The sequence below is a fragment of the Thalassophryne amazonica genome, chromosome 5 (assembly GCF_902500255.1).
Source record: "Thalassophryne amazonica chromosome 5, fThaAma1.1, whole genome shotgun sequence".
NCBI classification, from domain to species: domain Eukaryota; kingdom Metazoa; phylum Chordata; class Actinopteri; order Batrachoidiformes; family Batrachoididae; genus Thalassophryne; species Thalassophryne amazonica.
In genome coordinates, this window is record NC_047107.1 from 22,500,536 (window position 1) to 22,572,624 (window position 72,089).

The window sequence follows — 72,089 nt, forward strand, 5'->3', positions numbered from 1 at the left end:
GAGCGGGTGGACGACTCCTCACTCAAAGACTGCCCACAGGCGAATGATGTAACCGACAGGCGTGAAAAAACTCTCGCATGCCCACGAGGGTTCAAGCATGTCTGATGTAATCACACGTGATTCAAATCCATATGGTTTTTGAAAAAATAATAAGGTCGGATACTTTTCTAATAGACCTCGTATATACAGACGGTTGCCCAGTTCAGTTCTAGATCACCTTTTTTAAAGTCCCGCTATACGGAGCCATAATGCAACTGAATGTCCTTTATTGTGTATTGTTGTATTGGGTATTTAGATGTTATTTAGCTGAAAAAGTCTGGGTGGAGTAACACTTCTACTTAAAGTGTGAAGCCGCATTATGTGTGGCGCAAACATTTGCCAGAAATGGATCACTTTTGCCAGTTCTGGATCACGACACTCTGTGTCACTTTGGGTTCATTCCTGGCATCTGGCTGGAGCCTTTCTAATGCAGAATGATACACACTGTTCCCGAGAATGTATTTTGAACACAAAATGATAGAAATTATACTTATTAAATGAGAATTTAATTAGTTTCGAAAAGGCGCTGTTATACGTTTTTACGAGCAAAAAATGAAGAGTGGAGGTGAGATTTCTCCCGAATTAAAAAGTAAAAGCCCCCACATTCATGCCCATTCATGATGTTGAGATGACCCCCAAAGTCCACAAGGCTCACAACTACAGACACGAGGCTGCTGCTTCAGTGATCCGCAACCGGCAAATTTTCGCGTCGGAGATAAATGCGCGCAGCAATTAAACAGCAAGACATAACACACTGACATTTTCTACCCAAGTAAGTAAGTATTTTCCCACTCTAGAACCAAAAACACAGAATGGCTAACTCACCTTTGCTACGTTTTAGAGATCGTTACTTTCAAACTTGCAGGAATGAGTGAGTCAGAAAAGACGCGCACACCGGAGACACCGGGATGTTTTGATTCCTCTGCTGATCACAAGGACAGCTGGATCCGGTTGAGCTTGTGGTCGTTTGTAGACAAAACATCAATCTTTCCATTGGTACCAAGTATTAGCTTATTCGTGCTGATTACAAGAAACGGCGGTGCAAAAACTACAGCAGTGATCCAGAACTGTCAATGATCCGGAACTGGGCAAGTGACTGTATATATATATATATATATATATATATATATATATATATATATATATATATATATATATATATATATATATATATATATACTTTGATTTTGTTTTTACATATGTCAGCTACAAAGTCGCAGGGGCGCTGAAGGAGCTGCGCCACCGAAGCTGTAGTTGCAAGGGAAATAGGTTGACTGAACAAATCATTTTAAAAATGTTTTTTCTTTTATTTTAACACAAGCATATTAGCAGGTGGCAGCATGGTAGCTTAGTGGTTAACACTGTTCCCTCAGAGGTAGAAGGTCATGGGCTCGCTTCCCACCTGCACTGAAAAAAGACAATAGTTCGATCCAACTTAAATGAATTGTTTGAATTGGTAACATCTAAATGAATTGTTTCAACTTAAGTTAGAGTTGATCTAACTTACTAACTTAAATTGAAACAACTTAATTCATTCAGGTGTTACCAATTGAAACAACTTTTTAAGTTGGTTATTTTTTCAGTGTGTGGCCTTTTGATGTGGAGTTTGCATGTTCTCCCATCTCACATCCAAAGACATGCAGGTTAAGTGAATTGGCATCATTACATTGATTAGGTGTGCATGTAGGTGCAAATGTGTCAGTCTGTCAATATGTGGCCCTGTGACAGACTGGTGTCCTGTCCAGGGTGTACACTACCTCGTGCCCTAGGACTGCTGGAAGAGGCTCCAGCCCCCCGTGATCTCTGATTGATGTCAGGGAAAATGGATGGCTAATAATAGTTTTGTTTTTAATTAAATTTGATTTCATTTTAGAACATTCAGTGTATTTTCTGTGGAGCATATCTGATGCACAAACACAGACAGATGGATGATAGGACAAATGAACTGAGTATATCATTTGATAAGTTGCATTATTTCTTGTTTTGTCTTGTTGTTATTTATATGCAGTGGATCTGATGAGAACAAAACCTGCAGTCTGTATGCAAAAAAAAGAGTCCAATTCTATCAACATTTTTAAAGCAAGCCTTTTTTTTTCTTGGGTGCCTACAATTGTTGATGGGGGGAATTATTTTATTATTTTAATTCCTTTTTTAATGTATTTTTGTTATTTGCTTTCATTTTTACCCATGGCCAACATATGGCCATCAGGTATTGTGAAGACCTGGCATCCATCCATCTGTCCATCTGTCCAGTTCTATTACTGCCACAGTCTTCAAATTCACAGGTAGGATTCTTGGGAAGCACACTTTGGACAAGTTTGAAGATGGCTAACCTTGTGTACACGGCAACTCCACAGTTGGAGGGACACAGACAAATTTCACCGCCAGCTTGAAAGTGATCGTCTGCTGACTGTTTTTGTGCTAATAGTGCGAATGGCCACACATTTTGTAAGTGCCAAACAAGTGGTGTTAGATGTTTGTGTGTCACCTGGAATTTGGCCATCACCTGGCTCGAGAGGGATCAAATTGGCTCTCACAGGGCACGCTCTGTCTTTCAGCTGCTGGTGTGTGCAAATAGTTGTAGCAACAGGTGTACGAGGCTTTGGAGGCAGCTTAGATTTTACACATATTGCCTACAATTCCTACTTCATGCGCAATTCATGCGCAATTCGACCACATTCATACTATGTGTGAAGGGGCCCTAAAATGCAATGTTTATTAATGGTGTGTGGTTCTATTTTATTTTCTTCACAGCAGAAGCACGATGTGGTGCAGCATGTTCCAGCTGTTTTTGTTTTTTTTTCCCTCCACAACAGGGGCAATTACAGTGCTTTTTTCACCATCTACATCATGCAATTTCTTTTTTTAATACGGTTATCTCTTTGTTGATTTTAGGGATTTTATGCTCATTTTATATGACAGCGATGGTAGTGTAGTGGTAAAGTTTCTGTCTGTTAGTCAGAGCTTTTGTAAATTGCAGGTTCGAATCCCGCGGGTGGCACGAAGCGCCTTGGGGCAACTGTTTGTTGTGATTTGGCGCTATGTAAATAAAATTGATTTGATTTGATGTATGTATTATTTTTATTTTTTTCCACAGCAGATGCGCGATGTGGTTCAGCACTCTCCAGCTGCTCACACTGTGTTTCCGCTGCCACGGTTTTGTGCACGCGCACAAGCGTGTACAAAACCATCACAGCGGGATCGTTCACACCTGCCTGACTGTGTCCCTCCCAATGTTGGCTTGATGTTTTTGTGGAAGGGGCCCTAAGTTTAGTGGTGGCTGGTGGTATGATTTTCAAAAGGGCTCACCTTCACTTCTTTCTGATGGGGGATCTGCTGCAGGACTGCATCACTTTTTACTAGGTGTGCCTAATAAACTGGAAACTGAGTGCATATTTATAGTCAAATACAATAACCTTGCCAACAACCCCTCCCCCCACCCCCGCACACAGTGTCACTTGATGACAACAATCAATGTATTTAATGATCACAACATAGAACCTCCATAAACTGTACAGGCGGCCCTTCGCAGTGTGTTATTATTACTCTGTTACTCTGTAAAGGAGTATGTCTAAAGTATTTGAACCATTGAAATGCTTTCAAACTAACCATTTGATGAAAATGTTGAAGTTTAATGATGTTGTTCAGCTGCATGCCACCAAAGGCTTCTTCTTTAGAATTCAGCCTGCAAGACTAGCTTTGATTCAAAGCTTCAATTCAATCTGAAGTTTCAATTCAAAGCTTTGATTCTTCATCTGCAATCTGTACTTCAAATTATGTGATGTTGCATAACGTTACCTTGATATCTAACGTTATCAACTGATAACTAGCCGTTGTAGTTTTGTTAGTCCCCAATCAGCTTGTTGAAACAAAAATGAAAAGGCTTTTTATTCAAAGCTTTGAAGCTTTAAGATTTCAAAGAGTACGTCCGGAATCACACTTCAGTGTTTGTGTTGAATTATGTGATGTACTGTGATGATCCAAAAAGCACACAGACAAAAGTAGGTGGAAGTTGGACTGGGAATGCAAAGGCCATGACAGTCATCAGCGTACTAATAATTTTTTTCGGGTATTACAGCCATAGTGATGGTGGTCTGGTAATTCTACCACCGTTGCAATTTATAGTCCTGAAAATACATTACTTATTTATCTATTTATTCCCTACATTGAACAGGGCAACAGTATGATAACTGAATTCAGTGAGTGAGTGATACGGTCTACAAATTTTCTATAACACCAACAAAAGTACTCTGAAATGTAGTGTTTTGATAGATATAGGTGAGGACCAGCGAACTTCCTATTTTGTGCCATGTTAGCATCTTTCATTATGTAAAATGATAAATGACCATAACAGACTCAAGTTGCCTGTGTCCTGGTGGCTCAGAAGACCACTGCCACTTGTTTTAAGGCATTGATTGAAATTCTTTTGGAAGCAAGCAATGTACACTCCTAAACAAAAGTGTGGACACACTTTTGTCTGGGAGTGTACATTGATTAATCTGATTAATAATAATAATAATAACAATAAAACACTGGACAGTCTATAAAGGTTAATGTAGCGCATGTGAAATCTTTATGAAAAAATGTACATAGAGCAAAAAAAGTTGGTTGTTGCAATATTAACTTTTATACATTAAACATTTTCTCACCAAACTGTCCTTCATACATTATTATTATTATTATTATTATTATTATTATTATTATTATTATTATTATTAATCTAATTAATAATAATGATAAAAAGAACACTGGCCAGTCTATAAAGGTTCATGTTGCGCATGTGAAATCGTTATGAAAAAATATAAATAGAGCAAAAAAAGTTAGTTGTTGTCATATTAACTTTTATAGATTAAACATTTTCTCACCAAGCTGTCCTTCATACATTATTATTATTATTATTATTATTATTATCATTATTATTATTATTATTATTATTAATCAGATTAATAATAATAATAAAAAAAACACTGGCCAGTCTATAAAGGTTCATGTAGCGCATGTGTAATCTTTATGAAAAAAAATGTACATAGAGCAAAAAAAGTTAGTTGTTGTAATATTAACTTTTATACATTAAACATTTTCTCACCAAACTCTTTCATACATTATTATTATTATTATTATTATTATTATTATTATTAAACACCAAAATATTGAATTTCTAACACAAAGAGCGACAAACAGTAATACCATTTTTTTTTTCATTTCATTTTTTCTTTACCCAGGACTTCCACTTTAATTTGCATTAAACACGACAATTCCAGATGGATTCGCCATGACAAATGTTCTTGGATTGCTTTCTGCGGCGCAATATGAAAATTTACAGTTTGCATTAATATTAATGCATCATTATCAGCTGTCTGATTTCATAAATAAGTACAGCAGTGTCAGGCCTGATATAGATCACTTGGATAGGACACACTTTGCAAAACCACACTTTCCCAATTTAATTGGGAAAATTGCAAATCAGGTAGTCAGCCGTATAACTCATTGTCACATTTAATCAATAAACTTTGTACATCAACTCATTTAATTTATAAATGATCTTATATAGATCAGGCAACCAATTAAACAATTAGCATACATTTAGCAATTCATTAATTTAACCATTAATCACACTATTGCAGTTGAAATTTTAAGTGAGCAAATTTGGAAGCAGGCGTGCAGGCTGGCGTTGGAGCTGTACATCATGCCTGCCGAGTGCAGATTGTGACACAGTGAGATTTACTGTGCTAAAAATCAATGCAATTAGGAAAGAGGTTGGACGTTGGCCTGGGGTCCAGCATGGTCTTTAGGACACTTCACACACACACACATTACAGGATCTTCCTCTGCAGTAAACCACTCGGGACAAACTAAGGTCATCATTAGCAACAATGTTAATGGGTGACAGAAAGCGTCCAGCAAAAAAGTGCATTTTAAGCATCAATGTCAAATTATCTGTCGAACCGTTTCTCACTTTGTCTTATCAATGTCAGTACTTATAGCACTTATGAAAATTAAGGCCACATCATTTGTAGCTCACTGATTCTTTGAAAATGCTTGACACACTGAATGTAACCATTATTCAATGTATGGGAACACTCACTCACACTCAATCTTCAACTGCTAGCTTCACTTAAGGGTCATGGGGAGTGGATCCAATCCCAGCCATCAGAGGGCATGAGGCGGGGCACACCCTGGGCAGGAGGCCAGTCTATCGCAGATGTTTGGGAACACTCTCAGCAAAAAAAAAAAAACAAGGCAAATAAATGCTAAACTTTTTTTGAGCATTTAAAACAGTATTCCTTTAACTTTAACTAGTAATGACTTCATGACTTTCTTTGCTAATAAAATTTTAACTATTAGAGAAAAAATTACTCATAACCATCCCAAAGACATATCGTTATCTTTGGCTGCTTTCAGTGATGCCGGTATTTGGTTAGACTCTTTCTCTCCGATTGTTCTGTCTGAGTTATTTTCATTAGTTACTTCCTCCAAACCATCAACATGTCTGTTAGACCCCATTCCTACCAGGCTGCTCAAGGAAGCCCTACCATTAATTAATGCTTCTTCTTATGGCCTCAGACAGTGGACTCATCTCTGTGCTTGTTCTGTTAGACCTCAGTGCTGCTTTTGATACTGTTGACCATAAAATTTTATTACAGAGATTAGAGCATGCCATAGGTATTAAAGGCACTGCGCTGCGGTGGTTTGAATCATATTTATCTAATAGATTACAATTTGTTCATGTAAATGGGGAATCTTCTTCACAGACTAAGGTTAATTATGGAGTTCCACAAGGTTCTGTGCTAGGACCAATTTTATTCACTTTATACATGCTTCCCTTAGGCAGTATTATTAGACAGCATTGCTTAAATTTTCATTGTTACGCAGATGATACCCAGCTTTATCTATCCATGAAGCCAGAGGACACACACCAATTAGTTAAACTGCAGGATTGTCTTACAGATATAAAGACATGGATGACCTCTAATTTCCTGCTTTTAAACTCAGATAAAACTGAAGTTATTGTACTTGGCCCCACAAATCTTAGAAACATGGTGTCTAACCAGATCCTTACTCTGGATGGCATTACCCTGACCTCTAGTAATACTGTGAGAAATCTTGGAGTCATTTTTGATCAGGATATGTCATTCAGTGTGCATATTAAACAAATATGTAGGACTGCTTTTTTGCATTTGCGCAATATCTCTAAAATTAGAAAGGTCTTGTCTCAGAGTGATGCTGAAAAACTAATTCATGCATTTATTTCCTCTAGGCTGGACTATTGTAATTCATTATTATCAGGTTGTCCTAAAAGTTCCCTGAAAAGCCTTCAGCTAATTCAAAATGCTGCAACTAGAGTACTGACAGGGACTAGAATGAGAGAGCATATCTCACCCATATTGGCCTCTCTTCATTGGCTTCCTGTTAATTCTAGAATAGAATTTAAAATTCTTCTTCTTACTTATAAGGTTTTGAATAATCCGGTCCCATCTTATCTTAGGGACCTCATAGTACCATATCACCCCAATAGAGCGCTTCGTTCTCAGACTGCAGGCTTACTTGTAGTTCCTAGGGTTTGTAAGAGTAGAATGGGAGGCAGAGCCTTCAGCTTTCAGGCTCCTCTCCTGTGGAACCAGCTCCCAATTTAGATCAGGGAGACAGACACCCTCTCTACTTTTAAGATTAGGCTTAAAACTTTCCTTTTTGCTAAAGCTTATAGTTAGGGTTGGATCAGGTGACCCTGAACCATCCCTTAGTTATGCTGCTATAGACTTAGACTGCTGGGGGGTTCCCATGATGCACTGAGTGTTTCTTTCTCTTTTTGCTCTGTATGCACCACTCTGCATTTAATCATTAGTGATTGATCTCTGCTCCCCTCCACAGCATGTCTTTATCCTGGTTCTCTCCCTCAGCCCCAACCTGTCCCAGCAGAAGACTGCCCCTCCCTGAGCCTGGTTCTGCTGGAGGTTTGTTCCTGTTAAAAGGGAGTTTTTCCTTCCCACTGTCGCCAAGTGCTTGCTCACAGGGGGTCGTTTTGACCGTTGCGGTTTTTCCGTAATTATTGTATGGCGTTGCCTTACAATATAAAGCACCTTGGGGCAACTGTTTGTTGTGATTTGGCACTATATAAATAAAATTCATTTCATTTCATTTAAATGAATCAACTGCTTTAAAAAAAATTCATGGTTTCAAACAGCTTGTGATAGTCAATGAATCAACCTCATTTTTCATTTTTTTCTTTCATTAGTTGTTTGCAAACACTTGATGGCCAGGTTCCTTCAAAATCATTCACCTTTTTTATTTTGGAACATGAAACATTAAATTAAGCAATTTCTTCAGAAAGTTATTCACTCTTTTAAAATTGCACTGGCATTGTAAAGCACTTTAAAATGTATTTATCCTGGAAATAATATGCAAATAAAGTTATTATTATTATTGAAATGGTTGAAACAGTTAGTGAAACAATAACATCAGAAAATTATTTTTGAAAAAATCACTACAGATCCATACATTTTTCAGGCGATCATCTGAAAACTTTATAAGAAGTTAACTGAAATGAGAAAAAGAACTTGCTCAGTATCCACCTCTGGATTCTAATTGTTAACACAGTTTAATGAGATTTTACCTTCATAAAAAAGTCACATAGGTTCATGTAGCTCAAGTGAAATCTTAATGAAAAACTGTAAATAGATCAAGCCAAAACATAAAATTAAGCAATTAATTTAATTAAGCAATTTCTTCAGAAAATTATTCACTCTTTTAAAATTGCACTTTCATTGTAAAGCACTTTAAAATGTTTTTTTTTCCTGAAAGTAATATGCAAATAAAGATATTATTATTATTATTATTATTATTATTATTATTATTATTATTATTATTATTATTATTATTATTATTATTACTGAAACAGTTGAAACATTACCATCACCATCGCCAAAATTATTTTGAAAAAAGTCACCACAGATTCGTAATTTTTTTCAGGAGATCATCTGAAAACTTTATAAGAACTTAACTGAAATGAGAAAAAGAACTTGCCCAGTATCCACCTCTGGATTCTAATTGTCACCACAACTCAGTGAGATTTTCCCTTAATAATAAAACAAGCCATACAGGTTCATGTAGCTCAAGTGAAATGTTAATGAAAAACTGTACATAGAACAAACCAAAACATAAAATTAAGCAATTAATTTAATTAATCAGTTTCTTCAGAAAATTATTCACTCTTTTAAAATTGCACTTTCATTGTAACGCACTTTAAAATGTTTTTTTTTTTCCTGACAGTGATATGCAAATAAAGTTATTATTATTAGTAGTAGTAGTAATTTTTTTAAAAACTGCTAACATCTAGCTAACAATGTTAGCAAACGCAACTCACTGAAACATTAAATGCAGCAATTGCTTCAGAAACAGTTACTGTTTCAAACTGACTGCAGCAGTGAATGTAAAATTGCTTGAAACATAAAGGAAGCAATTGCTCAAAACGATTCAGTGTTTTGAAGCACTGAAAACAGAAAATAAGCCATCTTCTTTAAATGAATATTTTTTTCCATCAACTTTAAATAATAACTGAAGCAAAAGCTTTAGAAAATATTAATACTTTTTGTAACTTTATTCTTTATTCATGAACAAAAAGGAACAAAAGGAAGATAAATCTTGATACTTGCACATCATGCAAAATTCTTAGTGATACTGTTTCAAAGGAATTTCTAACCTGGCACAGACACAAATGTGCCCTGGAGAGATCTGACATTTTATGTTATGTCTGATGTGTCTACAAAGACTTTGACAGTAAAACTGTAAGTCATAATAAATAAATAAATAAAATCCAGTCACATCCTGCATTTGTAGGTTTGTAAGTGAAGAACAACATGAGAACGTTATTGCAGCGACCGTGCTTCCTCTCAGGTAAAGGTGAGTCCAGGTTGAAATGTTGCCGGATGCTGCAGGCCTGACGAGCTGTCGAGGCCTTGCAGGCTGCTGATTGTCTCATCTGTCTCCTATAACTCGGCAGGAAGTGACAGCCTCCCTCTCTCCGTTACGCACTGACCACTGGGCTTGGCATCCTCTCCACTCACCTGCCTTATCTTCACACCTGCCGTATCTTCATCTTCGCCTCAATCTCACCTCTAAATCTCTGCAACAAGAATGAGGATCAACACTTTGCTCTGGTGTATTCACTGCTTTGGTGCTGACTTGGCTTCATTGAGTTTGATGATCCTTCAAGTCTGACAAAGTGACATCAATGAACATCTAAACGTAAGTGCTCGATCACTTACTTTGACACAGATGGTTTGACTGGATGCTCAGGATTTAGTGAAATAAATATTTTGTTGCATGAACTGTGTTAACGCAATGTCGAAGATCAGCAAATTTAAGACCTCATCAGGCAAAACCTATACCCCCATCACACATACGCTGATTGAGGACGAATTGCGTCAGGATGACACTTCCGGCCACAATCGGGAAATACTGACTTGCGGTTCGAAGACCAACGGAAGGCAGTCTGTGACCATCTACATATTTTGTCCCATTCACTCGCCTGTCCCGAGTGTGTTGCACATGTTCAAAACACTCTTGGCGCCACTGAGATGGAACGCACATCTGACGACGGTCTATATGCAGTTTTTGCATCATCTGATCGCAGTTTACATATTCTGACGGCATCAAAACAGTGTCTGAAATGATCTGATTGCAGTTGATTGGGCTCTGAGATCGATCGGTCACAGCAAAGACTGCCGGCATGTTGTGGGATGTCCACCTCCACTGGACCCCAGCCAGAGAGGGCAAAGGAAATGTTGATATGTAATGACATTTATGTGGCACACATTCATCATATACAGTGAATGTGAACAGCGCACAATCAAACTGAAAGTACTGGGTACCGCTGCAGCGTGGTCTCATGCGCAGTAATGCATCATAGCGCACGTCAGGCATGGAGCTGAACAGATCTCACCACTATAATATGCATATTATTACCTGATCACAGTGGTGGGCACAGCTAACCAAAAAGTTAGCTTCGATAACCGTTAATCCGCTAACTGAAAAGTTAACTTTTATAAAGCTAAATGATAAAATCTTACAACATTTAGCGGAAGTTACAGCTAAACCGATAACTTTTAGTATTGATGCCAGTACACTGACAGATACTGATACTTCTGAGTAAATTCAAAGACAAACAACAAGCCACTGCTTCTGTCTAAGATCAGCCTTCTCTCAACAAAAGAGACCTGGTGACCAGAGAGAAAGGAAGGGGAGAGAAAAAGATAATTTAAATTCACAGCCATACAGTTTTGCAGACATGTCACAGGAGACATTCACAGCAAGGCAGTTTTGAACAACAATTTTAAACAAACTAATTCCGGACAGGTTATCAAAATTAATGTCATCTCTGTCATTTTTACAAAGTGAAAATATCAGCTATATGTTTTAGTTTTAAAGTAATGTACCTATTCTGAAGGTTTGAGCATTTACAGCCACACATGCCAAAAGGCATTATGGGAAAATGAGCTTCCTGTCATCGGTGGTTGGTTGCTTATTTATATGTAAAAAACCAACACACATGTTACTGTAACGTGTGTTGGTTTTTACAAATCTGTATTTGTAAATATGTCTTTTTTTTATTTGCAAAAAAAAAAAAAAGGCAATTTGAAAACTGAACATTCTGTTTGTTAAGTGTGATTCAGCATGTATAGCAAATGTGTGGCAATTGGTATTCACACTGCCATGAACACTGCCATCTACTGGATGGCAGTGTTGTGGATGTTGTAGAGGACAATGTGCTTACATATTTGAGCAAATCTGGAGTGCAATGTCTTGCTAAAAGACACTTCGGCACTCAACTGCAATCTGGAATTAAATAATAATCACACAAATGTATTTCACAACAAGATCAATCAGAGATTTCTGATGTTCACCAATTTGAGTCCGGATCACCTCCAAAATTCAGTGGAGTCTTCCATGCCCTAATATCTATCTGTGGTGCATATTTGGTGAGAATCCATGAAGTAGTTTTGGTATAATCCTTTAAAGCATATAAAATGAAATCCTGAGCCAGAATCTGGATCCGGATTTGGATCACCTCCAAAATTCAGTGGAGTTTTCCATGTCCTAATGTCTAGTATCTGTGGTGCAAGTTTGATGAGAATCTGTGAAGTAGTTTTGATGAAATCCTTCAAAGCCTATATAAAGAGAAATCTTGATCCAGAAGAATGCTGGAGCTCTGAGAGTGGCCATTGGGTTCTTGGTCACCTCCCTGACTAAGCCCTCCCTCCCTATCGCTTAGTTTAGACAGGTGACCAGCTCTAGGAAGAGTCCTGGTTGATATGAACTTCTATCATTTGCAGATGATGGAGGCTGCTGTGTTCATTGGGACTTTACAAAGCAGCAGAAATGTTTCTGTACCCTTCCCCAGATTTGTGCCTTGAGACAGTCCTATCTTGGAAGGCTAAAGACAATTCCTTTGACTTCATCCTTGGTTTGTGCTGTGACATGCACTGTCATCTGTGGGACCTTATATGTAGACATGTGTGTCCCTTTCCAAATCATGAAAATTCAGTAAGGTATGTCTTCTAGAATATATTCCATTTCTAAGGTAGAACTCTATTAGTGTATACTAAGATATATCTAAATGTCTAAAAGAGGAAGAGTAGAATAGAGTAAAGTAGAGCCACTTTGGTGCCTGGTCTTGAGAACCGAGGATGGTAGGTTGAAAAGCTTTTTTGTCCCATGGGAACTCTCCCTACCCACCCAAGCAGCTCAAGAAAATGGACATATCATAATGTCATCAATCATGTCCATTCTCCTGAATGTACCCCAGGTGGACTCCAGTTAAGCTGTAGAAACATCTCAAGGATGATCAGTGGAAACAGGTTGTACCTGAGCTCAATTTTGAGCTTCATGGCAAAGCCTGTGAATATTTATGTGCATGTGATTTCTTTTGTTTCTTTTTTAAAATAAATTAAATTTCCCACATTGTCGTTATGGGGTTTTGTGTGTAGAATTTTGAGGAAAAAATTGATTTCACCAATTTTGGAATAAAGCTCTAACATAACAAAATGTGGAAAAGTGAATCACATTGAATACATGTGGATCCACTGTATGTTGTATGTATCAGTATATGCTCAGTGCGAGTGTATGCTCGTGTCAGTGCACCCTGACACGAGCATCACTTTGACATACGCAATAACACGAACGTCGTTGTGACGATCCCACCCGCTGTGTTCACAGCTGGACACTGTTCTTTGTTCCACCGCCTGCCACATGCTCTGCGCTGGATGCTGCGTATATAAAATAATTATTTCATGGCAGATTAATCATCTTCTCTGCAAATTGGCCGCTGAAAATGGCTCTAATCACTTCCTGAATCACAGAGGAGTGCTGCAGCCTGGATTGTGCACCTAACTAGCCGGAGAAAGCATTTAGAGCCATCTAAAAAGGTAATTATTTTTCATGTTTACATTGTCATGGCTTGGTAAAACAGTTATGTGTTCTTTCCTTCTTGTGTGCAGCTGTTAAAGTATGTTTATAACAGATTTGACATCTTGTTATAATCATTCAGATGAGCTGCGCTCTGATGCGATCCGCTGACATCACCACTCGCTCTGTTCACTTCTTTACTTGACTTGACGAGCTCCGCGTCATGTTGGTGAATAGATCGTGCCATGTAGCATGACATTTATGTGTGAAGGATTTTTTGAACATTTCAAAATTCTCTTTCCACAATTGCACATGCCGGCGCCCCTCTCATGTTCACTCTGCACCCATTAAAGACGGGTTTAACTCTCCCTCACGACACAGGTCATGCAAGTGCGTGAATCAAAGTCATGCTCGCGTGAGGGGGCCTTTATGGTGAATTGTGTCCAAAAGGTGGAGCATGATCGCTAGACATCTCCCACTAAATTCCCAATATGGAAAATAATTGTTACCTTCTGGCTTTTTGTTTTCTTTCATTCTTATACATTTCTATTAGTGTTCTGTATTTCTATTATTATTATATTATTATTATTATTATTATTATTCCTTTTTTGATTAGCACAGTGTGAGTTGCCGATATGCAGCAGTGACGAGCGCAGGCTCGTCAGGGATAACAGATGAGTGCAGACGAACAGTGTCAGGTAAAGTGCTGTGGAAGACATTTAATGTGTTTTATATCAGTGTGTCTGAATTGTCCAGGAACACTTGAATCACTCAATGGCATCCAAATACGGCGTAATGAGACTCGCCTCCTCTCATCTGAAGACACACGTCTCTCTGCTGTCACTCAGGCTAACGGAGGAAAAAAAAATCCTTTTGAGCTTTTAGGAGCACACATGATGAGAGGAAAACAATGTACGGCAGGAAGTGTTGGGACAGATTATTTCATGAGAAGAGGTCACAAGCTGGAGCTCGTTCAAACATCTGGAGTTCAGGAACAGAAATTATTAAATGAGGCAATGATCTGAATTGAGAAACCAAACTGTTTTCATGGAACTGTTCATTTTAAAGGTATTAAGTTTCAGTTTATTGCGTAACTTCATATTCCTGAGACTGACTCTAGTTTTGGACAGTAGATTGGATTGGACTACAACCCACTGCCATAGTCCTGCTTGTGGTTTTGTTGTGTTGTCCTCTGTGGTGACACAGCCGACCTGACAGCAGAAAAGCTGCTAGAATACTTTTTTGGTCTTTTTTTCTCCTTGAGGTGTTATTTATTGATAATTTTGGAAATCTGAGGTTCCTCTTGGAGTGTTACACCAATTGGCATCAATACCTGCATTCACACTAAATGCAAAGAACTAGAGAAAGGCACTCATTCAAATGCATACCTCAGCCAAGACGCTATGCTAATGCTATTTATTTTCAGCATATTTTTATGCTGGTTGTGAATTTGCCTAAACTGGAAAATTATAGGTCTGACTGGAAGGAAATTACTCAGTCTTGCAATCTCCAGCCAAGAGGTCCTGTGTGAGAGTCCTGTAGCTGGCTTGGTGTCTTCCACAGTCATTCAGTGTGCACTAAATTTGATAGTTTTCAAGATCGGTGTCTTGAGGAGCATGGCATTGTTGAAAAATTAACTTGTCTTTAAATTGACCTGCATGTCTGTGGGGCTCAGCTTATGAGGTTGGGAGCCATCTGGGAAGAGTTTATGCAGTCAGTTTTGCAGAGTAAAACTTATTCTGCCAGAACTACATTTGGTCCCACTTCAAATGGTTGTATAAACTCTATCACAGAGTGAAATCAACTCTATCATAGTATAAAGGAGTCTTATTAGAGCTGAACAGCTTGATTTAGCATTAAGACAGAGTTTATTTTACTTTGGGATAGAGTTTATGCAACTATATTTGGAGTGGGAGTGGAGTCCTAGTAGAGATACTGAGCAGTAGTCAGTGGTGAGAGGCGACGCTGATAACTTTGCACTAGAGGTGGGCGATACTGGGAATTTTGGTATTGATCCGATACCAAGTAAATACAGGCCCAGTATCACCGATATCGATACCGATACCGATACTTTTTCATATTTACCTACATAGAGCTAAAGGATCCAAAAGACAGAGGATAGAATTTCACCAAACATTGTACGTGACAACAAAATACTTTATTATCACAATCAACATTTTTGTTTAAAAAATATCACTCAACACAACTTAAAACAAAATCTCCTGAGATAGAGGGCTGACAAACCACAATACAAGGGTGCACTGCTCCGTGTTGTGTGACACAGCGCAGCACTGCTCTTACTTACAGAGAGTAGACTTTGATGAATCTGCCTGCACAGCAGTCAGTGCGTGCGGGAGAGGAAAAAAGCTTGAGTATCTTTTTATACAAGGATCGTTCAATATCAATACCATTGTTGGTATCGATATTATTAATATTAGGATCGATCCACCCACCACTACTTTGCAGGAAGAGGAAGGGCCATGTTTTTAGACTTCTGGTAGTTGTGGTCTTACCAGCAGAAGACCCTGGTATTTACTGCTCTTACACCAGTGGTGTAATGGGCAGAGCTAAAACTCTGGGCACCTCGGCTAATTTCCCCAAGTGACTCGCTTTCATCTGCATTTGATGCTGAGTTCTCCCAAGCAGGCATATCTTGGTGCCTGCTTGGCACATCTTGGAGCTTAGTGGCATCCCAGCCATCTCAGTCCTACCTGTATTGGCTCAGGTTGGCATGGGACCAACCAAAACAAGCACAAGTGTAATCAACCCATTCCCATCTTGTGCTGTTCTCTCCGGACCAGCATCCTAAGGCACATGCGGCGGTATCAAGGCGCTGTTTGGGCGGCTCAGTGCCAAACTCCACCAAGTGCAACAGCTGCTTTACTAAGGTGATGACTCTATGTTCCTGGTCCTAGGATTCTCTCAAGAATCCTTGAGTACCAAGAGAATGTTTTTATTCTATTTTATTGTCAGGTGTGTAGATACAGTACTTACTCAGATGAGGCATACCATTTGTGTTATGTAGGAACACTGCAGTCAGGTTCTTCCCCAGGCATGAGCCAGTGTAGAGATGCCTCATTGCTGCAATTGCACAAGGTCAAGGTAATGCCCATATATCACCTGATTGTAGCTGATAGAAGGCTACTTTTGAGAGTTATGGAAACACCATTGGTCTGAGCAGGTGGGTGTCAAAAATGACCCAAAATAGTTCAAAGGTTGGTTTGTGCAGCACCTGCTACACCTAACCTGATCTTGACCTGATTGGCTCAAGCACAGTGGGACACTCAGGCACAAACATGATATAGTAATCCATTAACCTTTCAGTTAATGAATACCCACCTCTATCAGCAGAGCTACTGTCGAAAAATAAAAAAATAAAAAGCGTTACAATTGCTAAAACCTGAATGAATTAACCCTCTGGGGTCCGTGGGCATTTTTTGGACAATTCACTCGCCTGGTATAAATGTTTTATTATTGCTGTTAACAGCTGTCCCTGCATCCGAAAATCAAGTTGTATGTCTCTTTTTTCAGGACAACCTGTGCTTTCATAATATATATGCTTTTGTTGTGTTTTATAAGTGTAATAAAGGTTTACTATCAAAAATAAGAAAGGAAAAAGTAAAGCGAAAAATAATTTTCCACACACATTTATTCAAAACATACAGCAAACTATAATAAACAACTGTTTTGACACTATAAAGGTAATTTGAGGTCTTGTGTGAAAGACTGTACAATAAAAAGGTTCAAACAATAAACACAAATGCACATTTTGAACAATATATACAAAATGGTCTATGCTTTTTTTTTTGTCTTCATGGTAAAAGCAACAGAGTTATCCAGTAACATTCACATGCAAACTAGTGGAGCAATCCTGATAGTTACACACTCTTTGTTTGAGCAGCTGAGATTGTCATCAGAGGCTCTCCATCTGCTCCGTCTGCTTTCACTGATGGCTGTGCATAATGGCAGAGGGCTCATTTGGAGCCCAATAGTATGTACTCATTGGAGCACCCAGGGGGCTATTCAAACGGGCCAACTTGTAACATATCACTCCTGAAAATGATGTTTGGCTTTTCACGTGAGGTAAATCTGCCCTACGATTGGATTTTGGAAAGCCATGTGATGGTGAACCAATTCCGATTGGACACTCACATTGTGCACATCATCACACAGCTTCTATGAGGAGTACAAAGATGGCCGATGGCTGGCTCGAAAGTCTGCAGAGTTAACTTTTCAGCAAAAAAAAAGTAAGTTTCTATCTCATATCATTAAAAAGTTATTTATAATTTAGTAAAGGTTTGTAAGTTAACTTACAAGCTCAAGTTCAAACAACTTAATTCATTCAAGTTTTACCAACTGTAGCACTTTTTTCAGTCTACCGTAGAAGAAAACAACCACAGGACCACCGTCTCAGAATTCTTTAATGCCAGCACAAGAAAATATCCTCACGTCATCTGTAATGAGAAAATCAACGCATTCTCACTTCAAACTCATCACATTTTGGTGCAAAACCATAATTGTGACTGAATATCAATATGTGACAAGTTGGGTAGTCTTTGTCATTATTTAGTGATGCACGGTGAATTACTAACCCTAACCATATCCCTAAATGAAACATAGATAATGTTCCCTGCTGTGTCAATGGATGACACACGTGTCATGCAGATGAGGCTCCTGAAACCATCACGTATTGACTCAAAGAGGTACCAACCAAGTGTAAATATGAAATGAATTTGAAGTGAGAATGTAGTGACTGCAGGGAGTTTGGTGCTTTGTGGGATGTGATGGCTGCAAGGACCTTGTTGATGGGTGGGTCTTTGCCATTCCTGATTGCCAAACTCAAAAAGAATTGATCTTGAGTTTCATAATCATCCCCACCTGTATCCGGCTACAATGAAAGGGTCGGGATGAAGCCATTAGCTGTCTCTCCACTGGCACCACCAAGAGTTTGTATACATCTGTGTCTTATTTTCTTTTCTGGCACAATCAGTCCAGCAAGCTAAGCAGGCATGACCGCATTTGGCAAGTTCCAAGGACTTTGGCAAAGTTAGACAGGAGGAAGCGGTGAGACTTAGAGAGCGGGATGAGCTGGCATGGGCTGTGTGTTTGCTTTGTCCCCTGCCTATTATTGGAGTCGGGTGTGTTGCTTGGAGAGACCGCTGTGTTGGTCAAAACAATCTCCCGCAGCCGAGATGTGGAGAAAGTTGCATTGGAGTGAGTACTGGGTGCAAAATGTGATCTAATGTCGTCCCCATTTCACGTTAGTCTGTGAATCCGAGCTTTTTAACTTGGAAAACTGCAACAGGAAACAGAATCTTTTATACTTTGCAGGTTATTTGTGCTCACGATTACTGGAATACTGGAGCTTATCTTCCATTTGAGTCGAGGTGCTTAATAGAAAAAAGCTCACTGTGATTTCAATATTGTCAGGTTCGATTAGCCAAGTGGAGCTTTTGTGTGCCGCTGCGAGTGTGCACTTTGTCAAAGCTGTTTACGAGCAATGACCAGATATGAAGCACAGACTATTGCAGTCATGTAAACAGCCACATCTGTTTGAACCCACCTGCTCCCCGGTGTTTACTGGCTTAATAAATAATGAAATAAGTCCAGCGTGTTACGGCTGTATAAAAATATTACAGCAACATGAGCGCATGAACCTTAATAATGGATTAACATAATGAATCAAACCATCAAGAATTCCTAAATTCAAAGTAAAATGAAGAAGGAAAAAAATAATACATCTACAGCCACTCCATCAAACTCGTGTTATCCACCAACGCTGCTGTTCATTCATTCATTCGTTTGGCCGCTCGTTCATTCATGTCCTTGTTTCTTTATTTATATATTGTCTCGAGTGTTTGTTTTCATTTTAGCCCCTTGAACCTTGCCACCCTGTGTGTGACACGCGATGTGTGTGTGAAGACAGAGAGGCAGGCTGGTTCAGAATGATCACTATCATTAACATTCACGGGGGGTTCACTTATCATCCCTGACTGGAGGGACATGGCAGCCATTATGAGACGTCCGCAGGTGGAGCACCGTGATACATATTGCATCTTGCCACAATGGATTTATGTATTCAGTAACAAAAGAAAAGTCTCATGAAAAAATACTGAAGGCAATCCGTTATGCCTCGCTCCACTTCAAGTGAGGCCACCATGTCCTGGAAGAGGGAGGAGCAAGGGGGAATTACAGGGCTGCCACTCAGACTGTGTGGAGGGGTCACCCGAATCGCCCTATGCACCACAACATTGAAGAACAGCACATTTGATTGTCCAACTCTTCTTTTTAACTGCACCCTTTAAAAAGTGTCTGGATCCATGCATGATGCATAACGCTGATTGGTTGAGATCTCCGACATTCCATCGCAACCTTGTCTCATAAGCACGGGGATGTTGGAAGAGGAAATTATTTTGTGCATTGGAAAAAAACTTAAGAATGCATCACAAAGTACCTTACAGTGGTGGGCACAGTTCTGCTAAACACTAATTAGCAAAGCTAACATTTTCCTTTGCAGATTAGCTTTTCAGCTAACTTTGGAAACCATCAGCAGACCAATTAGCTTCCGCTAAATTTAGACTTGTAGATGTAGTGACGAACTGTGTTAATTGACAATGGTTGTCTGAAGTGTTCCTGAGCCCACGCGGTAAGATCATTTACACAAAGATGTCGATTTTTAATCCAGTGCCACCCGAGGGATCGAAGGTCACGGATATTCAGTGTTGGTTTTTGGCCTTGTTGCTTACGTGTAGAAAATTCTCCTGATTCTCTGAATCTTCTGATTATATTATGGACTGTAGATGATGGAATACCTAAATTCCTTGCAATTGAACGTTGAGAAACATTGTTCTTAAACTGCTGGACAATTTTTTCACGCAGTTGTTCAAAAAGTGGTGATCCTCACCCGATCTTTGCTTGTGAATAGCTGAGCCTTTTGGGGATGCTCCTTTTATACCCAATCATGACAGTCACCTGTTTCCAATCAGGTGTTCTTTGAGCATTGATGAATTTTCCCAGTCTTTTGTTGCCCCACCCCAACTTTTTTGAAATGTGTTGCAGGAATCCATTTCAAAATGAGCAAATATGTGCACAAAAACAATAAAGTCTATCAGTTTGAACATTAAATATCTTGACTTCGTAGTGTATTCCATTGAATATAGGTTGAAGAGGATTTTCATATCATTGTATTCTGTTTTTATTTACATTTTACACAACGTCCCAACTTCACTGGAATTGGGGTTGTAAAACGGATTAAATTGATTTAATACAGATTTTATTTGATTGCATACTCAGTTGAAATGTCTAAACAGTAATCTGGTGAAAATGCAGAAATAAAATGATATAAAATGACGTGTTGCCTGTGGGGCTCTAGATTGGATAGTGTTTATAAAATAGGTAGCTGACATTTTTCAAGGGTGGTAGTAAATTAAGCAAAGCTTGTATAATGAGTGGGAACACGTGTGAGTCCACAATGTTTTTAGAACATTTTTAATGTTAATTTACTGTCCTAATATATTTATCAATTGTTTAGGTTCTTGTTATCATATACATATTATTATTATTATTATTATTATTATTATTACTTTTATTTTGTCACTTGATTTTTAAATGAACCACAATGGAAATAACTGTTTTTACTTTCTTGTGTCATCCATGTATTTCTAACGTATTTACAACTGCATTAGTATTTATATTGAACTTACCACATAAAATCACTCACCACACCCACGCTTTCAATATATAGATGACTTACCATGAGTGGTGGGCACAGCTAACCAAAACGTTAGCTTTGATAAGCATTAATCCGCTAACTGAAATACTGTAAATATATCTTCTTTTTTTTTTATTTGGAAAAAAAGGCAATTTGAAAACTGAAAATTCTGTTTAAGTGATTTAGCACTTATATCAAATGTTTGGCAATTGGTATTCACACTGCAGTGAACACTGCCATCCAGTAGATGGCAGTGTTCATTTCCAAATACAAATTTATTTGTAAAACCAACACATACATTACAGTAACTTGTGTGTTGGTTTTTATATACTGACCAACCACTAATCACAAGCTAATTTTCCCATAATGCCCTTCAGCATGTGTGTCTGATATGATAAGACCTTCAAAATTAGTGCATTACTTTAAAACTAAAACATATAGCTGATATTTTCACTTTATAAATGACAGAGGTGACATTAATTTCAATAATGTAGGAATTAGTTTGTTTAAAATTTTAACCATGAGTATTTTTTTTATTTTATTTATGTAGCACCAAATCACCACAGAGTTGCCTCAAGGCGCTTCACGCAAGTAAGCTCCCTCTGAGGAAGAAACCACAAGCAGACCAGACTCAAAGGGGTGACCCTCTGCTTGGGCCATGCTACAGACATAAATTATAGAACAATTCACAACAAATATACAGGAAATGCTGTTTGTGCACAGGACAGGAAGGTCTCCAGCAAAACTACCACACCCATCTCTGGATGGAGGTGCACCTTAGACAGAGAGAAAAAAACAGAATCAGGCATCAGAAAGACAAGAAATACAGTATAATTTGTCAGCATTAAACAACAAGAAAAACAGGAAACACTAAGGTGATCGCTGGTCACTAGCCCTAAGCTTCACTAAAAGACCCAGAATTTAGGTAAAGTTGAGGCCGTGGCACGCTCCGTTTCCTAATAAAATGAATTAAATGAGTAAAAAGTGTAGAACTATACTATGCCAGTATGCTAGCCATATGAAAGGGAAAATAAGTGCGTCTTAAGTCTGGAGTTGAAAGTCTCCACAGAATCTGACTGTTTTATTGATGTGGGGAGATCATTCCACAGAACAGGGGTACAATAAGAGAAAGCTCTATGACCCACAGACCCAAGGGACACAAAGTAGCCCTGCACCCTGAGAATGCAAAGCCCGGATCGGTACGTAAGGTTTAATTAGGTCAGCTAGGTAGGGAGGTGCCAGTCCGTGAATGATTTTATAGACTAGTAGCAGAACCTTAAAATCTGATTTTACTGGGACAGGAAGCCAGTGAAGGGATGCCAAAATGGGTGTAATGTGGTTTAACTTTCTGCTTCGTGTCAAAAGTCTGGTTTGAACCAATTGGAGAGCCCTAATGCTGGACTGCGGTAATCCATGACATCACTTTTTCCAGAATTTTAGAGCAAAATGATAGATTTGATATCGGCCAATTGTTTTTCAATACACTAGGTTCAAGATGAGGTTTCTTAAGTAATGGTTTAATAACTGCAGATTTGAAACATTTAGGAACAGATCCAGAAGATAAAGAAAGATTAAACATTTCCAGCACAGTCGGACCAAGAGTGGGCCACAGGTCCTTAAACAGTTTTGTTGGTATAGGATCAGATAAACAGGTTGTGCTTTTTGTTGACATTACAAGTTTCGTCAGCATGCCTAAAGAGATACTCTCAAATTCTGTAAATCTAGGTAATACCTCAGTAATGGCGCCCACCTCAATAGCAGGGTGTAGTGGCTGGGTTAAGGCATGCTGGGATATGTTTAACCTAATGTCTTCTATTTTCTTCTCAAAGTAATCCAGGAAATCTTGTGCTGTAAAAGGAGAGCGAACTACAGGTGGTTGTACATGAATAAGTGTTGCCACCGTGTCAAACAAGAAGTTTGAGTTATGCTTGTTTTTGTTGATCAAATCTGAGTAATAGGTCTGCTTGGTAGTCAGTAGTGCATGCTTATAGTCCAAGATAGCATCACGCCATGTAAGGAGGAATACTTCTAATTTTTAACTACGCCATTTCCGTTCTCGACCTCTGGCCTTATGCTTGAGGTCACGCAGGTAATCATTGAACCAAGGTGTCTATGTTTTGGGGGAGTGTGGTTTTAACACAGGTGGCGCAATCATGTTGAGTGTAGTTTTGAGCATTGAGTGTAAACTATCCACAAGACTGTCTACTGACTGGGTATTTGCCAAATGTGAAGCTAAGACATCAGGCAGTCTAGTTTTGAGTTCAGTCTTAGTTGAGGAGTTGACACATCCCTGTAGTGATATATAAGGTTGTTGTTCCATTAAACACGGCAGCGAAACTGTAAACTTAATAACTGAGTGATCAGAGACCACTGATGTAAGAGGCATGATGTCAATATTCGTGACAGCAATACCACATGCGAGAACCAAAACCAGGGTATTTCCACTAATGTACATCGAGTCCTGAATGCATTGCCGACATCCTAATGCATCCACAATTTCCTTAAATGATTTGCAGAGGGGATCAGAAGGCTTATTTATATGAATGTTAGGTCACCAGTGATCAGAATGTTATCTGCATGAGTTGACAAGTTAGAGATGAATGCACCAAATTCATCAAATTCACCAAATTCAAATTCATTCATTCAAGAATTCATAATATGGGCCAGGAGGCCTACTGTATATACAGTGACAAAGTAATGCCGCTGATTTGTATTTTTCTGACCTTGGCAATGCGTAATATCCTAAGCAGAGCGGAGAATCAGATGCTCAAACGAGTTATATTTGTGACCTCCATCAGGTAATAAGCTAAACCTAGATTTATAAATAAGAGCAACACCCCCACCTTGCTTCACATCATGAGGGACGTGACTAAATGTATATGCTGGTGGGCAGGCCTCAATTAAGGGGAGGACAGCTGTAGGTTTAAGCCAGGTTTCACATAACCCAATCATATCTAAGTGATGATCAATAATTAGATCATTAATCAACAATGATTTTGAGGATAGTGATCTTATGTTAATGAGACCCAGACCTCAGTGGGGTTGACATTTGAACTGTTTAGGTTTAGGGGTGGTTCCAGAGTAGCATACTATATATAAGATGCCCAGACGTAGGTTTAGGTTTGAGACATTCCACATGTGTTGTAGGTTGCAGACATGAAATCTTTGATATTGCTGGAACAACCATTGGGCTATCCTCAATTTCAACATCATCCAATGTAGTAATGGGTATAAAGTTTGCAAAGCATATCCCTCTATGATTTTTATGGACACATCTATGGAAGCAGGCCACAGTCAAAACTGTCTTCGCTGTGCATGACTCCTGTGATACGTCTGCAAGTCTGTATGACTGTGAAAATAAATGATCTTGTTTTTTTCTTCCCTCTTCCTTTCTCTCTGGTAGCCAGCTCTCCTTTGCTGGTAGAGGATTGAGCTCTACCTCTCATAGCTGTCTGTCTGCTACAAAACATGTAACAGGCAGGCACTAAAATGCATTCAGATTTCAGGCTTTACAAATGAACTGTTGAGCTTTATTCACTATGCCAGCAAAAATACACTCAACAAAAATATAAACGCAACACTTTTGGTTTTGCTCCCATTTTGTATGAGATGAACTCAAAGATCTAAAACTTTTTCCACATACACAATATCACCATTTCCCTCAAATATTGTTCACAAACCAGTCTAAATCTGTGATAGTGAGCACTTCTCCTTTGCTGAGATAATCCATCCCACCTCACAGGTGTGCCATATCAAGATGCTGATTAGACACCATGATCAGTGCAAAGGTGTGCCTTAGACTGCCCACAATAAAAGGCCACTCTGAAAGGTGCAGTTTTATCACACAGCACAATGCCAAAGGTGTCCCAAGATTTGAGGGAGCGTGCAATTGGCATGCTGACAGCAGGAATGTCAACCAGAGCTGTTGCTTGTGTATTGAATGTTCATTTCTCTACCATAAGCCGTCTCCAAAGGCGTTTCAGAGAATTTGGCAGTACATCCAACCAGCCTCACAACCGCAGACCACGTGTAACCACACCAGCCCAGGACCTCCACATCCAGCATGTTCACCTCCAAGATCGTCTGAGACCAGCCACTCGGACAGCTGCTGAAACAATCGGTTTGCATAACCAAAGAATTTCTGCACAAACTGTCAGAAACCATCTCAGAGAAGCTCATCTGCATGCTCGTCGTCGTCCTCATCGGGGTCTCGACCTGACTCCAGTTCGTCGTCGTAACCGACTTGAGTGGGCAAATGCTCACATTCGCTGGTGTTTGGCACGTTGGAGAGGTGTTCTCTTCACAGATGAATCCCGGTTCACACTGTTCAGGGCAGATGGCAGACAGCGTGTGTGGCGTCGTGTGGGTGAGCGGTTTTCTGATGTCAATTGTTGTGGATCGAGTGGCCCATGGTGGCGGTGGGGTTATGGTATGGGCAGGCATCTGTTATGGACAAAGAACACAGGTGCATTTTATTGATGGCATTTTGAATGCACAGAGATACCGTGACGAGATCCTGAGGCCCATTATTGTGCCATCCAAGAACATCACCTCATGTTGCAGCAGGATAATGCATGGCCCCATGTTGCAAGGATCTGTACACAATTCTTGGAAGCTGAAAATGTCCCAGTTCTTGCATGGCCGGCATACTCACCGGACATGTCACCCATTGAGCATGTTTGGGATGCTCTGGACCGGCGTATACGACAGCGTGTACCAGTTCCTGCCAATATCCTGCAACTTCCCACAGCCATTGAAGAGGAGTGGACCAACATTCCACAGGCCACAATTGACAACCTGATCAACTCAATGCGAAGGAGATGTGTTGCACTGCATGAGGCAAATGGTGGTCACACCAGATACTGACTGGTATCCCCCCCAATAAAACAAAACTGCACCTTTCAGAGTGGCCTTTTATTGTGGGCAGTCTAAGGCACACCTGTGCACTAATCATGGTGTCTAATCAGCATCTTGATATGGCACACCTGTGAGGTGGGATGGATTATCTCAGCAAAGGAGAAGTGCTCACTATCACAGATTTAGACTGGCTTGTGAACAATATTTGAGGGAAATGGTGATATTGTGTATGTGGAAAACGTTTTAGATCTTTGAGTTCTTCTCATACAAAATGGGAACAAAACCAAAAGTGTTGCGTTTATATTTTTGTTGAGTGTATGTTAGCGGTCTAAAAGTTATTGGAACTAAATTTAGTGGAAGTTAACTGGTCCGCTGATGGTTTTCAAAGTTACCTGAAAAGCTAATCAGCTAGCAAAAAAGTTAGCATTGCTAATTAGCAGTTAGTGGATTAGCAGAACTGTGCCCATCACTGCTTACCACCTCCTGCTGGAATGGTGAGTCTAGAATGTAGTTTGCAACATCCCTTGTTCAGAGTTGTTAGCTAATATCAACAGTTTCTCCAATAATAGTCCTATCAACTTTCTGATGTTTGCAGCATTCATCCTTAACCCAAAATACATAAGCATGTCAAATGGCACGTCAGCTCTCCACAGTTTCTCTGTGATCCAAGTTATACATGCATGCATACATGCACAGCGCTTTGTCTTTCCTTCATTCTGCTGCAAGCAGGTGCTTCTAATCTTAGACAGGCAGAAACAGAGACAGTGACAGAAGACATTAAACACACTACAGTTTTCACTTGTGGTACCGGCAACATGAAACATAACTCACTCATGGTAACAGCAACTTGAGACTTAACTAAACTGACTAAACCAATTCAACTATAAAATTGGGGTCCCAGTAATGCTTGACAGCACTGAAAAAAGTTCTGTTGGAGCACCCTGTGCTGGACAAACTACTGCTACTTTAACAGCTAAAGTGTTTTTCTGCATTATTTATTTTGTAAAAAAAAAGTTTCATATCTGCATAAATAACACTAGTACCGATAGGCTCATATTGGCTGATGTTATCGGCCAACTGATATATCAGTTAGGATCTACTCAGCACCTTGCCTGAAGTTTTATGCCAAAATTGAAAGAAAAAGCGCTATTTACACAGGCTATATTGCATCTTAGAATTTCAAACACTGTGATATTTTTTCCCAGGCTATCTTTGGCTGCAAGAGTGTGACAGTGGGCTCCCTTGAACTGTCACACAGTGGAACTTGAGGCAATTTTTAGACCTACAGTACGACACAAGATACCACCATGTTTCTCTAACAAAAAAATTGCCCAAGTGTATACCAGGCTGCAGGTTGCAGTAATTCTGAAGTCCTTCAAAGAAAGACAAAATAAATAAAATGAACAATAAAATATCTATAAAAGCAGAAATTAAATTAATGAAAAGAATGAAGAATGAAAATTTAAAAACCAAACCAAATGAGTTCTAAAGTATTAAAAAAAAAAACACAAAACAAGAAATGAGAACTACTGCTTCAAGACAAGTTTCCTTCTGCTTGATTAAAGACACAATTTCTCATTTCAAATTTCCACGAGTAGAAAAGCTCCCAGACCAGTAATAACCTAATTGGAGAGAAGCCTCTAACTAGTGTTGCTCCTCTGTGTCCCTGTGTATAAATAGAGTCTATAATGGACCGAGGTGTGATGCCATCATTCATCTCTGCTCAGAAACACTCCAGGTTCAGGTCTTTGCTCATTTTCCTAATGATGCTCTTGTTTTAGGTATGTTTTCACTTTAAGGTTTGTAAGATTCCACCTTAATGGATACTATTCATCACCAGTCCCTGTACCCAGGTCCAGTTTACCCAACAAACCTATCTGACATAACAAATTGCTGAAAAGAAAGTCTTCTCGAGCAGGGGATTTCTTGTATTTTTCATACCAAAAGGTAAAGAAGTATAAGTGTAGGCTTTGAGGTATTTGATTCAGTTATGTGGTTGCAACATGGCTGAAAAACAAATATATTGTTTTGCTAATTTACTTAATGTGGCTACGTAAAGTGCTTTTTAATTTTGAATGTTAATTGACTAAAGCATTCTGTGCCAAATTCCATTGGCACCCAGTAATGGGATGTCTCCTAAAAAATATTGAGTCTTAGGGGAAGCGTCTCCCGAATGATCGCCCGCGGTTATGCCATGCCTTTATGTGGTAGATTACTCCCTGGCTGTGAACCAGAAAAAACCTGCTTTTTAACCACTGCTTCTCCCATTTGCCTCAGGATGCTTGTGGGCTGGCAGGTTGCTCAACACATTACCATCCTGCAGCAGCACTTAAAACACATTTTAGCCCTGAAGCACAGCTGGCATCTTGGCTAGCGATGCTGCATTGGGCACGGAAGAACCAAACGTGGATGTTAGAGCAAAATTAAAATGGAACCCAGTTGGAAAAATGACAGAGTCTATGTTGTGACCGATTCACATTTCCTTTATATCTCACATATCAATCAAGGCTTCCCCCCCCCCCCCCCCCCCCACTGTGAAATTTAATTTGACAGACATCTCAGTTTTGTATTTTCTAACTATAATGTGAGAAAGTGCTCACACGCACGGTCGCCTCTGTGTGCACTATGTGTGCTGGGGCTCAAGCCAAATTCCGAGTCTATGTGCAGAGTTATGTATTGCTAAACATCACCAAGATCCAACAGCCCAGTCTGATGCCTTTGATTTCCAATCTCATGCTTCACGCCTGCTGCCCCTCTATCATGGATTCTTATTTACAGGCAGGACCTTCGCTGAATCCCCTGAGGAGCAGATGATGTGCAGGTCCCGGTCGGGCCTATATCCCATGAATACTCACTATCCCTACTATAAATACATAAGACATTCAGTAACTGATCCATCTCCTCGTCTCAATATGTGCAGGGTGAACACTGTCAGCCTATTTTTAACTTTAGAATTGCCTTTATCTTCCCTTTCAGCAGATGTATATTGTCTATTTGAAAGACCGCCATCATCTTTGTTCTTTAAACATTGCAGATTATTAATCTCTGTGATATAAAATGAGCTAATGGCATTGATTGATTCTCTATCTATATTCTGTGGTTTTACGTACTTAACAGAGCATACCACTCTGTTCTACATTTTTTAAATGGATTATAAATTAAGTCCTATCTTTAAACATGCCAAAAGTGAAATGTGCAGGAGGTGATGACAGTAAATGTGAGCTTTCCACCGCTCCTCCTCTCATCAAGATGATGCTTTCTAAACCTTCACTGTGAGTGAATTGCGCTTTGCAGGTCCAGGAACATGATTTTATTCATTTGTTTTAAATAACTCCACAGCACATCCACACAAGTTCATACACACACACACACACACAAAGTGTCACAGTGACATTTTTTATGCAAAATCAACAAAAATGTGATTGAACCCAGTCATAACAAGTAATAGAATAGATGGAATGCCATTATATAAAAATAAGATATAAAAATAATGAACTGTTCTGTTCTAATTACAGAACTAAACATGTAATTTAATTTGGAGGACATTTATTAATTATGTTATAAATCAGTTTTTTTGGGCTGCCAACATTACTTCACCCAACAATTTTCTTGTCGAGCAAAGTATTTGAAATGAAGTGTGTCTGCAGGAAGACTACACTGACCTCTATTCAGTCACATCTTCCCTGAAGTCTGTTCAGCTGCTTCATATCTTGATCAGTTTTGGTCAGTGTAGCCTGTGACTACATAAAAAAAAAGATAAATGTGCCTGCTGTTTAAGAGAAAAAAGCATAAAACCATTATTAGGTCATTACTCGCTAAGGGTCCATTCAGACTATCATGTGAAGTGGCTGACGCTGGTTGATGTAACAGATTCTCAAAAATGTCTGTGAAATGACAGAGCAGGTTCACTCCATGAGGTGCAAATTTCCAATTTTCAGTGCAGGTCAACATAGATTAGCAACATTTGGCAACGGTTACTGACTTACTATTAGACGTAGTTCAGCTTTTGCCATCAGAAGGTGAGTGCATTGGTCTTGAGCACTCCAGAACAGTAGCGTAGCTTGGTAGAGCAGATTGTTGACTCAACATTTGGGATATCAGGTGAAGTAGCCTATATAAACTCAATATAAATCTGTGATTGCGTCACTTGCTACAGGTGGATCGTCAAGACAGGTTCTACAAATTCGTTCACACGTCTTCATATTTCTTCATGCCCAAGGAATCCAGAGATGGTGGTGCATCCAGTCAAGCCCCTGATGTTGGCCAGTGGAGGTTGGCAGAGGGCAACAGAGCATTAATAGCCCATGCACCCCCCTCCCCCAACCCCCAGGACAGTATCAGACCTGTTTTATTTTGTTCCTTGGACCTTCCTAGACATGAAAAGTGGACTCCACCATCACCATCACTGACTACCCGTGTGACATCATTTTCAAAATGGCTGCCTGCAAAATTAGTGAAATCACATTTTTGCCCATATCTCAGCTTCTAAGATAGATAGAGAAACAATTTCAGCATCCACACCCATGTTTGTTGTTGTTGAGGAATCAATGGAGATATTTATAAATGCCTATGTCTGTTGGTTGACTCATAATCGAACATGGCTGACTATGGCAATGCTCTCTTCCACACTATGAAAGATCTCCCAGGCAACTTCCAACTGATTTCCCAAAGGAATATTTGACAGCATGCCAATGACAACGAGCCTCATATTTAGTACAGATATGTATCACAAAGGCTCCATCAAGGATATGGAAAGAGTGCAACATTGGTCCAGCGAGAAATTGATCATCAGTGGCCCATTAATGAACAAACCAGCAGCCTGAAAGAATTTCCTTTGGTTCTCAAATGCCTTCACACCTACGCTTGTGGGCAGGAATGTGATATTTGTGGTGTTGCAAGGCCGCTGTTATTCACTGCATAGTGATGATATGGAAACAGTCACAAAGAAAGAGATACCAGAACTGTTTTCAGATCAGGAAGAAACAGACAACAGAATTGTTCTGTACTGTGCCTTTGCCCAGGCTCAGGCTCAGGGTTATGGCATAGTATGTATCCAGAGCCCAGATAGCAATGTGTTCTTCAGCCTGCTACATCATCCATCCAGCTTTGAAATCACCATTCTATCTGACACTGGTGCAAGAGAAGACTCCTGAACATCTCTGACTCAGCCATGGTCAAAGCATGTGAACTATACTTATATCTCTTCATGCAATCGCATACTGTGACACCACCAGTGCATACAAAGGACTTGGGAAAGTTCGGCCCATCAAACAGGTCCAGAAGACAGAACCCTTTGTAGATGCCTTGGGCAAACTTGGAGACTCATGAGATGTTCCTGCAATGTTGTTTGAAGAACTTGAACAGTTCACATGTGCTATGCATGGTAGGGCACAATTCAAGTCTGTGGATCCAGCTCGAATGGCGATCTTGAAGGATACGTCAGGTGGCCCAGATGGTTATATCAACCTGAAGTGCAATATAGATGGATGATGACTGCTGGAAAACTCCAACCAATGTGGTTTGAAGGACCTCTGATTACTCCTGAGTTAGCTGTGGAAGATAACAATTTGCTGAGTGAGGATGATGCCTCCTCATCTGATTGTGACACTGAACAGGAAGATGATGCAAACATGGCATCATGTAGTGAGAGTGATGATGATTCAGCTCTTAGACGAACAGTTATGAGCCAACTTTTTTCTTGTCTATTTATATTTGTCAAGAGTGTAACAAACGTGTGGCAATAGTTAAGGATGTATTTCTCTATTATGGTCTTGAAGATCTGTAGATGTTGTAGCAATAATGAGCAGCTGAACTCACTAAGCTCTTTGCTGCTAATGTCTTGTTATTTTATGGTTGTTGATGGTTTATTATAGGAATTTGTTCAATGAGCTTTACAATATTTTCTGTTTGTCAACACCAGACAATGGGTTTACCTGGTTTGTCGTTCATTTCAGCTGATATTAGCATTGTCAGCAGGGTGATAAATTCTTTTCTTCTATTTTAAAATATTTTTATTGTTTTGTTGATTCACATGCACATGCATGTGGCAGTCCATTTATTTCTTGTCATATAATACAGGTCAGTATTATTTTGCTTTAAGAGAATCATTCTCATCTAGTGTTGAATGTTACTCATATTATTTTTGGTTAAATACATGTTTCAAGTATATGCCTAAATCGAAAAATAATATATCCTGCATACACTATTTTGGTGCTGTAGCATCTCCACATTACGATGGCAGCAACAGCACTATATTAACCACCCGCATACTTCTACATGTAGGCTAACATCTTGTATCCCAGAAGTTAAGACACATGCCAAAACTCATTTCCAGTAGCTTCAGTGTCACCCATGTTCTATTATAAGTCATTCAACAGACATAGGCATTTGTAAATATCACCACTGGATTCCTCAACGTCAAAAACATGGGTGTGGACACCAAAATTGTGTCTCTACCTAACTTAGAAGCTGAGATATGGGCAAAAATGTGATTTCACTATCACGGGCAGCCATTTTGAAAATGAAGTCACACGGGTAGTCCAACACAATTCATTGATGGTGGCATCCAATTTTCATATCTAGGGAGGTCCAAGGACCAAAAAAAAGGGTCTCATACTGGTCTCAGATATTGGTTATATGTTTTATTAAAGCCTCCTGATTGGATAAAATAAGCATAGTTAAAGTATAATAATAATAATAATAATAATAATACAAGAATTGCAAATTCTGTGGCACTGTCAGCAAAATAATTTTTAACACCTCACCTCAGCCCAAGGACCCTGACAGATTCTGCTCTGGCTCTGCATAGTACTAACAGTACTTGTGTGAAGGCTGTCTATTATGTCCAGCAATGTACTGGGGATATCATGACTTTTCAGGATGTCTAAGAGAGCAGGCTGGTCAACCGAATCAAACACTTTTTTGAAAATCAACAGAGGCTGAAAAGAAGCACTGTTGCTCTTCACTCATGTATTCAGTGAGCACTCACCGAGTTAGGATCGTTGACTTCTTGGGTGGAAAGCCAGATTAGTCTGGTAGCTGAGTGGTGAGCAATTGTGACTAAATCCTGTAAGGCATAATTGTACCAAGCACCTTTCCTGGCACAGAGAGCAGTGTAATGCTCTTGTAGTTGTTGCAGTCCAGGTGATTATTCTTTCCTTTGCAGAGTGAGATGACAAGTCCTTTCTTGCAGTACCTAGGGATGATAGCTGTCTCCCAGATATAAACAAAAATGAGAAACATGAGAACAGCATCTCCTACTACCTGGAGTACTTTAGCTCCAATACCACAGACCCCTGGACCTTTGCCCAGTTTGATGTTTCACTGACTTTCCAGTCACAGTTAAATTTGGTTGTTTGTAATTGTCTGGAGAATTAGTCACTAGAACACTCCTCACCCTGGAGAGGTCTAACTGTCTGGATGACTTCTTATTTCTTCCAACTGAATTCTGGCATTCAACAGGAATGTGCTCTGATTTCTACACTATTGAATGTTTGCAGTGACTAGGTGTTGGGTACAGTTTACTCACCTTGACTTAGCTTGAATGCTGTGATTTCTGCAGAACCAATGGATGCACTTAACAATAATGAGTGAGGAGACAGAGTGTCTGGGCTTGCAGTTGTCCTGGATCAACATGAAGATGCATGCCTTCAGTAACTTCCTAGACTCAGCAATCAGAAGTGATCATAGCATTGACATTCATGCCTTTTGGTTCTTGACATTTGTGAGTGAGAAATGCCTGGGAAATGTGTATGGAGTTATGGAGTCCCTGGGCAGAGGTGCTTGGTGACACCAATACCTTTTCAGGAAAACAGAGGTCTTCAGGGTCCTGGTGCTTCTTGTCTTACTATTTGGTTGGAATACTTTTACAACCAGGTGGCTTTAAGTAAATCATGGAATACATACAAGAATGTTTCTGATATTGGTTGAATATCCATAGGAGTTGATATTAATAAATCATTACAAAAAGGAGGGTGGCCTGGTGGCTTAGTGGTTAGCATTGTTGCATCATTGCCAGAAGGTGGTGGGATCGCTTCCCACCTGGTCCTTTCTGTGTGCAGTTTGCATGTTCTCCCCTTGTTTGTGTGGCTTCCCTTCGGGTGCTCCAGCTAACTCCCAGTTACAAAGACATGCAGGTTTTGTGACTTGGCAACTCTGAATTGGCCACACATGAGATTGTGTTTGTCTGTCTATATTTGGCCCTGCGAAAGACTGGCATCCTATCCAGGGTGAACCCACCTCTCGCCCTATGATTGCTGGGATAGACTCCCCCCAATGAATGAAGTAAGCGGTTATAGAAAATTACTGAATGAATTAAGAAAAGGAAAGAGTTTGGCACATTATTGTTTTATATAATTTAGGTTACAAATGGCTTTTCTTTTACATAAAAAAATAATCATATAAAGAAGCTAGAATATAAACGCTTGCATCCATATGCATCCATTATACTGAACATCGAGTGAGGCTGAAGGCGAGGAGCTTCTTGGCATGTGAGAGGCAAATAAAGCAAAAATGTTTAAAATGGTGGAGAGTCAAGAGGGCCCTGGTTGTGAGGTGTGGAGGTGCAAAGCTCACCAGAAGCTGAAGCGTTTTAGCCATGCTAATGCTCCCCGGAACAATTTTACTAACACAAAAAGTCTGAAGGACCTAAATAACATGATGAGATTGTGAGGATCTTACAGGAATGTGAGAGGCAAATAAAGAAAAATGCTTAAAATGGTGGGGGGTCAAGAGGGCCCTGGTTGTGAGGTTTGGTGGGGGGAGCCCTCCCCAGACGCTGAAGGGATTTAGCCATGCTAATGCTCCCCAGAACCATTTTACTGAAAAAAAGTCTGGTGAGATGGTGAGGAGCTTCATTCATTAATGTCGGTAACAAACATTTTATTTACTGTTGTTGTAAATTACTGTACATTGATCATTCAATAAATCTATCGATCTTGATAATACAGAAGTTTCTATTCTTGATATTCTGCTTAACAATGAATTTCATGAATATCTTTAATAAACCCAGAGGTATGTACCACTAAACACTGTGAAATAACCATATGCAATAATCTGTCCACAAATCATGTGTAATAACAACGTCTTTACAAATATATATATATATCGAGATCGATAGATTTATTGAATGATTAATGTACAGTAATTTATAACAACAGTAAATAAAATGTTTGTTACCAACATTAATGAGCGAAGCTCCTCACCATCTCACCAGACTTTTTTTCAGTAAAATGGTTCTGGGGAGCATTAGCATGGCTAAATCCCTTCAGCTTCTGGGGAGCTTCCCCCCACCCCCCCAAACCTCACAATCAGGGCCCTCTTGACCCCCTACCATTTTAAGCATTTTTCTTTATCATGTTTTTATATATATATATTCTATTTTTACCTCATTTTCTTATTTTATTGTATTGTTACAAGTATTATTGTTATTGCTTATCTTTGCACATGCTGTTTGATGCACATTTTTCTCTACTCGGACTCACCTTGTGTGTTTCTTAAGAGCTGATGTAACGTGAATTTCTCCACTGTGAGATCAATAAAGTCTTATCTTATCTTATCTTAAAGCCTACAATAGTTTATCATTAACAAATTGCGTCAGTCTATTTAAGGTACCTTCATCTCAAGACCTACATACACCCCTGCAATTTGGAACTGTGGTGTATCACATATAATCAAAACTATATATTTACATCAACCGACGTTGATGTTCGGTCCAAGACTTTGCGTTAGTTACATTAATCCACAAAATCATATAGAAATTTTTCTCAAACAAGATGACTGTTTAAGTTTAGTAAGGGTTTTGTTGAATGTGCAACAATATATTTTCTTTCTACAGCTTTATGAAATAAAGAGATAATATATTTGACTTTTTGCATCTTCCACTTTTTGTGCCAGTTCTACACAGAAAAAGTGAATATACTGTTGAGGAAGAACTACATAGTGAGTGACTTCTTCGATGGCCGGACTCAGATGGATGTAGTGCATTTGGTGAAGTAGCCTGATGCGGTGGGCTAAAGGTGAATATCCCACAATGCTGCAGCCCGCCACCTCCCATTGTTTTGATAGGGGAGCAAGAGATGTACAGCAGCTTCAAATGGAGGTGGCATCTGGTGCCCAATTTGTCATGCGTGAATTACCCAGGAGCTGATAAAGGCTGAAGTTTTAATAAAAGTTGGGAGCAGCAGATAGCAGGGTGAAGGACACTGATGAAGTGTCTTGGGGCCTATTTCCAGCTCGAGATAAGAACCTACAGAGAGAGGTGGGTCGAAGGTCTAGAGCGCTGTGATAATACGTTGATGCCCGGGGAAAAAGTAAAAAGTGCAGTTGAAATGCAACACAGCGCACATAATGGAAAAAAAAATAATAAATAAGCAAATAAATAATGATGATGATCTAAACGAGGAGACGCCGGGATGGAGGCTGGAGTCCTGAAGCGTCTCTGCCTGTAATTTGGCCACCCGCCAGCAGCCATTGCTCACCCTCAGCTGCGACGGCAAGCTCCAGATGTGCCAACGGCACGTTTTGGATTTTGCCAGCTGACTGCACCGTTTGATAGCCCGCTCTCTGGATGCCCATCACCGGCCGCAGAGATAGAATTAAATGATGATGATCTTCCCACAAGTTGGGTGAGGAAACAACGCATATAAATCTTGATTTCATCTCAGCGTGAGAAGTCTTTATCCATCATCACTCTTAATGAACAAGTCATTAGCCGCGATGAATGGCGCTCTGGGCTCCCGCTCACCACTGCTGCTTTTGTTTGCAGCTTTCAGGGGCAACTTCCTGTGCCCTTTGCGAGGGTCAGACTCATTTCTCCAGATGTGGTGTGACCTCTGGCAACCCGGGGTGGCGGCATACCCGTGCACTAAACAGGGCCTGGAAAAATGAGGATAGACTGAGGATTTTCCACGTCGTTCCACAGCACATCTCTGCATGCCCTATCATCCAGAGAAGCACATTAGCAAACCCGGTGGCCGCCTGTTATGGTAATTTTATGTGCACAATCCCCCAAACTTGCTATGTAAACAGAAAGAGGCTTTTTGTTTGGCTGTATTACTAAACAACTGAGGAGATGTAAACCCATGCTGAGCTCCGCAGCTATAATGTCGCACAAATTCACAGCAAGAACATAGCCACTTTATTTATTTTTTTCTCTCCCTGCAAACCCGACTGCGCTTTTATCCAAGTGATAATTTTTCCTCCAACATTTTCGCGTTTGAAATGAATGAGCTGTTTGATGAAGGTGACTCCTTCAAGACAAACATCTCTTCTGAGTTTTCCTTCTTATTTACAATCATGGTGCCGCTAAAAGCATTGTTAAAGAATTTAACAGCGTGCACCATATTCCCCCCAGGCTACCCAAATCTAAAACGCCAACATAAAAGTTGGATGAAACAATTGTGATCTTCTCCTCCTTCCTCCTCTGAAGTACAGCAGTGCTTGAAATATGAAAAAAAAAAAGGCGGGGGATGCATCAATCCGAGTGCACGGCAGTAAATGTGAAGAGATAAAGGTTGACATGAGATAATTGAAACTATCTGGCACTAATACACCAGAGTCTGTGTTTGTATTTGAACATAAAGGAGAAGAATGGCATGTGACTTTCCTTGTTAGTGACAGCTGCCATGTTCCCCAGTCTGCTGGGACACACGGGATTCATCCGACTTGTACAGGATGTGTGAAGATCCCCTGAGACACGGCTTTACATGTTTGATGATTTCTCCTGAAGAGAGGTTCCGGTTAAATCTTTTCACAAGTTCTGTAGCTTGAATTCTCTGAACGTTTAAACAGAGTAACCAAACACAGGTTGATAGTGAATTGCTAACTGTTCTCCCATTGGGAGTTCTTTTAAAGACAATGTTTTAATTTTTTGTGCCAGTAGCTGGGTTTTGCACATAAGTTCAAATGTCGATTGAAAAAAAATTGCCTTGAAATGATGATATTTCTATTGAGTTAGTGAATGTCACTGCTGGGATTTGGGATCTCATGAAAAATGTAGCGTAGTGAAAGTTGTACAAGGAGGACTAACATTTCAGCTGCTTCTAATCAGAAGCAGCTAGTTCACAAGTTCGTCTAGTCGTCAGCCTCAATCAATACGAAACATCAAAGCCATTTAAAGATGTCAATCTTGACTCACCTCTCTGGTGATTTCAGTCGCTGACTGGGACTCTGCCTCCTCCACCCTGTCTCTTGCTGGCCCAGAGTTTGCCCTTCTCCCCCCTGCCACATTCAGTTGAACTCTATCTTTCAGATCACAGATCACGACTGTCTCATCCACATTTTGACGTACTCTGATAATGCCAGGAGAAGGACCAGCCCCAAAGACTGTCTTTCATTTGTAAGACACCTCTGTGGAATAAATGTTTAACAGTCTCTAATCTCCTGAGTCTTCATGGTTGAAATGTAATTCCATTAGCAATGGCGACAGAAGGATAACCCTACACTCAGATTAGCTATAAATGAGGGTGACAAGCTGTCTGCGTTTGTCACTTGGTGGACATTCCTGGGGAGTGGCCAGTTCATGGTTACTTGTTATTGTGCACTGTGTGTGTTGAAGATTATAAAGGTTTTGGGAACCTGACACAATGAGCATTTATTCCATGCTTGACTGCTTAACAGAACCAAAATTCAAATGATTTGTTTCAGTAAAACATGTGCTATGGTGATGTCCTTGAATTGTTAGCATGCTAACATTGCCGTAAGATGTCATGGAGATCACCCCAGAGGTATAATCTGGTTACAATAACAGAATTAAGAATTACAAGTGGTTATTTCTATGGAAGTAAATATGTGCCATCAGAGTTTGAATTTTCAAGGTTGAATTTTTTTTTTTTTTTTTTTTTTTTTTTTTAGCATCAAAATTAGAGTATGAAGTTGAATTTCTAAGGTTGAATTTGTTTAGCATCAAAATATTCAGCTTCAAAAATTCAACCTAAAAAAAATCAACCCCCCAAAAAATTCAACCCCCCAAAGATCAACCTCAAAAAATCCAACCTAAAAAAAATGCTTTTCTATTTTTTAAGATTGAATTTGAATTTTTTTTTTTAAGTTGATTTTTTTCGGGGGGTTGATTTTTTTATAGGTTGAAGTTTTTGAGGCTGAATATTTTGATGTTAAACAAACTCAACCTTATAAATTTATCTTCAAACTCTGATTTTGATGCTAAAAACATTCAACCTTAAAAATTTAAATTCAAACTCTGATGGCAGATTTACTTACATATATTTCTCACTAATGTTAACTAAATAAAAGAGACAAATTGGCAAAGATATTAGATTTATACATAAATAAAGCTGTCGTTGAGTGTATTCCACCTTTTTGGATTATTTTGGCTCAAATGAAGAAACCAACTTACATCACACTCATGACATTCTTCCTTCACTCCAATTTGCAGTTGCTGTGTCACGTCACTCAGTTTATCCAAAAAATAAACTTGTTTATTTTGGCCCCACCAGCTACTGACTTTGTGACGCTTGTTTCTTGTTGCTGTAAAATACCCACTTTGACTGAAAATGAATTGCAGCTTGTCACTTTATCTCTGTCACTTGTGACTAATGTGACCAATTTATTAGTCCTACTAAATATGACCATTTCAGTTTTTTGATCCAATATTGCTATAACGTCATCTCTTACAGTATGGTTAACAAGCTCTCTGTCACTTGTTTCATCTACACGTACTGTGTTGTCTATTTTAGACTATCATGTGATGCTTTCTGTGAATTATGTGTCCTGCAGTAGCAGAATACGGAAGCGTATTGCATTCACTGGATAAAAAATAAATAGACCACTGATCTCGTAATTTCGAGATAAGATCTTGTAATTACGAGATCTTTTCTCATAATTACGAGAAAAGATCTCGTAATTATGAGATCTTTTCTTGTAATTACGACATCGGGATCTCATAATTACGAGAAAAGATCTCATAATTACGGGATCAGGATCTCATAATTACGAGATCAGGTGCCTCCTGATCTCATAATTACAAGAAAAGATCTCGTAATTACGAGATCAGGTGTCTCCAGCTTCCCCATATGAGTGCTTCCTCAATGATCAGCGGGCATGATGGCGCTGTCGCAATTAATCTGCTGTTGCCACCTTCTCAGTCTGAGACACTGGGAAATAGATATTTCTTAAAAATGAGGCTGATATTAATATTAGTATGTCAACACTGCAGGCATCTCAAGTCGTTGGGATTGTTCCGGCGGAAAGCCCAGTCTGATGTGCTGGACGTGGCTCTGTTTCTTATGTACGGAAGCTCTGAGCTGCCAAGCCCTAATATATATTTGGCTCAGTATCATGCAATTACGTGAAAAGTTTCATGTTATAACGTGATATTTATCACGTTATAACGTGATACTTATCACGTTATTTCGTCATATGAAATTATCATGTTATTTCATGATGCAGTATTTTAACGTTATAACGAGAAATTATCACATTATAACAAGAAATTATGCTCCACGTTGCCGTAATTATGAGAGCTATTGTTTTTATTCATTTATTTTCTCTGTGTGTGTGTGTGTGTGTGTGTGTGTGTGTGTAATCGCTTCCGTAATCAATTTGTAACCTACGAACACTGCATTGTGATCCACACCACGGCGCGCACAAAGTGTGGATTTCCCACCAAACTGTTGCTGGATGAATGAAACTCCTCCAGCGAGACGAGGCACAGCTCGGGCACACAGACTGGCATGTGCCCGGGTGGGAGTGAGCCCCGCTGTGTCCCTCAGTGGTCTGTGTGAGTGAAAGCTGGAAATCGCCCTGTGCTCCCTGGACATTCATCCGGGAGCACTTCAGGGGGAAAATCCACACTTTGTGTTTGATTATAGTGTGTTATCATCGGCTGAGCTCAGCTCACATCTGTGCTGAGGGACTGGAAGTACGGAACAGGGACGTAGGCATATTAGGGCCAGGGTGGTCCTAGGCCCGCCCACGTTTTTGATTGGCCCAGGGCCTGGCCTGCCCTGAGAAAGCTTACATGATTTTTCTCACCATTATTTTATTATTGATATTTTTTATTCACTCATTAAAAATATGCTTAACATTGACATTCAAACCAAAACGTATAAAAATGTATTGAAAAAAATAATAAAAACTAGCGGGACCGTGTAAATTACACGGTATTTAAGTTATTTTGAAGTCTTGATAATATTTAAATTTTAAAATTATGAAATGTTTTGGTAGAATGAAAAATAGGACAATCATATTCATTTTATATTGCATTTGTTACAACGGAACTAACGTTAGCAATGATGTTGCAGCGAACACTGAGATGTGCGCGCTGCGCGCCGCTGCTTAATTTTGTTGTCAGACAGTGTACACAATTAGCTAAGTTAGTTAGCCATCATGGCTCAGAGTAAACTGAGTAAATTTGGCTTTAAAAGGGTTAGACTAGAAAATGAGTCACAACTTGCTTCTAGCAGCATCACCATCGCTCCTACTACTGCTACTCCATCAAGGTCGACTCCCACTCCAGAGACTAGCAGCACACCGCCCCCCGCCAGCGCCTCCCCAGCCGGGCTGCCGACATCGGAGGTTCCTGTTCCTCCCCCCGGTCGCCAGCATGAAGGCCCACCCACTGATTTGTCGCAACTAGATGAACCACCTGCCCAGCCAAAACCGAAGAAGTTTCCCTACACTTTGAGTCATGGGAATGCACGGTGCTTCTCATTGAAGTGGTATGATGAACTTCCCTGGGTGGAATACAGTGTGTGCAGGGATGCACTTTTTTGTAAAATGTGTATACAAGATAAATGGCATAGGTAACATAATTATTATGCAATTCAAACAATATACTTTATGTATTTTAAAAAATAGTGTCATTATTATTGATTTAGAGTAATTATATTTTAATACTAAATACATAAAGTGTATCAAATGCAGCACTGAGATCCAACAGCACCAAGACTGTAGTGGGATCCGAGTCCATTGCTCGCAAAAGGTCTTTCACAACTTTAGTAAGTGCTGTCTCTATGGAGTGATATTTTCTAAAAGCAGACTGCAATGGCTCAGAAAGATTATTCTCAGTAAGATAGTCCACAAAGAAAGATCAGAGGAAGTGCCATTGCACAGCACACAGTAAGAACAACTGGACAGGTATGACGTCAACCATGCAAGGGCAGTTCCAGTAATCCCAAAATGATTCTCCAGTCTGATTTATTCCAGATTTATTACAGTAATGAATATGCATCATGTAAGTTTTATTTGGTAGCTTTGTATTAAAATTATAAAAAAAAAATAAAAAAGTAAATGGGAATTTGTCATTTAATAAAAAAAATTATATAAATCTTAAAAGTTTGGGTTAAATATTTCTGTGAGTGTATAGCAGAGCAGAACAGAATTAGAATAGAGTAGAAGAGAACAGCAGGACATAAACAGAGCAGAATAGAACAGAGCAATGTAGAATACAACAGCAGAGCACAACTAAAGAGCAAAACTATTGAGAAGAAAAAAAAGAGAACAACAGAATAAGAAGAGAGCAGAATAAAAAGAGCTGTTTCAAACAAGAGAACAAGACAGCAGCACAAGTTTTAATACTTTTCTACATGTGTTTTATTTATGTTTATTTACTTATGTTTTATATTTATGTTCTCAGTTTTAATGAAATTCAAATTTATTATGTTTGACAGTTAATGTTTTGTATCATTACCTTGCAATTCTCTACCATGGGGAATATAGGACACCTGTTTTATATAAATTTTATATATGTAGACTATGTTGTCATTAGACCTACATTTTGAGATGTTTCCATTTTCATCAAATTCTAATTTTATATTTGACAATAAATGTGTTATATCTTTACCTCTGCCTTTGCAGTTATTTTGACATTAGCTGGACCAGGGGGAGTATTGAACACTAGTTGTCTTTTTTAATGGAGGAAATGTGTTTGCAAAACAACAATGCTTAATTTTGTATTAAATAATATTACAAGCACCGCTACACTATAGAAATATAATGATGTACTGTAGTAGTCAGTCCACTGTGTCAGTGTGCACTTGAGGACAGCAGGGTGCGCTGTTTCACTTAAATAGGTCATAGAATAATTACCTTAAGGTTGTTTCTGCTAGGCATTATTGGATATTATATTGATGTTTCCTCTGGCAAAAGTTGGCCCGCCCACTTTTCTTCAGGCCCGCCCTATTCTAAATTTCTGGCTACGTCCCTGGTACTGAAGTATATACATAAAACTATTTAGACACCTGATCTTTTCTCATAATTATGAGATCAGGATCTCGTAATTATGATATCAGGATCTCGTAATTACGAGAAAAGATCTCGTAATTATGAGATATTTTCTCATAATTATGAGATCCTGATGTTGTAATTACGAGAAAGGATCTCATAATTACGAGAAAAGATCTCATAATTACGAGATCTTTTCTCGTAATTACGAGATCAAGATCTCGTAACTACGAGATCAGTGGTCAAAAATTTTTTTATCCAGTGAATGCAATATGCTTCCGTAGCAGAAAACCCTGTTTCTATTTAATTGTTTTTTAAAAAAAAAGGATTTTTCAAATTGCTTAAAAAAACCACCTCATCTGAATGAGGCAAAATTTTAGTTTTTATTTTGTTCCAAAATACATTTGGTTGCATTATGCATTATTTCAATTCGCTACTTCAGTTTGCCCAGTTTGATGGGAGGTAATAAGGACAGGGAGGGCCATGCAGCAAAGGTCACCCAGGCCAGAGTTCAAACCTATGAACACTGGAAACCACACCTTAGCCCCCTCCGCCACCAGCACACCAGACAATGTTGTAATTTTGCCTCAGTTTTTAACGACAGTGTTCCCAGTGAGGAATGGTGCTACTACCCCGCGGTGTCCCGGTGATCAGTCTAATGCTTCAGCTGATGAAATAGAAATTTTTTACTGATGTTGTTGATACGCACCATATTTATCTGTGTTTCCTGTTTCAGCACACTCTCTGTATAGGCGCAGAAGTGAAATACCCATTACTGCATGTGTCAGTGTCATAAACAATAGCGTCGACTCCTCTGAAGGAGGCAGGGGCGGTAATGGAGGCAGTGCATCAATGTTCAGCACAAGGTCTGCAATTCACACCAGGAGAACACTCACCTGAGCATGAGGAGTGCTGGTAGTAGCAGGGATTAGCCGCAGCAAATGTGCAGAGCAGGAACAGATTGAAAATTATCTTCAGGGGTCATTTCATTTAAATCAGGACAATAGAATCCAATCCACCAATGCAGGTAGGTTAAAGAGGTCATATTAATACAGGTCACCAGGTGTTGCAAATACAAATATCAAATGTTTTTTTCAATGGCCAAGTAGGATTCCTGTGCAACGACAGGCCTGTCACACTTTCACAATTTAGCTAGCTTATGCGATTTATGAAAAATTTTCAAATATGCTGGCTACATCAAATACATTATGCAGCTGTCACACCATGGCAACTTAACCAGTGTATGCCGACGTGTATCCCTGTTTCCATGGAGCAGTCGGGGATGGTACGCCACTGTATGGCAAGCTATTTTTGCATTTCCACAACTAGATTTAGGAACAGGTACCAAAATAACCGACTCGTATCGTAACATTTTTTCAGCAGCCTCTGGCTGGGGAATCAAAATTATGGACCGGTGACAAAAGGGAGGCGCTAACCTGCTGCTGTGCATTGATTTTCTCAACAGCTAAAGTGAAAGTTGTAGTCCTCATGCGAACTGTTCAGATGGTTCCAAATATTAAAACCATTCACACATGGAGTAAATATAAAGTCTTAATCTTACCTGGTACGTCTATTCAGTTTGATTCATCATCACAGCCTGATTAAAACCTATCTACATAAAGCATCCTTATTTTGGAAAATGATGTCTGAAAATACTTTATGGCCCTGTCACACTTTGATGATTTAGCCTGCATATGCCAACGTATTGAAAATATGCTGAATATGCTGGTGTATGTCTAAGAAGATATGGGTACGATTTGTGTAAATTAAGAGCACATTGAAGCACAGTGGTATACGTTGTACAGCAAGGTTGTCCAAAAAATTTAGAGCATGCAAAATATTTTGCATGGCCATGTATGGCTCACATGTCCAGCACATGCGTGGTATAAGTAGTAGGTAAGTTATGCAATTGTTGACACATGTTACTTGTAATTTACGTTTTGTCATGGGATTTATTTTCATCGTGTGCAGAATGCTGAAGTGTCAACTGATGCCTGTGGTGAACACTGGCATGAATGAGGTTCTGTGACTCTTTCAACTTTTAAAATAAGTTAATTTTCTTCCCGTGGCACAAAGCGCTGACGTTCCCAGGTATTTCTATATTTGTTGTCCACATTTACAATCACTCTTAAGAGCCAATTTTTATAAGAGTCAGGCAGGCTGTGATAGTGACCAACTCAGATTTTGCTCAAAATTTTGTAACTGGAAGCACCCTCCACCAAACGAACATACACCAAAAAGTTTGGCCAAATTCCCTATGGTGACCTTGCCAGGGGTCATCAGAGTTCACACCCAGTATGGCCTAAAACTGGAATTTGGTGAACAGGGAAGTTTTAGACAGCTCTTACATGAAATGGATTCAATCCCCCAAAGTACTATTGTGATCTAAGTATTATAGGAGGACAGTTCTTCAAAATAATCACTAATTTGGGTTGGGGGATTGAACACCTTGACTACAGGGGCGCTTCAAGTTTGCGAATTTCCAGAAATACTCATATTTGTGAAGGCTATTAGTACGCGTTTAATCCCCTAGCAAAAATGTTATTGTATTAGAAAGGGCAATACTTACCCTCTTTAAAAGAAAAAAAAATCAGTGGGGGATTGTACGTTGGCCACCAGGCAGCACCAAAGTGGTCAGATTTATGTTATTCATACAACTTTGGTGCCCTCTGGTGTCCAACGTGTTTAATGACTGCAATCTATGTATGCTCCGGTTGGCACAGTTAACCAAACACTGGACCGAAATCATTAAATTATGCAAACAAATTGTGTGTTATGCACACACCATTTCTGATGTGACGTGTTGACGCACACTGAGACTGTGTGGATGGGGTCTAACAGCCATGGAAAGTTAATAATACAGATAAATCCTCTGGCACATGCGGTGGACTGACAATGGACCTGTAATATTTTTTATAAAGAAATAAAAAATAAAAATATCACGCTCATTATGGGTGTAAGTGGCGCACCATGCAGAGACTTTGACTCGCCGTGGGGCAGGGTGCCACACAGCTGCGCATGGTGTTACAGCTACGACGGTCATCAGAATTCACATGCATTATATAACCTCTGAGAGGGCATCTGTAACAGATGCTAAGCATCACGTGCCATGTTTGACTGTGACATAAAACAAATTTAAAAGACAAATAAATAAAAGATAACAGGTAGAATCTACACACCCGCTGAGGAAAAGGAGACTGTGGTGAATGAAACGGGGGCTATCTGTGCTCTGGACTCCAAATGCGCACATGCTGATGCACACACACATACACATAGATCGGCTCCCGGTGGAATGGAGCGCACGATTGGTGTTATGACACACGTAACAGGAAAACTTCAGTACTGACAAAGCGGCCGGCATGGCTGTTTCATTTTATTTATTTTTCTTGAAATTTTTGCGGAGAAACACTGTGTAAAAGCCACACCACATTTTGGATCAAGAGTGCAAAGAGTGCCACATTTGGTTGCTTTGCAGTGGTTGGTGGTGGTGATGCTTGCAAAGTTATTTTTTTCTTTCTTTTTTTTCCTTAAATCTGGCACAAATGTGTAGCTATAGATGAATGTTCTCCACCCTTCCATGTTCCATCAGATATCTGTGCCAAATGTCACCAGAAAGTTGAACACCCACCTGAAATTATTATTTTTTAATTAAAGTTTATTCAACGCGCACCTAAAATAAATTCCCTTACCCCCAGCACATTGTAAAAAGCAAAAAACTGAGTTTTCACAATGTTTTTTCAAAAGACTTCCGGATCTGACTTGTGATGACATCATTCATTTGACCTGTGCTCTTATTGTGAAAGACACTTGTTTAAGAAACAGGTGTTTTGTGACAATGTGGCTAGTTTGTAGAAGCCCCCGTGAAGGAGCTAATTTAAGCTGTTTTCTGTTTTTGTAGGACAAAAGTCATTTTTCCATCTGCCAAATGAGTTCCTTGTCAGCTGATATCTGCAAAGTTTACAAATGAGTGATCGGTTCAACGTGATAATACTCCAAGAAGCAAATTCCTGTTCCAGTTGACTCGGTCTAGTTGAAAATAACACTGGTTATACATTAACATGTCAAATTTGAAAAGTTCAACACTTTTTAGCTGCACAAACAGGAGAAATCTGGAATGGAACTTGGAAAATGTCTGGTGAAAAATAAATGAAAATGGCTTGCATGCATGGTGTCAATATTATATTATATATACGAGGTCTGTTAGAAAAGCATCCGACCTTTTTATTTTTTCAAAAACTATATGGATTTGAATCATATGCGCTTGCATCAGACAAGCTTGAACCTTCGGTTGCATCATTCGCCTGTGGGCAGGCTTTGAGTGAGAACTGGTCCACCCCCCTCGTCGGATTTTTATTGTTTAGGAATGGCGGAGCAACTGCCGCTTTGTTCCATGAAAGTTTTTTCAGAAACTCTGCCAGACAGCCAGATGGAAACCATTTGGAAGATTCAGATGGCTTTCGGTGAAGATTCTATCGGTAAAACATGGATTAAGGACCATTAAAACTGGATTAAAAATGGCCCACGATGGCGGAGGGCACACCGCGCCCCGAGCGGCCATCGACAGGCTGGAACGAGCAGATCACTTCCAAATTTAAGGCTCTGTTGATGCAGGACGTCGTGTGACTAGCAGAGAAGTTTCAGAAGAGGTCGGGATCAGCACTTTATTGGCACATTCCACTGTTAAAGGAGATTTTGTAATGAAAGACGTGCGGACGGATTCGCGCGTTGGGACGCGGCCGCTCATGGCACTGGACAAACAACACCTCCATGTTGGAAGTTTCACAGGACAAGTTGGAACATGCCCAGCTGTTAAACAATTTCTCGGATACTCACTCGACTGAAAAGCCACCGAAAGCCGTCTGAATCTTACGAATGGTTTCCAACACGGAAACCAATACAATAATTTGCTTTGAATTTAGGGATCGTGCAAACTAAAAAAAGACGATAGCTTTCATTGTCAGAATCCTTGGAAAAATACAAAGAAATTTCATAATGTTGAGAACTTGATAAATGCAAAATAATTGTGCCTTTTATGTTCATTCATGCACTGGCATACAAACATTAACAACATATCAGTCAAATGTTGCAGTTGAAAAGTTGCTTGGCACGAATTGCAGAAGTTAGAAATTAAAGCTTGCAGAGTGTTTTGATTTTACACATCCATCCAGCCATCCATTTTCTTCCACTTATCCTACGTCAGGTCGTGGGGGCAGCAGCTCAAGCAAAGACACCCAGACCTCCCAATCTACACACACCTCCCCCGGCTCCTCCAGGGGAACCCCGAGGCGTTCCCAAGCCAGCTGAGAGACATGGTCGCTCCAGCATGATCTGGGTCTTCCCCGGGGCCTCCTCCCGATGGGACATGCCCGGAACACCTCTCCAGCGAGGCGTCCAGGGGGCATCCGAAAAAGATGCCTGAGCCACCTCAGCTGGCTCCTTTCGACGTGGAGGAGCAGCGGCTCGACTCCAAGCTCCTCCCGAGTGACAGAGCTCCTCGCCCAATCGCTAAGGGAGCTTGTACTCACGATCTTGTTCTTTCGGTCATGAGCCAAATCTCATGACTATAAGTGAGGGTCGGAACGTAGATCGATCGGTAAATCGAGAGCTTTGCCCCCTTGCTCAGCTCTCTCTTCACCACAACGGTCCGATACAGCGACCACATCACTGCAGATGCTGCACCGATCCGTCTATCAATCTCACGCTCCATCCGTCCCTCACTCGTGAACAAGACACCGAGATACTTAAACTCCTCCACCTGAGGCAAGGACACCCCACCGACCTGAAGAGGGCAAGGCACCTTTTTCCATTTGAGAACCATGGCCTCGGATTTGGAGGTGCTGATCTTCATCCCGGATGCTTCGTACTTGGCTGCAAACTGCCCCAGTGCACGTTGAAGGTCCTGGTTTAATGAAGCCAACAGGACCACATCATCCGCAAACAGCAGAGATGAGATTCTGTGGTTCCCAAACCGGACCCCCTCTACACCCTGGCTGAGCCAAGAAATTCTGTCCATAAAGGTAATGAACAGAACCGGTGACAAAGGGCAGCCCTGGCGGAGGCCACCGTGCACTGGAAACAGGCTTGACGTACTACTGGCAATGCGAACCAAGCTCCTGCTGCGGTCGTACAGGGACCAGATAGCCGTTAGCAAAGGACCATGGACCCCATACTCCCAGAGCACCTCCCACAGGGTTTCTCCAGGGACACGATCAAACGCCTTCTCCAGATACACAAAGCACATGTGGACTAGTTGGGCGAACTCCCATGAACCCTCAATCACCCGATGGAGGGTGTAGAGCTGGTCCAGTGTGCCGCGACCAGGACGAAAACCACACTGCTCCTCCTGAATATGAGGTTCGACTATTGGTCAGATTCTCTTCTCCAGCACCCTGGAATAGACCTTACCGGGGAGGCTGAGGAGTGTGATCCCCCTGTAGTTGGAACACCCCCCTTCGATCCCCCTTCTTAAACAGAGGGACCACCACCCCGGTCTGCCAATCCAGGGGTACTCTCCCCGACTGCCATGCGATGTTGCATGTCAACCAGGACAGTCCCACAACATCCAGAGACTTAAAGTACTCAGGACGGATTTCATCCACCACAGAAGCCTTGCCACCAAGGAGCTTTCTGACCACCTCGGTAACTTCGGCCTGGGTGATGGACAAGTCTGCCTCTGAGTCCCCCGTCTCTGCTTCCTCTTCGGAAGAAGTGACAATGGGATTGAGGAGATCCTCGAAGTATTCCTTCCACCGCCCCACAATGTCCCCAGTCAGGGTCAACAGCTGCCCACCCGCACTATAGACAGTGTTGGCGGAGAGGTGCTTCCGCCTCCTGAGGCGTCGGATGGTTTGCCAGAAATTCTTCCAGGCTGACCGATAATCCTCCTTCATGGCCTCTCTAAACTCCTCCCAGACCCGAGTTTTTGCCTCTGCGACTGCAGACTTTTTGTTTTTGGCTGGTGGTTCATTCAATGGAGCAGCATCTTGAGCTTTGGCTCTCTTCAGTGCTACACGCTTTTCAGCCTGAGTGAGGAGGATCACAGTTAATTACAAATGTATTCAATGTATGTATTCAATGTATACAAATGTATTAAGTAAAAATGTATTCAGTTAAAAACATACTAACTGTATTGGTGTTCTCTGCTCTGTACAGTGACCACAAGCATCCATGTAAATGGTAAATGGACTGCATTTATATAGCGCTTTTCCATCTGCATCAGACGCTCAAAGTGCTTTACAATTATGCCTCACATTCACCCCGATGTCAGGGTGCTGCCATACAAGGCGCTCACTACACACCGGGAGCAATAGGGGATTAAAGACCTTGCCCAAGGGCACTTAGTGATTTTCCAGTCAGGCGGGGATTTGAACCCAGGATCTTCTGGTCTCAAGCCCAACACCTTAACCACTAGACCATCACCTCCCCATGTACATGTAAAGGAAGAAGTAAACAATTAAACAGGGCCGAACAAGTATTCCATCAACAATGTGGGAAATTTGCCCAAAAATACGGCGCTCGGTCCATACTGTCAACACCTCGGTCTGATATTTCCCTGTATAGACTGAGCAAGTGAGGTTAATAATTCCTTTCACTTTCACTATATACGAGGTCTGTTAGAAAAGTATTGGACTTTTAAATTTTTTTCAAAAACCATATGGATTTGAATCACGTGTGATTGCATCAGCCAAGCTTGAACCTTCGTGCGCATGCGTGAGTTTTTTCACACCTGACGGTTGCGTCATTCACCTGTGAGCAGGCTTTGAGTGAGCACTGGTCCACCCCTCTCATCGTTAAGGAAATGGTGGAATGATTTGGAGCTTTGCTGCATCAATTTTTTCTTGAAACTGTGAGAGACCTCCAGGTGGACACCATTCGGAAAATTAATATGGCTTTCAGGGACGATTTTATGGGGATTACACAGATTAAGGAGTGCTCCAGCCGGTTTAAAGACCGCCCACAGCATCTGAGAGCGCGGCGCACTCCGAGCGCCAATCGACAGGCTCAAACCCCACTGAAACAACCAGATCATTTCCATTGTGAAGGCTTTGTTGATCCGGGACATTGTCTGACTTTCACAAAAAGGCAGAAGGCATGGACATCAGTACTTTTTCGGCACATTCCACTGTTACAGGAGTTTTTTTCATGGAAAAAGAAGCGGATGAATGCGCTACAGTGCCGCTCATGGCGCGGGACAAAACCACCTCCGTGTTGGTCTCTCAGGACGGCTTTCAGACGGCTTCCGGTTGCTTTTCAGTCTTGTGAATATCCGAGAAATTGAGCATGAGCTGGACATGCCCCAACATGTCCTGTGAGGCTTCATCACGGCGTTGCTTTGCGCCATGCGGCTCCGCCGCGACGCGGAATTCCTCCGCACGTCTGTCTCAATGTGCCGAAAAAGTGCTGATGTCCACGTCTTCCGCAATTCCTGTGCTAGTCAGACAACATACCGGATCAAGACAGCGTCCAGTTTAGAAATGAATGGCACATTCCACTGTTACAGGAGTTTTTGTCATGGAAAGAGGAGCCGCATGGCGCAAAGCAACGCCGTGATGAAGCCTCACAGGACATGTTGGGGCATGTGAAGCTCATGCTCAATTTCTCGGATATTCACACGACTGAAAAGCAACCGGAAGCCGTCTGAAAGCCGTCCTGAGAGACCAACACAGAGGTGGTTTTGTCCCGCACCATGAGCGGCACGGTGGCGCATTCATCTGCTTCTTTTTCCATGGAAAAAACTCCTGTAACAGTGGAATGTGCTGAAAAAGTGCTGATGTCCACGCCTTCTGCCTTTTTGTGAAAGTCAGACGACGTCCCGGATCAACAAAGCCTTCACGTTGGAAATTATCTGGTTGTTTCAGCGGGGTGTCAGCCTGTCAATCGGCGCTCGGAGTGCACCGCGCTCTCAGACGCTGTGGGCGGTCTTTAAACCGGCTGGAGCACTCCTTAATCTGTGTAATCCCCATAAAATCGTCCCTGAAAGCCATATTAATTTTCTGAATGGTGTCCACCTGGAGGTCTCTCACAGTTTCAGGAAAAAATTGATGCAGCAAAGCTCAAAATCTTTCCGCCATTTCCTTAACGACGAGAGGGGTGGACCAGTGCTCACTCAAAGCCTGCTCACAGGCGAATGACGCAACCGTCAGGTGTGAAAAAACTCACGCATGCGCACGAAGGTTCAAGCTTGGCTGATGCAATCACATGTGATTCAAATCCATATGGTTTTTGAAAAAAATTAAAAGGTCCGATACTTTTCTAACAGACCTTGTATATGTGTATGTATATATATATATATATATATATATATATATATATATATATATATACGCAAACTTAAAGGATCGCGCAAATATGCTGCTGATAAGCTTTCAATCTGTGTTTTTTTTTCTGACACTGTTTAGTTATTTATGGAGTACTTTCATACTTTCATGACCGATTTGGTTTTTCTAATCGTTTTTTTAGATTCTTGGTTTGTAACAATGATTTTCATGGTAACCGGTCCGATATGGGAAAATACCTGACAATCAGAGCACGTGTAGCGTCACAGCCATATAATAATAAAAGCTATTCTCCTAATGTACCTTGGCAATCAAATTCGTCAGTGAATCGACGATAACACGTCAGATGAAACCCCAAGTCGTAGTGTTAAATGGTAAAAGGACTGCATTTATAAAGCGCTTTTCCATCTGCATCAGACGCTCAAAGCGCTTTACAAATAATGCCTCACATTCACCCGATGTCAGGGTGCTGCCATACAAGGCGCTCACTACACACTGGGAGCAACTCGGAGATTAAGGACCTTGCCCAAGGGCCCTTAGTGATTTTTCAGTCAGGCTGGGATTTAAACCAAGGATCCTCTGGTCTGAAGCCCAACACTTTAACTAGGCCATCACCTCCCCTAGTGTTGTGTGACTTCCCTCCATTTCGATAGGAATCGACAGCCTTAATCCTCCTCACTGTGTCATTGGGGTGGATTTCTCATTATTTACGGTAGAAAAAGCAATTAATTTCGCTTCTCTAGCCAGCGAGCCAGCACTCGCAGCCATGCAATGCCATGTTGTTTACACACTGATAGGATGTGAAAGCTGAGCAGTCATTCATTCAGACAGATCATATGGGGTTCTGCTTCTCATTGACAAAATTATAAACGTTATTTCTTTCTCTGGTTTATATTGCACTGGTGTGTATATTGTTTGAGTTGAACTCTGTGAAATGTACTTTTGTATATTTTTAACAAAATTACAGAGTAAAGATCATTTAGACCAACTTTTTTTTAACGATTTTTCATCTGTGCACCTAAAAGTTTTGTGCATTTTCAAAACTTTGAGCCTGAGATGAGGCAGAGACTGCAGAGGCTGCCCGTACCTTTGTTTGCTGGTTTATGCATTGCTTGTGTTTTTTTTTGTTTTTTTTTCCTGTGGCTGTCTGATGGATCATTCTGGCTTTCTAATTAACCAAAACTACAGCACCAGTGGTGTGCTGGTGTGTCTTAAGTTGGAAGTTGAAAGGGTGATGATGAATATCATCAGTGCATATGCCCCATATGTGAGTGTCTCACTTTCTCTTTCTCCCTCTCTCTCCCTACCTCTCTCAATCTCTCTGTTTCTGTTGGGAAAGTGTAGTGACACGGACCCACAACAGGGGGTGTAAATGAACGGACAATAGAAGGAGTTAAATTAGAACACTTTACTGCTGTGAATGTCACAACCAAACACAGCAGATTACAGAATGTAGACAAGTCAATTAATAAAGGTGTCGTGTGGGCAGGCTCGACGATAGGAGACGGCCGTCTGGAGACGAACCGGAACCACACGATTTCCACTGCCACCGAACCCGAGGGATACTGGAGCCGCCAAGTCCTGAAGTCCCCAGGTGGCCACCGTCATGGCGTGTCGGATCTGGTACTGCTGGCAGAAAGCAAAGACAGTCAAGGGTGGGTGTGTGAACACCCCGTAACAATCCTGGTGGGAATTCCACCTCCAACTCTCACTCTATAACTTGCAGAGTACTGTAGTGATTCCTCAGGGGAAAAGAGTGCCTTCCAGCGCTCTCTCAGCTTCCACCGACAGAGGTACCGGTACTCCTGCAAACACTCACAATATACAAATAATATTGTAACACAACGGCTGAGGATATTACCTCTTGAAGAAGATGATATCTCGGCAATGTGGTGGAGGTGTCTTCCTGCTTTTATTCCAGATGTGAGTAGATGATTAGTGACAGCTGTCATGGATGATGAGTGACAGCTGTCACCACGGCTTGTTCCTGGAGGCGGCAGCGCCCTCTCGTGCCTGAAGCCCGCACTTCAGGCAGGGCGCCCTCTGGTGGTGGGCCAGCAGTACCTCCTCTTCTGGCGGCCCACACAACAGTTTCTCTTTCTCCTCCTCTTTCCCTCTCTGTGTTTCACTTTCTCTCCTCCTCCCCCTCTCTGTCTCTGCGAGGACAAGCAGGCCACACAAACATTGAAGAAACATGCCGTCGTGCTGTCAGATTACCAAACTTATGAAATCCAGAATTTCATTAAAGTGGGAAAATCCTTCTGCTCACTGCAGATTCTCTGTGGAAATGTGATGCTGTCTGCCCTTTACCACCCCAACTCCACAGGAGACTGGCAAATTTACCAACGGATAAAATATGTACAAACTTTGTCAGTCAGAGTGTGACAGAATGTGATCACAGGCAGACCTTCTGGACCTTGTGGACATGAAAATGTACAAAACATAGTAAACCTGTTGACAGTCAGCAACAGTCTGGATGTTCCACTGTTTTCAGTAAGAGGCTGACAGGAAAATTATGGATTTTTTTTTCTTTTATCTTAACAAGCAGGAATCACAGACAGCAATAAATGAATTATTAGAGTCACTTGAATTTAAACAGGTAAGAAGATTTTGAAGCTTCCATGAGTTTTCTGCTTTAATATAAACTCTGTGCAAAATGTTTCAATGCAATAATTTATTGTCCATATGGTTAACATTGGAAACTGCCCGTGCATATCACGTCACGTCATGTCACTTTTTTTTTTTTTTTGCTCCACCAGACATCAACCGACAAGGAACACTTTGAATAAATAACAAAAAGATGGGAAAAAAACAGACAAAAAGATGTGTTATTCTTTATTTCTGAGGAAGTCAGGCATTTTATTGAAGTATGTGTTCCGACAAATGTAATATTTGACCAACTCTATGCAAATGCCCACCCTCACATCAAGCAGAATTTGGAGCAAAGCCCCCAGGTCGCTCAGATGCACAAATACAGTAAAACATTATGTATGAGTTTTTGCTTCCATATGCTGATCAACTTTTTCCACATCTGCTCCACTATTTATTGAGATTGTCTGAGTATGTCACTGTTTTGGCTCAAGACTAAGCTTCAGCTTTCAATGACTTCCTGGACTCTGCCCTCAGAATCTGAAAATCTGCATGCAGCAAAAATGTGGAGCTTGTAGAGACATTGGATACAGGAGAAGCTGGCCCTAGGTCTGGACTGGGCCCTGGGCTAACCCTAACCTTACCCTTAATTCTACGTTGACCCCTGAACCTAACCCAGGCTGGGTTCTTAACCTGGTCCGAGTTCTCCTGGGGACCAAGTAACCTTGTTATTGAGACATTCACTTATTTTTACAATGGTATCTGGGTCCTCGGCCTTTGGAATTGAGAGACGTCTGGGAACAGCTTATAAATTCATGAGGTCACTGGACAGAGGTGACTGTCTAACTTTCCAGGAGAGCAAATCTTCAAGTCATTAGGGGCCTGGCACTTTCTGTCTTACTGTATGGTTGTGAGATCTGGATGCCAGCCAGTGACCTAAGACAATGAATAGATGGCTTTGATACTAGGTCTCTTTGGTGTGATACTTGGGTACCACTGGAACGGCTTTTCCTTAAATAAGTGGAGAGGTGATGTTCTTAAGGTTCAAGAGGTAGGCATCAGATCAGAAGACACTTGGCTAAATTCACTTGGCCAAGGTCCATAATTCCCAAGTTGGTGCATATTAGCATGACGACGTGTGTCTGAAGCATCATTGTAAAGAACTTTGGGGGAAAAGTGCTATTATATGTAGTCTGTTTACTTATTGAGACTCAGATGAGGAATATTACTTACATGATCCTATATGCATGTGCCACACTGGACCCCAGTGGATGGAAAAGATCAAAGACACACGTTTCACCTGGCTGTGCTAAATCAATAGCTATTTTCAAGAAATAAGAATGGACCAGTTGTCTACCTCTGTGGTTACCATCCAGGATCCAAGGCCATTGTGTGCATGGCATGCTGCCAGACATAAGATTTGAGCTCCAGTTTTTACAATTCCCCAGTTTTCAAAATATCATTGCGGCGTTACCACTTGCAGAAATGAACTAGAAATGTAAAAACGACTTTTGAGTTCAAATAGATACTGTTCTTTTATGTCTTTGAAACCACTGTGGTTAAAAAAGAATCTGTATCAGTATTTACAATAGTGACCAGTGAGGACAAAGTATCCTTGTGACTGATTCTGTCAGAAGCAACACATCAGCAAGTGCTTGACAACTTTACAGTGCGACAGGATGATGGCTCCTTTTGTCGTTGCTTTTACTTCTTTTTTACTATTGTGGATACATCAACAACCTTTCTACTGAGTACTCAGTGTCCTTTGGTTTTGTTTGGTCACAAGGCATGGTCTTTTCTCAGAGGACCTCCCTCAGCCACTTTGCTGCCCCTGGGACCATGCTCCCAGGTGAAGTTGCCAAATCTTTCAGTGAGAGGTAATAACTCATGGGACACCGTGGTCTTACCACTGCAAAAACTGAACCCATTCCCGTTGACCTAAGTTTAAAAAAACAACCTCTCCTACTTGCTGCAGCCAGTATTTGTTTATTTGGACAGATCTACAGACACTTGGGACCTGACAAATGTGCATTCGCTTCTTTCACTCATGTGCTTTATGACTTCAATTTGCACCCCAATTTACCATCACAGTGACATGTTTAAACAAACCACGAATAACTTTTGCTGAAAAGTCACACGGGTACAAAAATGGTCATGTTGCAGTCGAAGGCAGATATAATTAGTGCAGTTTGTAGTTTCTCATTTCACATTTTGGAGCATCCAACATGTGCTAAAGCCTCGACAAGTGATCAGGAGGTACACAATAAAGTAACATTGCATTTACAAGTTTATGAATGTTTTGGAAAGTGCCGTTCAAATTTTAGTTCTTTGGCATTGATGTTTTTGCAACTAAATATGAGCAGAAATTACAGTGAAAGGCAGCAGATGGCTTAGGCACACCCTGTGAGTGCTACACACCACAATATAAATGTACAAGTAAATATACATGTCTATAATTAGGGGTGTCACGGATCATAATTTTAAGCCACGGACTGGATCATATTTTGGATCAGCAACAAAAATAAAAATAGCACAATGCTAAAATACCTTCGGCCATATGAGCATTGTCTTCTTTATAATTTGCAGTTGTTTAATTAATTATTAAGAGCTTATTGTCTTACGTACAATTTGTACATGTACAAATCACATCATCAGTTGTTCATGTTGTGCAAATCAAGGAATATTTGTATATTCTCTTTGTGCATTTGCAGTTATTAATGGGACAAATTTAGCTCCATAGGCTTTGAGTTAGCAAAAATTAGCGTGCAAGCAAGCAAACATCCACAAAATGTCTTGTAAATGACTCTAGAGGTGCTATCAGGTTACAAAAACAGCATTTTCAGTTTTAGAAGTGTTTATTTCGTGCTAGCTTTTACATAATATACCAGAAACAAAGCTATTAGCAAGTAGCTACACCAGGAAGTGATGTCACCATGCTAACCTCTGCAAAATGACTCTAGAGGTGTTATCAGGTTACAAAAACGTTTTCAGTTTTACAAGTGTTTATTTCTCGCTAGCTTTTACATAATATATGAGAAACATGTATATAAACACACAAAATGAAGCAGTTTTGAAGAGATCATTGACTGATGTCACAATGTAGCTCTACTCTGGATGTTACCCGTGTCACTCAAACAAGAAATGGATCAGATTGAAACAGAATGTGACTTTTTAAAATAGGTCAAGATTAATCATATTTGAACTTGTCCAAGGTCTGTGTCCCAAGAATGTTCCCTGTGAGTTTCAAGAGTCTGGTAGTAATAGGACTGGACTTATGCTGAGCACAGACAGATGTAGAGATGGACAGAAGAAAAGCCTTTGCAATACCCGATGGCCATATTTGATGGCCTCGGGTAAAAATGAAAATAAAAAAGTCAAGTCCTAGACTGCTTTTTATTCTAAAAAAAATAACAATGAGTCATGAAACTTCAGAACTTTGCCTGTGGTCCTGAATGAAAAGGTATTGGTTTTGTAATTTTAACAAAGGATATTTTATTAATTCACTGATACTGTTCATATTACAATTGAATAAAACAATTACATTTTTTATTGAAAAATATTTAAATAAAATACTTAATGGTTGCATTGCAATATCAATTAATTATAAAATATCCTGTCAAAATAAAATAAAAAAAAGTTAAGCTGCAAAACTAATCTGAGTTTATAACATCAACTTTTTTTAACAAGAGATGAGGAGGTAACAATAATAATAATTATATTTATAATTCTTTCTGGATAAATGCATTCATCCTACCCACTGATCAGAATTCATTCCCCTCAGTGGTCCTGGCAAGCACACGCTCGGAAACAGTCGGGAATACTTGTTATTTTTCAAAGCTGTGTACTCGACTGTGCACGCACTTTGAGTGAAATGCTTAATTCAGTGAAAATAAACATATCCATGGTTGACGACAGTCACTTAGTCATCAACATACGCTGTATATATACTGGTCAAAACCTGCATGACATCACCCATAGGTTTTCTGTAGTGACGATATGAAGCTCATATGTGGGCATCACATAGTGAGCAACAGTGCCAACGCTGACATTGGCCACATCACTACGAACCCATAAATGCATAAAGGGGTGTAGTGTGGGTGGCTTAGTATGTGATGAAAGAAGCCTGTACACACCTGTGGTGGACACCCCTGCCACATGCCCATATCTTCAAGTACGACCCACTGAAGCTAACAGGCTAACCACGGTTCAGGCTATTATTAAATTATATTTTTTGGGACTATGTGGCAGTTCTCATAACCGTTTAGTTTGGTGTGGCCATTACAAGTTATGAGCTGCTTATTTTCTGGTTAATAGTGCATTAACAGGATCTAATGGATGAAGCTACCAATAGCTGCTAAAAGTGCGAACCCTGTTAGCATACATTAAATAAGACTCTGTGCGAATATTGTAGCAGGTACGTCTTAGATGATCCATTGGGACATTTGACCACACAATAAACCATAGTGGGACCATCGCAACTTAATGCTTCCTCCTCAAACCTTTTAAAGTGAAAGGGGATTCTTTTTTGATTGGATCCAAAAGTACGCCAAGGCTATAAGAGTAAACTCTGCAATCAATCCGAGGTTGACGGTTGACATGCGTTCCAAACAATGTGGGGCGGTCCGTACAGATGACGGATCAACTGTGATCTGTTACGCCTCTATGTTTTATGGTGTTTTTGACTATGTACGACTTCATTATATGACCTCTGCATGATTTCATTGTGACACCATTCATGCCAATCAACAACAAAAATTTTGCTGATCAAAATATGCTTTAGATCATCCATGTAGGCTTCTCAGTTGTTGAGATGTATAAAAACAAGGTGTTTAAGGACAGTGTTTTCCTTGACCTTGATCTTTTACCAGACTGCTACAAAATCTAATCATCTCGAGAGTTACCTTGCAGACAGACACATGCACATGCCAGACAAAACAATACCCTGCTTTGGCCCTTCACCGTTGCACAGCGTAACTCAATTCAGTATAATCTCATTTTTGGAGATACAGTCAGATGAAACACAAGCTAATTTTTGCAGAATATCTGTGTTGAATTCAGCATATAATCCCTTTGCATCACTTTTGTCTATTGTTAAACCAGGTACAGCTTCATACATGGTAATGGGGCACAAAGACAGACTTCTTGACACAAAAACAGATGAAATTTAGGCTCAAAGTGTCCTCTCTGCCTTCTGGAAAACTGCACAGTATATTATCCAGAGTAAAATATACTCTGCCAGGACTACATTTGGTTTCAGTTCAAATAGAGTTACTCTATCACAGTGCAAAATCACTTCTATCACAGTGTGAAATCAACTCTGTCGTGCTGTGAATGACTCTTATTTGGAGTTGAAAAACTTGATTTGACAAGACATTAGAGTTGATTTCACTCAATAATAGAGTGTATTTAACTGTTTTTGGACTGGGACCAAACGTGTTCAATTGTTACCAAATGTTAAGTGCATATTTTACTTTGCAAAATTTGCTGTGTGCAGCTGATTTTCAAACAAAACCCTTCTTGGTTCCATTTCACGGTGGAGCTGTAACTGGTGAGGCAAGAGGCAAAAGTTGATCCATGCTTAGTTTCTTCAGCCACATGCACAGAAGTTTGTAACTCCTTGAGAGTTGTCATTGGGATCTTGGAAGCTGCCCTCACCAGTCTGCTTCATTTACTACCATTCTGTTTTTGGAGAAAGTGGATCGAAACATAATTACCATGTAGTACCATACTAATATTGTCTATTGATTTAAATAAACTCTACACTACATCGGAGTATCCATGCCCTGACTTGCCAAAAAAAAAAAAAAAAAAAACAATTGTTATATTTATACCTGTTTCTTTACTGTGGCTATACTTGCAGTGTATTTTGTTGAACTGGATTTACACTTTGAGGTCTGTGTTTTCAACAGTATTTCTAAATGTATTTGCTTTTGGTGGTAACTATTCCTTCATAAAATTCATACAGTAGTGTTCAGAATAATAGCAGTGCTATGTGACTAAAAAGATTAATCCAGGTTTTGAGTATATTTCTTATTGTTACATGGGAAACAAGGTACCAGTAGATTCAATAGATTCTCACAAATCCAACAAGACCAAGCATTCATGATATGCACACTCTTAAGTCTATGAAATTGGGCTATTAGTAAAAAAAAAAAAAAGCAGAAAAGGGGTTTTTGCTTGTTGACTAGTGTGCTTGAGGTCATTGTCTTGTTGAAACACTCATTTCAAGGGCATGTCCTCTTCAGCATAAGGCAACATGACCTCTTCCAAGTATTTTGACATATCCAAACTGATCCATGATACCTGGTATGTGATATATAGGCCCAACACCATAGTAGGAGAAACATGCCCATATAATGATGCTTGCACCACCATGCTTCACTGTCTTCACTGTGAACTGTGGCTTGAATTCAGAGTTTGGGGGTTGTCTCACAAACGGTCTGTGGCCCTTGGACCCAAAAAGAACAATTTTCCTCTCATCAGTCCACAAAATATTCCTCCATTTCTCTTTAGGCCAGTTGATGTGTTCTTTGGCAAATTGTAACCTCTTCTGCACGTCTTTTATTTAACAGAGGGACATTGTGGGGGATTCTTGCAAATAAATTAGCTTCACACAGGTGTCTTCAAACTGTCACAGCACTTACAGGTAACTCCAGACTGTCTTTGATCATCCTGGAGCTGATCAATGGGTGAGCCTTTGCCATTCTGGTTATTCTTCTATTCATTTTGATGGTTGTTTTCCATTTTCTTCCACGCGTCTCTCGTTTGTTTGTCCATTTTAAAGCATTGGAGATCATTGTAGATGAACAGCCTATAATTTTTTGTACCTGCGTATAAGTTTTCCCCTCTCCAATCAACGTTTCAATCAAACTACCCTGTTCTTCTGAACAATGTCTTGAACGTCCCATTTTCCTCAGGCTTTCAAAAAGAATAGCATGTTCAACAGGTGCTGGCTTCATCCTTAAATAGGGGACACCTGATTTTGTTCCACAAAATTGACGAACTCACTGACTGAATGCCACACTACTATTATTGTGAACACCCCCTTTTCTACTTTTTTACTAATAGCCCAATTTCATAGCCTTAAGAGTGTGCATATCATGAATGCTTGGTCTTGTTGGATTTGTGAGAATCTACTGAATCTACTGGTACCTTGTTTCCCATGTAACAATAAGAAATATATTCAAAACCTGGATTAATCTTTTTAGTCACATAGCACTGCTATTATTCTGAACGCTACTGTATGTGTGTGTGTACGGTGGGGCGTGTGATATGGAGAAGTGTATTTTAATGCAGCTACCGCTTCAATATTCAAAGCATCATCCTTTTTCTGACCATTAGACGCCTGCACTGGTACAGGCTACATATCTGGAAATACCTTTGTCCTTCTGACAAAATGCCAAAACAGAAAATAAACCAACTGATACACTGAGTTACCAGTTTATTAGGTACACCTGGACAATCTAATCCTGTCCGACCACCTTGCAATAAGCCTGATGTTTGTGAAGCTCATAAAGTTCAGTTTTTGCAGACACTATATGAGAGAGTTTTTGATTCACTTTCTGGAGAAAATATTGGAAACGCCTCAAAATCCAATATTGCACCATATAATTACAGCTTCAAAGATTTCTGTAAAAGTTGTTCTGTAAAGTTCATGTTGAATCATTGGATCATTACTGAGAAGCAGTTAGGTAAGTATGAATACATTGATTCATTGACTGTTTGATTTCAAATTTATTTCAAAACGTGAAAAAAAACAGTCTAAAACTAAACTGTTACAAACAAGTTGACATGAAGAAAAAAAATTCTAACATGAAAAAAAAAACAATATTTGCAGACAGTGACAAACATTACAAACATAATGCAATAAAAATCACCAGACGCTTGTCTTAGGTTGCTTACTCAAGTGAGTGAGTGAGAAGTATTTATATATATATATATATATATATATATATATATATACGAGGTCTGTCCAAAAAGTATCAGACCTTTTTATTTTTTTCAAAAACCATATGGATTTGAATCGTGTGCTTGCATGAGCCAACCTTGAACCTTCATGCGCATGCGTGATTTTTTTCACGCCCGTCGGTTGCATCATTCGCCTGTGAGCAGGCTTTGTGTGAGCACTGGTCCTCCCCTCTCGTTGGATTTTCATTGCGAGGTGGAACGATTTGGAGCTTTGCTGCATCAAATTTTTCCAGAAACTGTGAGAGACAGCCAGGTGGAAACCATTCGGAAGATTCAGACGGCTTTCGGTGACGATCCTATGGGCATCACACAGATTAAGGAGTGTTACAACCGGTTTAAAGACGGCGTACAATGGCGGAGGGTGCGCCACGCTCCGAGCGGCCATCGACAGGCTGAAACAACCAGATCATTTCCAAAGTGAACGCTGTGTTGATCTGGGACGTCGTCTGACTACCAGAGAAATTGCAGAAGAGGTGGACATCAGCACTTTTTCGGCACATTCCACTGTTACAGGAGATTTTGTAATGAAAGACATGTGGAAGTTGGAAGTCTCACAGGACATGCTGTGACATGTCCAGCTCTTACACAATTCCTCGGATACTCACTCGACTGAAAAGCCATCGAAAGCTGTTTGAATCTTCCAAATGGTTTCCACCTGGCTGTCTCTCACAGTTTCTGGAAAAATTTGATTCAGCGGTGCTCCAATCGTTCAGACATTTTCCTCGAAATGAAAATCCAACGAGGGGGGAGGACCAGTGCTCACTCAAAGCCTACTCACAGGCGAATGACGCAACCGACAGGCGTGAAAAAACTCACGCATGCACATGAAGGTTCAAGGTTGGCTCATGCAAGCACACTTGATTCGAATCCATAAGATTTTTGAAAAAAATAAAAAGGTCTGATACTTTTTGGACAGACCTCCTATACCATGGTCAGTGAGAATTCCATGTATAACTGGCGTGCATTATTTTCCTGTATACGCACACGTAGTTCTGCGAGTTAAGTCACTGTTATAATCACTCCGCTCTGGTCACCATAGCAACACGCAAATCAGTTGGCGCAGATCAGCTGTGTTTTGACAGGTGAATGACAGAAATGCAATAAAACATAGATTTCCAAGTGAATTTTAATATTTTTGGCCAAAATAAACATTTGAGGAATGGAAAGAGGAGCAGAGCAAACGAGAACAGCAAAAGCAACGGCGTAAAGATTTGACATCAGACAAACTGGACAAGACTGAAGATGGGAAAGAAGAAGAGAACGGTTCTATCTTTGTGGACTTCACATCAAAACAGCGAGTGTAGTTTCTGGACTTGTTACCAGGGTTGCCGGCAGTTTAATCTGCTTATACCATGGTATAATATATATATATATATATATATATTTTTTTTTTTTTTTTTTTTTTTTTTTTTTTTTTTTTTCTTTCTGAAGTGTTCCTGAGCCCACACGGTAAGATCCTTTACACAGTTATGTCGGTTTTGAATGCAGTGCCATCTGAGGGATCGAAGGTTACGGCGATTCAGTGTTGGTTTTCAGCCTTGCCACTTACATGTAGAAAGTTCTCCAGATTCTCTGAATCTTCTGATTATATAATGGACTGTAGATGATGGAATCACTAAATTCCTTGCAATTGAACATTGAGAAACATTGTTCTTAATCTGTTGGACTATTTTTTCATTCAGTTGTTCACAAAGTGGTGATCCTCACCCCGTCTTTGCTTGTGAATGGCTAAGACTTTTTGGGATGCTCCTTTTATACCCAATCACCAGTGTCCTCAGTTCCCAAACGCTTATTGAGTGTTGTTAGAAGGAAAGGTGATGTAACACAATGGTAAACATACCACTGTCCCAGCTTTTTTGAAACGTGTTGCAGGCATCCATTTCAAAATGAGTAAATATTTGCACAAAAACAATAAAGTTTATCAGTTTGAACATTAAATATCTTGTCTTTGTGGTGTATTCAATTGAATATAGGTTGAAGATGATTTGCAAATCATTGTATTCTGTTTTTCTTTATATTTTACACAACATCCCAACTTCATTGTAATTGGGGTTGTATATCTATATATATATAAACACTTACACACGGCCACACATACGTTGGCTCTGAGCAGTTTTCCCTCTACCTCACAGTGCTGTTATTTTCTTGGTTTAAGGTGACTGTAATGTAGGTGCTGATGGCTGTTGTTACAGAGAAAGGCATGGGGATAGGGTGATGACTGTGGCCTTGTCAGTAATTCAGCAGATCTGATGACACTTCAGCAGAGGAGCTAGGGTTTGGGGTGGAATTTGAAAATTGAGTTGACATCACCAACTATGAAAGCATTATAGTCTGTGCTATTGGCCTTTAAATGGCTTCTGATTCTGTTGCTGAACTATGGGCTTGTGAAAGATTGCTGTATGAAAGAACAATATTGCCTCTGTTACTTAAAAGTTCTGGCTTCAGTTTTTTTTTCGTTTCTTTTTTCTAAATTGAGTGACAGCACAATAGGATGTCTCAGTAGGTGTGGAAATTGTCTAAATGTTGCATTTCAGCTTGCGTTCAATGATAAATGTTCATATTTTGTAATTCTTATGAAAATAAGTCAGTGTTCTGCGTTTTTATTCTTTTAAGACCATCCGACTGAAATTGCAAAGAGATTGTACGCCAGCAGTGATGCAGTGTCTTTAAGGAGTGTGAATGTGTTGGATTTAAACAAAAGCAGCTGTGGCGTAACATTAACGTTGCGCTATCCTGTCAAGACTTCAATTTCAAAGAGTTATTTTTCACCCTCAGCTCTGTATGATGTAAAAAGGTTTGGAGGAAATGTCTGCAAATCCTCCTTGAGCGGATTACAGCAGAGGTTGGAAAAGTCGGGGCAATTTCATGTGCTTGCTAAATTGCACAGATATCAGCAACGAGATGCTTTTGTTCTTGTAACTCTTTTATTGACATTTTCCCCACGAAATGTGTGACAGTGAATTTGTTGTGTTGCTCTCCAAAGTTTAAGATCATGTGTGATATATTCATTTTACCTCAGTTATTTGTGGAGATTTTGCTATTGTTGTAACATGCACGTGTTAAATCCCAGCTCAGTTATAGACGCTGTTCATGCACATAGAGGTGCAACTGTACAAAGGAGTTGCATCACCATGTCAGGAATGCCTTTATTTTCTCAACCAGCTCTTTAACACACATTTGAGAGGAGGACTGTCAGCTTATGGCGTATTAGCTGCATGGGTCTGTTGCCCTTGGGATATGAGAGGCTAGTTTGGAGGGATCCCAGGGAACGAATAGAAGACACACTATGCTCTGTCATTCCAATTCACAACAATAAAAATCAAGCACAGCTTGGCCAGAGCCTGTATTTTCACCTTGAGACTTTTAAAGCTAGAATGGCCTTTGAAATTTTTATGACATAAGTCATAAGAAGAATTGTCTTTGTCACCACTATAATTTTGTTTCATAGTACTCAAATAAAGGATTCACAGTGTTATGTCATTTTTTTATTTAGAATAATTTTATTTATTTCAATCAGCAAACTCACGCAAAAACAGAAAATAAATGCATGAATAGATAAAATCAAACCAAAAAGTGAAAATACTGAATATATTGAAAAAAACATGAAGCTGAGTGAAAAAGGTCAAGGCTGAAGCTATCTAGATTTAAATGCTCTATACTGTGTCACTATTAACAATAAAACATTTTTGTCAGACTATTAACAGTAATATGAAAACAATCACAATGAATCACCGGTACTGGTTAGGGTTGGGTATTGAGAACCCGTTCTTTTCAGGTATCGTTAAGAAATGATTTGATCCACTGACATCAATAGCCTTTTTGCTTAACGATTCCCTTATCAGTCATTCAGAGTGGCCGTTGTTTTTGAGGGTGTTTGTTGGGAAAGTGATAATTTATCACTTTATTATCACTAAATTACAGACCCTGCAGCGACTGTAATCAACCACTTCTGCAGCGTGACTCCGATTTGATGCTTCAATCAATGAAGCAATGCTTTGATCCCCTGCTTCGTTGGTTCTTTGATTCGCTGCTCTTCAGAAGCGGCAAGTCCGCTTCTTTACCCCTCTCAAAGCCATTAAAATATGTCAATCATGAGTCACCTTTGTGCAGATTAAAGTTGCTAACTGGGACTCTTGTCTTGTTGCAGTCGAGAAATGAGAATCGTTCACCGTTCCGTTGGCACAGCTCCAAATGCTGCTCCACTCTCTGCTGAGTTGACTTAGAGTCCGGTCGGAATTCATAACTTCAAAGCGAATAGCCGCTTTAAATAAAATTATATCTCTTTCCAAACATTTAAATACAGACAATAAACTACAATCAACTAAAACATTTTCTCCTCCCAAAATGAGACATCCTGCGTTCTTTATGAATTACATCCTGACGTGCAGCCAGCCAGCTGCAAGAGCTCAGATCAGAGGTATGGAATAATGTCTGAAAGGAAATGCTTTTGACAAAAACTACAGATTTTATTTCTGTTTATGTCCAGAGATCAAGGATCCACCATGTAGAGTTTATTATGTTCAGAGTTTGAGGATCCAGTAACCAGTTTCATATTTATTTACTTTAAGATGCAATAAAAAACCTGTAAAGCCTACTTTTAGTACACAGAAAATTCACAAGAAGTATTGATAAGGGAATCGATAAAGAATCTGATCGATAAGCGGAATCGATAATGGTATCGATATCGATAAAATATTATCAATACCCATCCCTAGTACTAGTACACATAAATTTCTTTTACCATTTTGAATAATTTAGTGAACACTGTAACCACTTTAACCTTGTTTTTGTTGTTGTTGCATGTGCTATATATTGCACATTTGACCTCTTAATTTCCACTCTTAGTAACTCAGCATGTAGGTGTATTTGCGAGTGCAATGGTTGTTGCACTCACAAATACACCAAAGCCTTTAATAAATCAGGCCATACGAGGTCTGTTAGAAAAGTATCGGACCTTATTTTTTTTTTTTCAAAAACCTGATGTATTTGAATCAAGCCTGCTTGCGTGAGCCAACCTTGAACCTTCGTGCACATGTGTGAATTTTTTCACGGCTGTCGATTGCGTCATTTGCTGGCAAGCAGCCTTTGTGTGAGGTCGTGTGTAGTGCTCTCGTCGGATTTTCATTGCAAGGAAACGAGTGGAGCAGCGCCGCATCAAATTTTGCCAGAAACTGAGCGACAGCCAGGTGGAAACCATTTGGATGATTCAGACGGCTTTCGGTGACAATGCTCTGGGCGTCACACAGATTAAGGAGTGGTACAACCGGTTTAAAGATGGCCGCACAACGGTGGAGAGCTGAAATGACCAGATCATTTCCAAAGTGAATGCTATGGTGATGCGGGACAGTCGTGTGACTATCCGAAAAATTGCAGAAGAGGTGGACATCAGCACTTTTTCAGCACATTCCATTATGAAGATTTGGCCATGAAAAGAGTTGCAGTGAAATTCGTGCCGCTGCTGATGGCGGAGCAAGGACACAGGACATGCTGGACTCCGAAAAATGATGCCCACCTCTTCCACAATTTCTCAGATAGTCACACGACTGAAAAGCCACTGAAAGCCGTCTAAATCTTCCGAATAGTTTCCACCTGGCTGTCGCTCAGTTTCTGGCAAAATTTGATGCGGCACTGCTCCACTCGTTCCGCCATTTTCTATGCAATGAAAATCCGCCGAGACCACTACACACGTCCTCACACAAATGCTGCTTGCCAGCAACTGACGCAATCGACAGGCGTGAAACAATTCACGCATGCGCACGAAGGTTCAAGGTTGGCTCATGCAAGCACACGTGATTCAAATCCATCAGGTTTTTGAAAAAAAATAAGGTCTGATACTTTTCTAACAGACCTCGTATATGTTAAATTTGGCAAGTTACAAAATGATGGCATTGTTACCACCTGAGCCCATCAGATATGGCCATCGGGTATTATGAAGGCTTTTGGTCTGACCGTCTATCCGTCTGTCTGTGTTCCAGTCCAGTCCTATTACTGCCAGACTCTTTAAATTCACAGGGAACATTGTTGGGACACAGACCTTGGACAAGTCCAAAAATGGTTACCCTTGATGAGGAATTTTAACAGGTTAAATTGTCACATTCTGTTTCAATCCGTTTGGTTTCTTTTTGAGTGGTGGGGGTGACAGCCAATCTGAGTAGACCTGCACATGACATCAGTTGCTGGTGTCTTCAAAACCGCTTTGTTTTGTATATTTATATACATATTTCTCATATATTATGCAAAAGCTAGCGAGAAATAAATTTTTCAATTTCAATTTATTTTCATTTATATAGTGCCAAATCACAACAGAGTTTTTTTTTTCAGTTTCTATTTCTTTTCATTTATATAGCACCAAATCACATCAGAGTTGCCTCAAAGTGCTTCACACAGGTAAGGTCTAACCTTACCAACCCCCAGAGCAACAGTGGTAAGGAAAAACTCCCTCTGAGGAAGAAACCTCAAGCAGACCAGACTCAAAGGGGTGACCCTCTGCTTGGGCCATGCTACAAACAAAAATGACAGAACAATTCACGGATGAATATACAAGAAATGCTATTGGCGCACAGAACAGGAGGATCGCCAACACGAATACAACTCCCATTTCTGGATGGAGCTGCACCTTAAACAGAGAGAAAAAACAGAATCAGGCATCAGAAAGACAAAAAATACTGTATAATTTGCCAGCATTAAACAACAAGAAAAACAGAGAAATACTAAGGTGATCACCGGCCACTAGCCCTAAACTTCACTAAAAGACCTAGAATTTAGGTAAAGTTGAGGCCGCAGCCCACTCCAATTACTAATAAATGAATTAAAAGAGTAAAAAGCGTAAAACAAAACTGTACCAGTATGCTAGCCATATGAAAGGGAAAATAAGTGCGTCTTAAGTCTGGACTTGAAAATCTCCACAGAATCTGACTGTTTTATTGACGCAGGGAGATCATTCCACAGAACAGGGGCACAATAAAAGAAAGCTCTGTGACCCGCAGACTTCTTATTCACCTTAGGGACACAAAGTAGTCCTGCACCCTGAGAACGTAAAGCCCAGGCCGGTACGTAAGGTTTAATTAGGTCAGCTAGGTAGGGAGGTGCCAGTCCAGGAATAATTTTATAGGTTAGTAGCAGAACCTTAAAATCTGATCTCACTGGGACAGGAAGCCAGTGAAGGGATGCCAAAATGGGTGTAATGTGGTTCTACTTTCTGTTTCGTGTTAAAAGTCTGGCCTGCAGCATTTTGAACCAATTGGAGACCCCTGTTGCTAGACTGCAGTAAACCAGAAAATAGAACATTGCAGTAGTCCAATCTAGAAAAGATAAATGCATGGATCAGGGTCTCAGCATCAGCCACAGACAGGATGGGACGAATCTTTGCTATATTTCACAGGGGGAAGAAAGCAGTCCTAGTAATATTTCTAATGTGGAGTCCAAAGGACAAGGAAGGATCAAAAATTACCCCAAGGTTCCTCACTTTGTCAATGTGATGTATGACACACGAGCCGAGGCTGGTCAAATTGATGCCGATGTCTCACTGGACCAAAAACCATCATTTCAGTCTTATCTGTTGTATGGCTGGGGGGGCCTGGCTGCCTTTTGTTTCTGTCTTCTGTGCTGTCTTTTGTTTTTCCTTCCAGGTGGTACGCATTTAGGACTGAGTGGCTGTGTGGCTGAGTCATCAGGACCTCACCCTGATCACCTGAGGCTGATCAAGTGCAGCTCGTCAGGACTCACAGCTGTGGTGCATCTACACGGATTGGAGCATGGTGGCATTTAAGTCTGGAGTACACAGTGTGTATTTGCCAGAGACTCGACCTTGTGACCAGACGGGTGAGATCGCCGTCTCTAGAGCCATCTCATCATCAGTGGATGCAGAGACTGTACCAGGTTTGACACCATGGTCTGTGAAAGAGGAGGGGGTGAGGTCTCACGCTCGTCAGCACACTTCCTGAGGTACGTTAGGTTTTGTGACTAACATTTGTACAGTCAGTATATGTGGTGTCCCTCACACCTTATTGTATTGAGCTGTTATGTTAGTCGTTTAATCAGCTTCCACTGCAGTTTGAGTATGTGAACAGGGTGTTCCATGCCTGCAGGGCGGGAAGCTGATTAGTAATTAAGCCAGGAAGTGTTTGCTGTTTATGTACACCTTTGAGCGGTCTCTCTGTGTGTGGAGTGTGGACTCACATGATGGTTTCTTCTTTCACAGACTCGGTTTGTCGCAGCCACCTGGGGGGTGTCGGCGGGGTCCTTGGGTCCGAACTGTTTCTGGCTCCGGACCGTTAGTGCTGCTGGGACCACACCGGCATTCCACCACGCCAGACCGCGCACTTATTTGTTTGTATTATCACCTCACTGTTATGTTATTAAAGTCAGTTATCCTTTGTACCGTGCTCTGCTTATTTTATACTGGGTCCTTCAAACGCTGGTCGGTTCTCCGGGCTGCGTCCGACACATAACAGTAGTCTCTGGCCAAACATCACGGACCCAACGGTAGCAGAGACAGTAACGCGCCGGGAAGGCGGCAGCAGACGTTCAGAAGTTATCCGGATCAGTTGCGGGTGCTCTCCGCCCGGATGGTGCGTGTTTGAGAACCCATTATCGAATACTGATTTGAGCTCTCTTGCAGCCGTGTTCCTGTGTTGTGCCTTATCCAAGGGTCGTGGTGGAGTGTGACTGGCGACGGCTTCGCGTCACGCTGCGACCGGATAAGAGGTTTAAACGGGAGCTGCAAGAGTGTGTCTGTAATGGGTGAACGCGCACGGCGGAGCTCTGTGGCACGGGTCGCTGTGCTTCCTGTGTTACAGTTGTAGCCCCGTTTCCCCGGGTGAAGATAACTACTGCGTCTGTTGTGTCAGCTCCGGCATAATTTAGTTGAGGCACATTTTTGGTTGTGTGTTTACACACAGCTGCTCACAGAAAAGCAGCTTGAGTTTGTTTTCTCTGTCGCCAAAGGAGTTTTTATTTTCAGCACTCTGGCTCCCTCTGTGGGTGACTGAGTCACATTACCGTTAAGCTCTTAAGTTGGAACAGGTGTGTTCCATTTGTTTGAGCTTAACGGTATACGTCACTTATTA